The following is a 72,089-nucleotide window of genomic DNA, read 5'->3' on the forward strand; positions in this document are numbered from 1 at the left end:
TGTGCATGAATAGGTTGTGGGATTGGTGATATGGAGGGGGCCCATTTGTGCACATTGTGGACGGGGCCTACTTGGTGTGTCTATGTGTGCTGCAGTGTGTGAAGGGTATCAGAGACATGTTCCACACTCATTGTGGGTGTGCAGTGTGCTGCACATGATTGTGCATGTGTGCCATTGTGCCCATCTCCCTCCGTCCCCAATGCCCTGGTCGATACTCACCCTGTTGCTGTTGGGTCAGGCATATTGAGCTGTGTCCAGACCACCAACTTCTTGCACCATCTCCGCACTGATGACTGTGTCCACCATTTACTCCAGCTCATCCAGCTCCTCCTGTGGCGTGGGAGTCCCACCTCCAGTCACCTTTGCTGCCTTTCAGTGTTCAGCTAATTTTTTCTTGGTTTGGCTGTGCACTTCATGCCAGCGCCTCTTGACCTCCTGAATTGACCTCCTCGACACTCCAATTGCATTCACGTAGTTGACGATGGACTGCTATATTTCCGTTTGTGTTGCCAATGACACAGTGGAGCCGATGAACAGTTGTTGGTAGTGTTCTATCACCTCGGTGATGATGATCCGGCCTTCCTGTGGACTGAACCCGTCTTTCTCTTCCTCTTCTCCTTGCCCTTCCCCGAGCATGGGTTTCTGGCTAGTCCTCCGTGGGGCTTGAGGGATTTGGGTTGTCCTCTGCACTCGGTCCTGGTGTATCCATGGTGCTATGCAGTTTAATTTGGTTTTGGTGTGTTTTTTTGTTGCTTTTATAGTGCATTTTCTCGCATGACACATGGGAATTGCAGGCCTGTGGCTGGTTTTTGCTGATTTTAGTATCGCGCTTGGCCTCATCACAGCTTTTTTTGCATTCGTGTTTTACATTTTTGCGCCATCGCGTTGACTTTATCGCGGACATTTGATGCGTTATCGTGAGCCTATCTCATGGTACCACCGGTTATGGAATGCCACGCTACCACAGTGTTATTTTCCCACGATAGACTGCGATGGGAAGAGTTAAGTTAATCTAAATTTGCAATGGTTATCACACATTCTTCAGAATATCCCCCCCTGTGTTTTAAAACTAATGGAGAAGGGCGTTACCAACTTTGGTGTAACACTGCACTCCACCAGTTTCTAGTAAATATGCCCCAGATTCTCTTATGTATACACACACAAGCTTTGAAACTGCAAACCATGTGAGCAAACACTTTCTAAACACTATGCTACTAATATTAATCTTTGTGAGAAATGCAGGTTAGCACAATTTATTTCTGTACTTATTTAGACAAGGTGAATGTGAAATCTATTGTGCCAACATCCTTTGGTGGCACGAAGCATCCACATTCATTAAAACGCTCACAGCATGCCACTCTCCAGCAGTGTCAGTGTTCTACTATTCATTGAAGAACTTACGTCCCAACTAAATGAACTTTCACATTTCAAAACATATGCATAATTTTTAAAAAATACAAGTGGAAGCAAAAAAAGAAAAGATTTGAAGGGCAAAGCCTTTGAGGGGTTCCTTTCAAGGGATGTGCCTATGAGATTCATATAGGCGCTTCCTGTGGCTGCCTTGGTGCTGAAATATCACATGCTGTTCCATCTCACTCACCCTCCCCAGGAATCTATGCAGATTTAGTGCTACCTGCTGTTTGATGAAGATGGAGCATAAGCTAGATAAAAGGTAGGTTGTGGCTGGTGCACTTAAAGATGCCTCCCCAACCCAGGAGATGCAGCCTCTGCTGAATGAAAGGGCAAGAAGCGGCTGGGAGGGTGGAAGAAGGCGGAATGAAAGGGAATGGTGAGCATGAAGAGGGAGAGGAATAGTCCCTCTTAAACTATGAAAATCAAAGTCTGATGTCAGCAGTGGAAGTTTTCACAATCCAATCAGAGCAATGTGGGACCCATGGAAGAGATCCAAGACGATGAGACATCAGCCGTCCCTCCAGAGATCAAAGGGTCCCGCTTTTAGGGCTGGGGTGAAAGCAGGATTGAAATGAATAGAAGGGGAGAGGGAGGGAATGGAGGTCTACCCTGAAACTGAAGGGATAGTGTCCCACACCTTCAGAGTTGCTTGGGTAGGCGTGCCCAGGTGAGTATTAGGGGAATGGTCAGACCACAGCTTCCGAAGGACATCCTACACAAATCGGCCAACTACTGCTCTTTCATATGGAGCCAATGCTTGTCAGATTCTCTGTGGGATCATTCAGTTATGACTCTCAATTCCACTGCTTAATAGTACAAGTGGAAGTCCAGTAGGGCGAGGCCCTCTACCTCTTTTGGGAGCCGCAATTGCTTGTAGGGGAGCCAAGCTCTATGCTCTTTCCAAATGAATCAGTTTGCCAAAGATTGGAGCCTGGAGAATCATTCTCAAGGGACGTCAATTGGCACGCCTTGTAAGAGGTATAAAATATGTGGCAGGGCTGTCATTTTAATAGCTTTTTTTTTAAGTAACCTGATGTCCTTAACAGTACTCATGTTTTTTTGCAAAAAAAGGTTTCCTATTTGGGAAAGCTTTTGCAGTAGCTGGCAGTGGTCATCAGGACCACTGCCTGCTCCCCCTGAGATTACCCCACACCATTCACAAAAGGGGAAGGTGCCCAAAAGGGCATATTTTCCCTTGTGAATCATTTACCACCTCCTTTAGGGTGTTGTTAACTGATCAGTGCCTTTCCCCCCCAATTGCAGTCAACAACCTTTGGAACATTCAATACCGAGTCGCAATTCGGAGGGGACCCACCCTTCCACTCCCTTTCCTAATAGTATTTCCGTAAGCATCGCTAAACCCATTTTGCAATTCAAAAAGGCTTTTCAGATTTGCAAAAAGGTTTTATTACATACCGAAAAGTCAGTTGCAAACCATTTAATTTAGCAAAACTGATGTTTTGCGATCATAAAATGGCATAGTATATCTGGTTCCAAATTTTGTTGTCAAAGTGGAAAATCTGTCTCCATTCCAATACAGCCAGTAATTCCTTTGAATTCCATGCACTTTATATATTTTCTGTAGAACGATGATCCCAACACTTGCCACTACTCAGTTGCATCCCCTTCTATTCCTACCCACTGTTTTTCTAGTTCTTAAACAGGCATTAACACACGTTTAAGCGCCATTGAATGCTCATAACAGGTAGAGCAGGGGATGCAATCTCCATACTGGTTTAAACCACAATAATAAATATTGTCAATCATTTCTATTTCAAGGCCTCAGCTTTCTCTCCTTGTCTTTTCCTTTTGACCTACTCACTGTACTGCCTTATAAGTTACGTTTTGTCTCTCCTTTCCCCCTGCATTCCTATCATGTATTCCCTCCCACTTATTCTCATGCTACTGGCATTTTTCACAGTGTCATCACTTGCAGACTTAGCTTCTTCATATCCCACCATTCCCATGACCCCTGGACTTCCTAGGTTTTGTTACGTCCTTATGCTTAACCTCCTCATCCAAATGTTCCCATCATATATAACAGTCACTCACCAGATCACCACCTTCTATTAGTTCTTGTTATCAGCTGCGGCCCGTGGAGGTAAGAGAGGTGGGGCCGGGTGGGGGGGAGGGGGATTTCAACAGACGATGACGAGGGAAAATGAATTAATGATTTAATTTTTACTCGTGGTCAACCTTTCGAATCCCCCCCAAACCTGGCCCCACTGGTCTTACTTGCACAGGCAGCGGCTGCTTGGCATACCTTAAAAAAATCTAACTTTTACCCTGGGTATCTTGTACACTCTTGTCCCACCCCCTCCAGACTGTTCTTGATTTTCTAATTTTCAACCCCATTTTTTGTTTCTATTGCTCTTACTCAAAGATATATGCTGAGCAACATATCAGCCATCTTTGTATATTCATGTGCATGCTGGTAAATATGGCTATTATTTGTGTGGATCAATAATGCATTGTTCCAGATGGCGCTACTTGGAATGATTCAAGCTTGCTTATTATCTCTTGAGCAGATGGATTTCACTGATTTTAAATCACAGGTGTGTGCCCTATGAGGGATCATGACACTTGGCGAGATGTTCAAAATAATTGTGTAATATTGTGGAAGTATCTCAGGCCGTGCATTTCCTTCTAATGTGCTAGGTGTTTCAGTAGCAGGATTGTTAATCATGGACATCACACATTCTACAAACCACTTCTTCAGGGCATACCTTAAGTTCATAATAATGTCTAATTAGTCTGATACATATGGTATGGTTTCGCGCACCATACCTAATTGTTTCACACTCTTCTGAAGGCTCAGATTCTGTAAGAATGCATAGCACCCAACTGTGCAATGTTCGCTCGAGGTATAGATATGCAATGTGTAATTCTGTTGTGTAGGCGAATAAAGCATCCTCTAGTCAATCCAGGGATGTATTTTTCCGACTAGTCAGCTATTTTGCTTTAGAATACTGTCCTTTCTTATTATCTCACAGTGTGGAATAACAAAAACGCTTTCTGTAACACCATAGTCACTATTTTTCCTGCTGTGATGCAGATGCCATATCTGAGGAGGCTGATTCAGCAACATAACTTTGATGTAGTAACTCATTCTAACCCTCACAAATAGATAACTTAAAAGCAGCTTCACCATTGCCCAATGTCCTGTCTTTTAGATAGTCCTGTCATGTATACCCTATTCCTTACATACATTGTCCCATTAACACAACAATAACTGCTATAAACAGGTGACCTTTAACCTAGTAGCTTGCTACTGTCTCTTCGACACCAGGCTCTAATTATTATATCATAATCCCTGTACCTTACGTACATAAACATGTCCCCAGGCATGACACAATTATTCTGTAGAAGGGTCACCATTTTTGTCATCCTTGGCCAGCTGTGCATTATTGTAATTATTTAACGCCTTAACCGCGGCGGTTTTTCCGCCATGGTGTGGGCGTTCTAAAGGGTGGACGGGGCTCCACCAGCCGTTGGCCGACGGCAGCACTAGGGAGGTAGTGCTCATATCGGCCAATGGCCGACGGCAGCACGCAAGGGGTTAAAAAAGCATTGGTGATTGTTTTCAAAACATTTATGATATATTGTTTCTAGAAAAAACCCTGAAGTGACCACTTTAGTATGAAAGACTCACTCCCCTCACAAATTAGAGGAGAATTCTTTCCAAGCTGAGACTGGGTCCTGCATGCTGGTTCTTCAACAAGCAGCAGTCTGACATCTCTTACGTGTTGTCATCCTCGAAGCAGAGACGGGGTCCAGCATTCTCAACCATCAGGTGAGGGGTATGGTTTATCCCTAGGGGTTTCTTGGCTACAGATACACATAGCAATACACACATGCACCTAAACATCCAGGCTAGGCTAGGTAGATTTATGCAAATTACTTAGGATGCGCATTTTTAGGAATATGCAAATGCTACTGTTTTCATCTGAACTGCTCATGTTCATCTTATTAGCACTATGGTAGAAATGTATCTACTATTTACTATATTAGTACTAGCAATCTCTTTCGTAGGCTTCTGTCTCCTGATTGTCGCAGCACAAATGTTCCACACAAGGCTGTCGCTAGACCAATAAATACTTATTGAAATGCCCTAAACGCCATACTGTGAATTTTCTGAGAGAAAGCAAGCAAGAGTGTCTGAGCGAAACGTACTGTACTGTTATCCACGATCCCTGAGGAATCAGGGTTGTCATAATCAGTGGTTGACTGAAACTACCTACACCAGTGTGAGAAACAGGGGGGGGGTGGTAGTGGCACTGTAGAGCTAGCTGGTGTAATGGCTGACATATCCTGTGGGGGTGCCCGGAAGCAGTAGGGACACCAAGCTCTCAATTTAGGTCATCCAAAACACTCAGGTCCTGGGGGACTCCTAGGAACTACACGACACCAATAGGTAATCTCCAGCCGTTCATTCCAATGGCAGTCATAGTTACACAGTCTGAATCGCTGTCTCTTTCTAATCCAGGATTTACCAGGTATTCCTTATAACTCATACATACAACCACATACTGTGTAAAGAAAAAAACAAATAAAACAAAAACTCTTCAACCAGTTGATTTTGCACTTCATAAGTTTGCCTTTCAATGGGGAGAACTCTAGGAGGAAGTGACGCACTCTGAATGGCCGTGCAATGATCATAATTCACTCCAAAATATGTTAACCTTCAAAGTAAAATATAAATCAATTTCCGATCAATTACCCATTATTATAATTTTATAGTGATTAAAAGAGAAGCAAAAATATTGAAACACAACTACCACAAAATTGCACCAGCGCTCAAACTGTTTAGGTGCTGTCATCTTCCCCAATTTAACACTGTCCAACTAATCAGCATTTTACTCTACACCGTCCTGTGTTTATTTTCCTAATGCTCAACTGCTGAAGGATCACAACTATACATTTTCTGATAGATATTATTTCTAGTTGCTGTGTGTCATGATTTTCTGGCAACCTCAAAAATACAGGGAAAAATAATACTTCTTCTATTTAAATCGTGTTTATTGTACATCATACACAAACTCCGGTTGAAAAGTTTGAACCGTCAGATCCCGTATATAGAAAGGCACCGGAACACCATACTAATGGCATGTTTTACACTATACAAGTCCAATTACCAATAATAGAAATAACACGATTTCTAACAATATTTTCAAAGGAAATAGGTCAACATACATACCGTTAATATAGCAACACAGTTCCGGTTAAAATTGCACCCTTCTTGCATTTTCTTTGGTGAAGGAGAGACAATGTCAAAAGAGCGCGCCATGGATGTACCCAGCGCGCGTTGGTGGCTGGGAAATGCGCTCTGTATTGTCTCTTGTCCTGTCAGCCATGCGCGTGGATGGAGTGACCTTGGAGCTACGGACCCAGATGCCCAGCTTCGGGAGGAATAACGGCAGCAGGGTACCAAGTGTCAGCTCTTCTTCCCTAGCCTGCAACGTTTGAGTCTGTTGACAGGCCGGCCTGTGGGGGTACAGGCCAAGGACATTCAGATGTGATACTGCCTGCCCGCCACATTATGTCCCATACATTTTGTGGACGCCCTTATATCCTCGCCATGTTGCTTCTGAAAGAAGATACCTGCCTACAGGGCCCCAGTTCTAGGATTTTTTTGGCCCGAGCAGAAAGAGAACATGCCAGTACCCTGTAGTTTACATATAAGGTAACATCACAGGTAGTGAACTGAACTCAAACTCATCCTCCGGCTTTATTGAATCGACAATGTAAAAAGCAATTCCCCTAGTGTAGATTTCAGTAAAGCAATAAAAAAGAATACACTGAATAAAGCAAGTATATTTATTTTAACCCTCTAAAGTTATTTGTATATTATGAGAGTCACACTGGGCGGAAAGGCTAGGCCCAGGTCTCTGCAAAACTGTTATCTTTACTGAAAGGTTAACTAATTTCTTCCAGATTAGTGTATGATTAAAATTCCAAGATAGAATGTCCCAGACAATACTGGAATAAAATGGTTTTCCAGGTACCCAGGGCAAGATTAAGTATGCAGTGCAGGAGACTGTTGAGGCAGAACCCTACGAAAGCATACAAAACAGTTCAAAATAGCCTAACTTTAATTGAGATCAGTGTCAAATTAATCAGTGAGGTCAAGTTAGATAAATCTGATTTCTGCTTCATTTACTCTTTTTTTAAAGTATTGTAAAGCACAGAAAGATCAGGCCTAAAAAGGAGGACAGCAGAGTGATGTGAAAGCAAATCTGACATGGCAGTTTGGTCTGAACTCTTCCTACCAGAGCAGGACCAAGGCTGATTAGCATAAGGTCGGTCCATGACAAAAGTGAAACATTAAGCAAAAAACCATAGGCTGGATTTCAGCCCAAGTAATTAATAGTAACTGAGATCAATTCAGACATCCCTCCAATCACTTTTCGCTTTTCCCAGTACGGTAACAATGTCAACCAAATGTCTTGGATATAATTTTACTTGTTTTATCTCTAGGCATATTAATTTCAAAAACACCAGGGTGCAATGAAAGTCATAAAGCAAGTGTAAAACTGAAGAACATGTAGGCTAAATACATCAAGAAAGTGTGAAACTGGAAGTTTGGATTTTTCTGCTGTTCAACTATCTACCATCAACTCGACCCAGTTCACATGCTTGGTACAATATGCTATATGTTTAAAATTTATGAAAATAAACATTTATATTTTCCAGGAGGATCATACACAGAAAACAAGGAGTATAATCTGTAACACACACTGCTGTTGGGACTCCTCACATTCTTCAATCCATACTTTCAATATAGCATAATGGGTACAACACCAGCAGAATGCTATCATCCATGTAGAGGTATCAAGGGTAGAGTCGATAGAGCTCCACATATGTTACATCAACCTTTGGCAAAGAGAACAGTTCTATGTTGGTCAGCTACCATCCTGCACCATCCCTCCCATGCAGGACTCTGTACACAAAGCAGAATATTCGGATGGATTACACCATCCACTCCATAATTTGTAAATGTGCCTTTTTATTTCTGTCAGCGGCCATACTCAAATTCAAATTGATGAAGTCAACTTTTACTCCTGAGGGAACTTGGGGGCCAAGAAGCCCTCCTGGTATCTCCTGTAAGTCCTACACAGTGGGAATCCTGAGAGCTGGTTGGAGGCCCAGCCCCATTTCTCCACCAATCTGCAATGCAACCACTAGTTAAAAATCCATAGAAATTCACTGAAAAAACCAAAGGTTACAGGGATGGTATAGTTGGGAATTAGCATTTAAAAAACCTTAGAAATGCACTTAGAAAAGCAAAGGTTACAGAGACGTTATAGTTAGGCTCAGGTGTCATTCGTACAAAACCAGAGAAATTCAGCAGTTATGGTTAGTGAGCTGACTATAACGCCTGCTCCCACAATGCACTGCTTATGACCTCACATATTAAGTCACTTGTGACATGGTCAGTGACATCACTGATGACATCTCAAATGACATCAATGATGACACCACTGATGACTTAATCCAGTGACTGTGTTGATCTATGAATCAGCGAGTGGCTATGTAGGTACTGGTATGGGTGTGTGAATGGGTTTGAGAATGGTAGTGTGGAAGTTGGATTGGGTTATATGGGGTGTGAAAGTGTGTGTCAGACATTCTGTGTATAATGTAATCCGGGATGTCATTTGAGATGTCATCAGTGATGTCACTGACTATGCCCTGAATGAGGTAATATGTGATGTCATAAGCAGTGCATTGTGAAGGCTCTAGCTATAGCTAGCTCACTAACTATAACAGCTGAATTTCTCTGGTTTTGTACGAGTGACACCTAAGCCTAACTATACCGTCTCTGTAACCTTTGTTTTTTTCAGTAAATTTCTAAGGTTTTTTAAATTCCATTTCCTAACTATATTGGCCCTATAACCTTTGTTTTTTTCAGTGAATATCCTAAAGCCTCACAGCCATAATTCCACACTACCTTGCTAAGGGAAGGGAGACCCCTCTTCTGTGCCTCACAGCACAAGACCCTGGCACCTGTGGCAGGACTTTTAGATGACCAATGCACCCAAATTATGGTTGTAGTTTACTGTCCAGCCAGTGGACGAGGTGCCAGTTTACCTTTTTTGAACAAAGGGCCATGACATGCTTGCCAATGGCTCATTTCCTATGGGCCTCAAAGCCATGATATTGGTGCTGCAAGGCTCAGAAGAGACATGACTTTAGCTGCGAGTCAGAGGGAAGGAGCCTCTGTCCGGGATGTAGCTATTAGTAGTGCAACAGGTGGAGTGACACCTGGGCTCAGGGGGGTTAACATCCTTTACACTGACTGCGTTACCATGCATGTCATTCCTCCTCATTTTTTACTCCACAGCAACTTTTACAATGCAGGGCTTTACAGCGCAAGTCATTACAACACATTCCCCATTACAACGCCCGATGGAGTTAGGATAGTAAATTGCGTTGTAATTGGGAATGTGTGTTGTGACTTGCGGTGTAAAGCCCTGCATTGTAAAAGTTGTTGCGGAGTAAAATATGTGGAGTAATGGCATGCATTGTAAACACGTGCGGAGTAAAGTGTCATATTTCTCAGGGGTGATAGGTGCTCAATGTACACAAATTATGGCTGTATTTTACTGGGCAAGGCTTCAGCTGCAACAAGCCCCAGGGTATTAGGTGATCAATGCAGCCAAATCATTACTGTAATTTGGTGTCCAACTAGTGAACAAGGGGGCACAGGACATTAAACTAGCTTGCAGTAGGGCCCATGGCATTATTGCTATGCCACTAACTCATCTCCCATGGGACTTAAAGCCCTGATTCACTACTGCTCGTGTCAGGAAGTATCACATGGGACCCTGGGCACCTTTCCAGTTTACCTTTTTTGCATCAAGGGCCATGACATGCTTGCCAATGGCTCATTTCCTATGGGCCTCACAGCCATGGTATTGGTGCTGCAAGGCTCAGAAGAGGCATGACCTTAGCTGCGAGTCACAGGGAAGGAGCCTCTGTCCGGGGTGTAGCTATTAGTAGTAAAACAGGTGGAGTGACACCAGGGCTCAGGGGGGTAAACATCCTTTACACTGATTGCGTTACCATGCATGTAATTCCCACTCATCTATTTTTTACAGCAACTTTTACAATGCAGAGCTTTACAGCGCAAGTCATTACAACACATTCCCCATTACAGCGCCCGATGGAGTAAGGATAGTAAATTGCGTTTTAATGGGGAATGTGTGTTGTGACTTGCGGTGTAAAGCCGTGCATTGAAAAAGTTGTTGCGGAGTAAAAAATGTGGAGTAATGGCATGCGTTGTAAACGTGTGCGGAGTAAAGTGTCATATTTCTCAGGGGTGATAGGTGCTCAATGTACACAAATTATGGCTGTATTTTACTGGGCAAGTCTTCAGCGGCAACAGGTCCCAGGGTATTAAGTGACAAATGCAGCCAAATTATGACTGTAATTTGGTGTCCAACCAGTGAACAAGGGGGCACAGGACATTTACCTAGCTTGCAGTAGGGCCTATGGCATTATTGCTATGCCACTAACTCATCTCCCATGGGACTTACAGCCCTGATTCAGCACTGCTCGTGCCAGGAAGGATCACACGGGGCCCTGGGCACCTGTCCATGCCTAGCCTGCATGATGAACTGTAAGTGGTCACTATGGGGTTTATTTACAACCCCCTTGCGCCGCTAGTGCATCACTTTTAATCTGGGAAAAAGTGAAATACAGAAGGCTCAAGGGGCTTGTAAATAAATGGTATCATTGGAATTACTGTTACATGTGTTTTACCAGATTTTTATTTTATTGTGGAGTACACTAATTTGGACATGAAAAGCAGGGGCGGTTGGTGCATTTTAAAAGTAAGGGGGCATAAATGTTCGACTTGTGTATGTATTGTCGACGCACAATCACCCAGGCCCTTCTGGTCAGCCGCCTGGATTACGGCAATGCCCTGTTTGAAGGGATGAACGAGCAACTGTTCTCCCGCCTACAGGTCCTCCAAAACCAGGCGGCTAAACTGGTTTGTAACAAAGGCAAGCGAGATTCGGCATCCGCATGCCTTAAAAAACTTCACTGGCTACCAATGCGTCAGAGGGCCACCTTCAAACTACTCTGTCACGCGCACAGAGCCCTTCACAAAACGGGCCCTACCATCCTTCAAGGGAAAATTGAATTTTATATCCCCAACAGGAATCTAAGATCCAACAGCTCAGCCCTGGTGAAATCCAAGCGCATTTACAAGGCAAGGACAGGCGGACGCGCCTTCTCATACTTGGCGGCTAAAAGATGGAATGAGTTACCTGTGGACCTTAGACACACCACAAACTACCTTCAATTCCGCCAAAAATTAAAAACTCACCTCTTTCCCAAAAACTAACTCCCCAGCACAGTTTCAGCAGTCTCCTTTTTCTTACAGCGCCGTGATATCCCATGGGATGAGTGTCGCGCTCTACAAATTCCAGAAATAAATAAAAATAAAATATTGAGTGAGCGCAGCCAGCGAGACCAAATAGAAAAATGGTGCGTGTGTCTATGGGGAGAAGTGGGGTTCTCCCCCAGCAACAATTGTTTATTAAAAACATGATTCTGATGTGGATTAGAGCATTAGAGATATAAATGTTTTTACATTTTTTAAGACATCTTATGTGGGATCAATTCCAGCTTCCCAGTTTGACCAAACTGTGCGATCCTTGGGAAACTTTATTTGACCTAGCCTCCGTTTTTGTTCATTATCGCATATGAGAGTACCTTCAACTACTTCAGTTCTTGATGTGTGCTGTATAAAATACATGCCTTTTAGTTTACTAATAGTATTGTCATCGCAATGATGACAAAAATGGGCAGGAATGTTTCTCATTTTACATTTAAAAACTTAGGGCCCGATTCACAAAAGTAAACTGAGACAAAAGTCTAACTTTACGACTTTTGGTATTCACAAAGGGCATTTACTACTCGTAAATGACATCTATGAATACCAAAAGTTGAACTTTATGACTTTCGGTATTCAGAAGGGGCATTTACATGTAGTAATGCCCTTTGTGAATACCGAAAATCGTAAAGTTAGACTTTCGTCTTATTTTAGCTTTGTGAATCTGGCTCTCTAACTTGAAAAAAATACTTCTCAATCCACAGATGTAAACTAGTGTACTAAGGTGGCACTGTTGAGCAAATATGCTGTTATGAAAAGCTCAATGCACCTTATCTGGGATCAATCATGGCTTCCCTGTTTGACCAAATTGTGCAATCCTGTCATATAACACACACTCCAACAACCAGGAGGCGTTGTAGTCTTCATTACACCTAGTAGTGAATGCTGAGGTTTCTCCTCCTGCCCATATATAAACATGTTGAATAAACACTTTCCAACCAGAAACACAGGGGCATATTTACATGAAAATGGAGTGGCGCAGTGCCACAAGCGATTTTGCTGGACCAAGCTATGTAATTTTCAAAACGCAGGGATGCACCATATTAACAAGAATACAATGCAATCCTGTGCTCACCCCTGCACTGGTGCTAAAAAAGCTGCCTAGTACCAACTCAGGCAACGGTGTCTGCATTGCAGGGATGATTATGTTTGTGCAGGAAGGGACACCTACATGCACAAAAACAATAATTAATGGCAGTTTGCTCTTTCTATGTGTACTGTAGAATGCAGCACACATAGAAAGATAAAAAAGGAGGAGAGAGGCATAGCGCTCCCCAATGTACAAATGTACTACTGGGCTACTCATCTCAAGGTCATCAACCACTGGACACATGCTTCACAAACAGACCCGGCGTACAAGGCAGACAGGGTGCAGTTGGGAGTGGAATGCATGCTTGCGGCCTTGAACAATAGAGGACAAGCGATGAAACTGATGGGACCCCCAAAACATACGGCAATGATATGGCACACAGCGCAGGCACGGCTGGGAGGGAAGGGTGTAATTACATGTCTTACCCAACTATAGAACACAAAACAATTAGGATTTTTAAGAAAAAGCACGGGCTTTGAACAGTGGGAGAACATAGGTATTTCCACAGTGGGGGATTTGTGGGACAAGGGAAATGTACTGCTGTTTGCCCAACTTAGGCTGCAGTATGATCTGGCCCCCACTGAGGCTTTTCGATATACACAGATATGACATGCACTACTGACGGCGTTACCACTAGACACTGAGGTTCCTCTGAAAGATAGATTGCTTACGGAGTACATGACAAAGCGCGCCACGTCCCTCACTTATCGTAAGCTAATCAACAACCTACCTGACCCCACAGTTCCATTAAAAGAGAAATGGCCAGTTGACGTGGGAGACATGGATGACACGGAATGGCAGGAGGCCTCTGCCTCGCCCAAGGAGATAGGCATTCCCTCAAGGTTCAGACTCATGCAGTTAAAAATACTTCACCGCACATATTACACTAGGAGTACGCTATTAAAAATGGGCAGGGCACAACACCCCTATTGTCTTCGAGGGTGTGGGGAGGAGGGCTCCTTTCTACACACAGTATGGGACTGCTCTTGGTTGCCGAGTATTGGAGACAGATACTGCGTACGATATCACAGGCGATGGGAGTTTCGCTTCTACCAGAGCCGCGTAAATGCCTCCTAAATGTGTGGGACCCCAATGACCTTACGAGACATGGGCAAACATGGGTTACGCTGGGTCTCATGGTTGCAAAACGTAACATAGTGCAAAAATGGGTAGCCGTAGAAGTACCAACGCTGTCGACCTGGTGTGGCGACATGGACCTCATTATGTTAACTGAGAGAACAGTCTATATAAACCGTAAATGCCCCAAGAAATGGACCAAGATTTGGGCAGCATAGAACACATATCGGGGTGACATTTGTAAGCCTATACCGGATATTGATGGGGACGATTCTGATGAGGAACTCAGGGATGTATGAAGGGCTCATGCCAAGGGAACTGTATATTGTCTTTCTTATTACCAGCCAAGTCACAGTGAGATCAAATGAGATACTGAGTTTAAGGTTATTTAGCCTATTTGTAATGCATAAATGTATGTATTCTGCTATTAATGCCAATGTTTGGTTTGAAAACAATAAAACAGATTAAAAAAAAAAAGGAGGAGAAATAAAAGTATTTTTCCTTGTTGCGCCACATTAACTCCTCCTGTTGAAAGGCATTCGTTTTTGTCATTGCCTCAGATATACAGATTATTGTGAATCTGGAGCAGTGTCAAAAAGCCGTTAGTGTTTCTGGGAACGCCCACAGCAAAACCCATTGCAAACCCCTTTGCCGCAGAAAACTGCACTGCAGAGGGCCATATTTACCAGGCTGCGTTAAGCCAGGCAAAGTTAGTGCAAAGATATTGCATTATAATGCTCAAGCTTTCATGGGAATAATCATTAGAGAGCCCTGTCTGTCATACCATTCACCAACACACTCAATTCATCTGCTTCCCACACAACTGAGGCCATTTAGGTAATGAGAATTTTACCAGAAAACAAACATTTAACGCATCTTATGAGCACGTTTCAGCTTCCTTGGTGAGCATAGAAAAAAACCTGTCTGTGCTACAAGGTAAAGGATGAACCATATTACTACCTCCATTTCCATGTCTCTACAATATTGTCTTGAACAATTCAAGGTCCAAGAAGGCTTGTCAATGTAATAAAGGACTTTAGTGTACATGCACAGCTAATGCAAAAAACACTCTTTTATCATCCTTGTAAAGATCGATGGGCCTTGAATGTCCTTCAGACTCCATTGTACCAGGTGATGTTATTCTCAAAGCTCCTCTGTGTACTGTGTTCCTTGTTCCTTACCCCAGCTTCCCCATTTAGAGTCCCTGCTCACCACAAGTTTGATCTATCATATTCTTTCTGTGTGTGCAAAGCAGCCTGAGTACTACACAAAGGCGTAGGAAGCTGAATGGGGAATTAAGCCTTTTCCACTTTCCTTACATGCCTCCTTCTCTATTTATTTTTCTATTCATTTTGCTTTTTAATATAGCAATACTCTGCTAGCAAAATCGGGCTTAGTGCACTTTACAGGAACCAACCATAGAGATGCAAGTTCCGTTACAATGAAATGGTCAAAAATACTTTCTCCTGCTTGTGCACCATGAATTGTTATTCCAGAGACTTACACAACTCTAGGCAATGTAGTTATCAAAAAAAATGCAACTATCTTTCACCACCAGGGCCCCTTGTAGACACTATCTTTGTGAGAGTATTCATCCTCTACTTTGGCCATGTGCGGCGTCTCAAAATGTTTGTATAACTCTGGGTTGAAACACTATAAAAAAAGAGAAAGTAAAGGCAGTGAAGGGGTCAGGCCTATGATTATGTTTTCTTTACTCTAACATACTATGTCCCAGATTAACACACCTTTTGCGCTGGTTTGTGTCACAAAGGTAACAAAAACCAGTGCAGAAGTGTTTTTTTTAATTTACTTTGCAGCTCAAAACTTGTTTTGCACTGGAAAACTGGCCGAATGTAACACAAATTGCTGCTTTGCATTACTCTGCATCAAGGGGGCGTTCCCTGGGTGATAAATGGGCATTTCCATGCAACCACCCATAAGTTTTGACACAGAACCGTATCTATTAATCAATCGAACATTTATATAGGGCACAAAATCACCTGGGAGGGTCTCGAGGCACTGAAAGTGATGGCTGCTGCATGCAGGTTTGATCATTCACACATTCTGGAAACAACACTTACAACGCAACTTTTACAATGCACTACCTTTACAACAAAACTTTTACAATGCAACATCCATTACAACGCTTGCCATTACAATGCAACCATTACAACGCATGTCACTACAACACATACCACTACAACGCATGTCATTACAACGCAGTCATTACAACGCATACCATTACAACGCATACCTACACTATCCAACACTTACCCTACTGTTGCACCCCTTGGAGTTTGAATAGTAATTTTTACCCCTACACTATCCAGTACGTACCCTACTGGTGCACCCCCTGGAGTTAGAATAATCAGTTTTTACCCCTACACTATCCAATACTTACCATACATGAAATGTAATGGCATGCGTTGTAATGGATGTTGCGGTGTAAAAAATGCATTGTAAAGGTATGCGTTGTAAAAGTATGCGTGGTAACGACATACATCCATACATTCAAGTCTTTAGTTCTCTTCTGAATTTCTGGAGCGACAATGTGTTCTGAAATGTTGGGAGAGGCTGCTCCAAGCCTTGGATGGCAGGTGTGCGAAGAGGAGCGTCATCCGCTGTTGGCTCAGTGGATCCAAGGGGAGTCTGTGAAGGAGAGGAAAGCAGATCAGAAGTGTCTAGTCGGTTGATGGAATGTCAGCCTTTTGGTGATGTACGCAGGTCCTTCATTATGTAGGGCCTTGCAAGCATGAATCAGCATCTTGAGGTGGCATCTCTTCTGAATTTGGAGCCAGTGAAACATCCTGAGATGGGGTGTTATGTGAGTCCTTCCGGGGAGGCTGATTATGAGTCTTGCCGCTGAGTTCTGTATTGTCTGGAGTCTCTTCAGGAGGTGTGCAGTGATTCCTACAAAGAATGTGTTCCCGTAGTCCAGTCTGCTGGTGATGAGGGCCTGCATGACGGTCTACTGGTGCTTACCGTGAGCTACCTAAAGATCTTGCAAGCAATACAAAGAATGTGGAAACAGGCAGATGAGATTGTGTTGGTGTGTTTCTTGATGAATAGCTTGCTATCCAGGATGATGCCGAGATTGTGGGCATTGTCTGTTGGGGAGCAGGGTGGAGGGGCTAAGTTTGGCGGGTCATCATGCGTCGTTCCATGGCAAGGTGTTGTACCCAAAGATGAAGTCTTCAGTTTGTCCTTGTTGAATTTGAGACAGTTGTTCTTCATCCATGCTGCAATGTTCATTATGCATCTGTGGAAGTTGGCTTTTGTGGTGGAGGGATCTTCAGATAGTGAGAGGATGACTGGATGTTGTCAGCGTAGGAGATGATGTTGAGCTCATGCTATCTGATGGTGTCTGCCTGGGGGGGTCATGTAGATGTTGAAGAGGGTCAGGCTGAGAGGCGATCCTTGGCGGATGCTGCAGATGATCTCCTTGGGCTTCGAGGTGTATGGTGAGAGGCGTATCCTTTGGGTTCTGCCTGTGAGGTACGAGGCAATCCATTTATTTAGGTGTTTCCTTGGATCCCAATGTGGTGGGGTCTGCTGATCAGGATGTGATGGGAGACAATGTCAAACGCGGCGGACAGGTCCAGGATGATGAGAGCTGCCATTTAGCCCTGGTCCAGGAGGGCTCTGATGTCATCAGTGACTGCAATCAGGGCTGTCTCAGTGCTGTGGTTTAATCGAAATCTGGATTGGTAGGGGTCCTTGAGGTTGTGGTCTTCTAGGTTTTGGGTGAGTTGCTGGTTGATTGCTTTCTCGAGGACTTTTACTGCATAGGAGAACAGAGAGATGGGCCAGTAACTCTTTAGTTTGGCAGATTTTTTTGCAGGAGGGGTCATACTTCAGCGTGTTTTCAGTCCTCAGGGAAGGAGGCCGCATTGATGGATGTGTTTATGAACTTTCTTAGCTCATCGCTGATTGTCTTGCTTTTGAGGTTGAAAACTTGTTGGGGGCATAGTACCGTTGATGCTCATGAGTGCACAGGTCATGATGGAGATAGTGTCTTGCATGGTGAGTAGGTCCCAGTGGGTGAGTAGTTGTTCAGGGTTTCTGTTCATGGAAGTGAGCAGGTTAATGCTGTCAGTGGTGGAAGGCTGGTGCTCAAAGGTTTCGTAGATGGCTGAGATCTTGTCATGGAAGAGAAAAGTGAGGTTGTTGCATAGTTCCTGGAAGGAAGTGATGTCATTCCTGGGAGGTGCGATATTAGCATACTCCTTCACGGAGGCAGAGAGTTCCTTGCTGTAGCTTTGTGCTGGCTTTGATACGGTCTGCTAGGACAATCTTCTTGGTTTCTTTCGGGAGGCAGTGATACTGTTTGAAAGCGGTCCTGAAGGCGTTGTGGTCTTCCATTTCTTTGCTGATGCTCCACTTCCTTTCTTGTCAGCACTTGCATTTGGTAAAGGGATTCTGTTAGACCTGGCATCATCGGCGTGAGTCTCCCTTCCATTTTGACGGATTGCCTCCTCTGTTTTGATATGTTTTTGCTGGATTTATGCTTTGGGCACTGTTCCACTGCTAATCAGTGCCACAGTGCAAGTGCTCCCTATGTTAAATTATTGTACTAATTGGTTATTCCATAATTGGGTTATTTGATTTATCTGTCAGCCCCTAGTATAGTGCACCATGTGTGCCCAGGGCTTGTAAATCAAATGCTGGTGTTGGGCTTGCAGCACTGGTTGTGCCACCCGCAGAAGCAGCTTGGAAAGTGTGTCTCAGGCCTGCCATTGCAAGGCCTGTGTGTAGTTAGCACTGCCATGTCGACTTGGCCAAGTGCACCCACTTGCCAGTCCCTAACCCTTCCCTTTGCTTCATTATTTGATATCCCTATGGCCCAAGGGCAGGGTCCATTGTAAGTATAAGGTAGGACATGCTCTGATGTGTGTAGCATTTTCTAATAGAGAATTACAGCCATTTTCGTTTTTCACTATTGAAGGCTACCTGTTCTCATAAGCCAGAATGGGCAGTTAGATTATTACATGCTTATAATCCTAACTGACTCAGGGAACATGGTAGAAATTTGAATTTAGTATGCCCGGACTCAGAATACATCTTTTAGTAAAGTTAATTTTAATATTCTGTGTTTGCAAAATACCACTTTTAGAAAGTAGGTATTTGCTTGCCTAACCATTTGAGCCTGCCTCTGCTGGGATGTGTACTATGCCGTACTCTCGAGAAAACTTGGAGAAAAAACCCAACCACCGACAACATGACCACCTTCAAGGCAGCCACCCGCAAACACCACCAGCTGATTCGATCCACCAAGAAATCAGCATTCAAGAACCGACTCGACAACAACGCCCATAACAGCAAGGAACTATTCAACATCGTCAAAGAATTCACCAACCCCACCGCAGCCTCAAACGACATCACTCCCTCCCAAGACCTCTGCGATTAGCTATCCTCCTTCTTCTACAACAAAATTACACATACATAACAGTTTCGAAAACAGCTCCAACGAACAATCCTCTCCACCCCCCTCAGAACCCAAACCACCCTCTAACAACCTCAACGCCTGGAACCCAATCACCACCGAAGACACCATCCGCCTAATGAACTCCATCCATTCTGGCTCGCCAACAGACCCATGCCCCCACCACATCTTCAACAAAGCTGACTCCATCATCGCACCCCATCTCCGTGATGTCATCAACTGCTCCTTCAACTCTGCTACCTTCCCAGAAAGCTGGAAACATGCCGAAGTCAGCGCCCTCCTGAAGAAACCCACTGCAGACCCCTCTGAACTTAAAAATTACCGCCCCATATCCCTCCTTCCTTTCCCGGCCAAAGTCATCGAGAAAGCCGTCAATAGCCAGCTCGCCGCCTTCCTTGAATCCAACAACTCCCTCAATCCCTCACAATCAGGCTTTCGAGCCAAACACAGCACTGAAATCGCCCTCATCGCAGCAACAGACGACATCCGAACACTACTGGACAACGGAGAAACAGTGGTCCTCATATTACTCAACCTCTCTGCCGCCTTCGACACTGTCTGTCATAGCACCCTCATACAACGCATAAGCAACATCGGCATAAAAGAAAAAGCCTTGGACTGGATCATCTCGTTCCTAGCTGGGAGAACTCAGAGAGTCCGACTTCCCCCATTTAAATCAGAGGCCACCGAAGTCATCTGCGGTGTACCACAAGGATCATCACTGAGCCCCACCCTCTTCAACGTTTACATGAGTCCACTCGCTTCCATCGCACGTCAACACAACCTTAACATCATCTCCTACGCTGACAACACCCAGCTGATCCTTTCACTCACCAAAGACCCCAACACCGCCAAAAGGAATCTTCACGAAGGCATGAAAGAAGTAGCCGTATGGATGAAAAACAGCCGCCTAAAACTTAACTCAGACAAAACGGAAGTGCTCATCCTAGGTTAATCCCCCTCTGCCTGGGACGACTCATGGTGGCCTTCGGATCTGGGCTCAGCACCCATTCCCACAGACCACGCACGTAACCTTGGCTTCATCCTAGACTCCTCACTCTCGATGACCAGACAAGTCAACGCCGTCTCATCCTCCTGCTTCAACGTACTTCGTATGCTCAAAAAAATCTTCCATTGGATCCCCGCCGAAACAAGAAAGACGGTCACCCACGCACTGGTCACCAGCTGACTAGACTATGGAAAGACCCTCTACGCCGGAATCACAGCCAAATTACAGAAAAAACTCCAACGCATCCAAAACGCATCAGCGAGACTCAGTTTGGACATCCCTCGCCAAGATCACATTACCGGCCACCTAAAAGGCCTCCACTGGCTTCCCGTCAACAAGAGAATAACATTCCGTCTCCTCACCCACGCACACAAGGCCCTCTACAAACTAGGACCCGAATGCCTCAACACTCGACTATCCTTCTACACACCCACCCGCCAACTAAGATCCTCCAATCAAGGCCTCGCCGCAGTTCCGCGTATCCAAAGATCCACGATGGGAGGTAGATCCTTCTCCTACTTGGCGGCCAAGACCTGGAACTCACTCCCCACCCACCTCCGCCTTACACAGAACCACATCTCTTTCAGAAAAGAACTTAAAACCTGGCTATTCGACAAATAATAATTCCTCCCTCCCTTCCCCCCCCTTTCCCCCCCCCCAGCGCCTTGAGACCCTCTGGGTGAGTAGTGCGCTATATAAATTCTTGAACTTAAACTTGAACTTGAATATGGCTGGGTCTTCCCTCTACAATGCTGGCTCCACCTCCTGTGGCTTGTCTGATGTCTCTGCCCTGCACTGTGAAAACAGAGGAGGAATCATGTCAACAATGTGCTCCAGAGCTGTATCTTCCCTCCCCTGTGCTGGCTCCACCTCCTGTTGGACGTCTGATGTCTCTGCCCTGCAGAGTGAAAGGAAGAAGAGAGTCATGTAAACAAAGTGCTCAGGAACTGGTTTGGACTAGGCAGAGGCCTCTCTGCCTTCAGAGAACAAAGGATTTTGGGGTATAAATATTGGGACCCTGATCCCAAGAAATGAGATCACTTCTGGACAAGAAACCTTTCTGCCAAGGAGAAGAACCAAGGAAGCTGCAGGAGTTGTACTGCCCCTGTGCCAGTGTGCTGCTTGCTGGGTTGGTCTGCAGTGGTTTCTTCATTGGCAAGGGAAAGAAGAAGGAACTTTGTAAGGACTTTCATTTACAGAATATTCTCCAAGGGCTTGAACTGAGCTTGCCTCCTGCTGAAGTCTCAGGGACAAAAGACTTTACCTCCTGCTCCCTCCTGAATTTCCTTGCTGGGAATTCTGACTCCAATCACTTGCGTGCCGCTGGGAGCTGGAAGCGAGATGCATCAAGAAGAAGCGTGTGGCTGCCGCAGCTGAAATCATCGCAATGCCGGAGCAGCAAGCCTTCGTCGCATCTCCCTGGAAGCGTGTGTTCATCGAAGCTGCCTGCTGTCGCATCACTGGAGAAGTGTGATGCCATCGTGAGAGTCGCCGTCGCATCACCGGAGAAGCGTGTCGCAGGGCCTGCGCAAGCATTGAGGAAGGAGGCAACCGTTCCCCCGGGTCACGGAACCGATGCATCTCCCCTTTTGCGAGCCTTTTGTTCACTTTGCGTTACGCATCCAGGTACTTTGTTGAGAACTTTGTCGCATTTATGAACAACTTGTACTAAGCAACTTGAATCATCTTTTAAGTAAGTGTAGTATTGTGGATTTTTGTTGTTTGTGGTCTTGTGTTAAGTCTATATAAAGAACACTTATTTTGATAAAACCTGTGTTGTGTCCATCTGTAGTGTTTTCCCTGTATTACTGTGTATATTCGCAAATGCCTAATACACTGCCTATGAGATAAGCCTGTCTGCTCGTGCCAAGCTACCAAGGGGGTGAGCAGGGGTTATTTATGAGTGTAGTCCCCTTATCCTGACTTAGAAGCAAGGGTCCCTATTTGGACAAAGGTCAATACCATTGCCAACTAGAGACCCCCAGATCTAACAGATCCCCTTAGAGTGCTTGTTCTGGGTCTTGTTCAGAGTCTGGGAGGTGGGAGCAGACAGCGTTGTTCCACTGGTCTTCTGATACCTTTTTCTAGTTTCTTTGCGTTGATCAGTGGGAAACAGTTTAGGCATAGGTGGGTCCTGAGATGATGAAGTGTACACTGTAGTTATGGGACCAGGTGAGTTTAGTGGAGTGGTTGTATCTGACTCTGTCACTGAAGGTGAAAATGGAGTTGAGCGTGTGTCGGTGACAAGCTGCTTGAGGCCAATGTTGCTCATCCTCTCCAGGAGTTGGTGTTGTTGGCATTTCTGGAGTCATTGAGAAAGAAGTTGAGGTCCCCTATCGAGATGTAGTGCTCGGGAGTCGATAGTGAGCATGGCGATGAATTCTAGGATGATATTGGAGAACCTGGGGGTAGTCCTGGTGATCTGTAGGTGAGGGTGCCTCTGATTGTGCTTTTCCTTTTGTGTGGAGTAGGAAGTTGAGGTGTTTCATTAACGGTGTTTGGTAATATTAGTAGACAGAGTTTTGCACCAAAAGATAACACCACTTTGAAACAGGCATAAACATGAGAAATACATTTATTTCTTCCAATGTTTCCGACTTTATATGTGTGCTACACTGTGCAGCAAACATCCGAAGTAGGGAAAGTTTTAAAGTTAGTCTAAGCATAGAATTTTGGAAAGGAAGGGTAAAGTTCCAGTACAAAATGTATGCTTAGGGTGCAAGGGAGTGTGTGTGACGCTTGGCTGAATGATTATGGTAGAGAGGAGGTGAGTGCCATATCTCTGTAAATCTGGTGCTTTCCTGATAGCTCCCTGTCAAGCAATGCAGGGCAGTATCTCTGGGTGCTCTTCTGCGTTCTGTGACATCTTTGCAAATCTGGACCAACTCATCTCTTCATTTCTCTCATAATCTCCTTTATCCTTTTTATTTTCCCTACTTTATCTTTACATTCTGCAAGGGTCGTAATTATCAGTGGTGCAGCTGGTGCAGTGATTAGGCCTGGGCGGTCAATTCCGTCCCGTTCACGAAATTTACGGAATTTGAGTAATTTCGCGTTCCGCGGAGAAAGCGAAATTGCCCAAAATTCTGCGTTCCGCGACTTCGCGAACTTTTTTGCTGATTCGCGTTCTCAAAATGCGTGTTCGTAAGATATTTCCCCCCGAGCACGCAAATAGCAATTGCAAACAGGAAAAAAGTATCACAAACAAGCAATTCCGCTGAGATTGTTTACCGTTTCGTGGAGATTTGCGTAACGCGATTACGCAAACTCTGCCCACCCGTAGCCGTGATACAAGAGCGAATTCCCCAGAGGGCCTGTGAACTGTGACCATTGCTCTATTTTACAACTCAAACAACAGTTGGTGCCATTTTCCTAGCTGGCACCAGGTCCGGTGTCAACCATGTTACACCACCGCATTCTGCCCAGCAGAATTCAAGTCCTGCGATGTAATTCCGGCAGCCGGAGTCCTTTATGGGCTGTTAGTTACCTAGTGCTGCAGGCAGGAGCCAGCCAAGGCTCCCAAGAATAACATCATCGCAGCTTTCCTAATGGAGATGTGGCGGGAAACAAAACGAGGATAAAACACCTCAAAGTGAGAGCACGGTGTTTGTGCTGCTATTTCATGTCAAGGCAATTACAGTGATGCTATTAGGAAGGAGCGGGCGGGAGAGAGATGTTGTCATGTGGGAAGTGAAGAAAACAACCCTTTAAGCAATCATGTACAGCATGCAGAACATCTTAAAGCCAGCCGACGAACAAAGCTCTGCTCTGTCAGGTTATCGATCTGTTCCAGAAGGTGCAGAGTTCCCCACCACAGTGATTGCCTTCCCTGCTGGGTACAGGGAGCTATGAAAGAATACAATATTGATCCAGCCCAGATCCTAAGAAGAGACCCGCTGATATGCCATGACTGCAGGCCTGCAGGCTCGAAAGTAAAATGGTACAAAACTGCAGCATTTTTAGCCAAGGGCATAATTCTAGGAGCCCCCTCATACTTACTCTAGAAGCCCATGAATCAGCTAAATATACCTCCCTCCATCGGTTGTCCTCATTTTGAAGAAAAGTGCCCCTCATGAACACTCGCGGCTGCACTCTCTCCTTTTATTCAGATCTCACTATAAGGCCACATTTTCTCAGTGCCAGACATCTGCACCCCCTTTCTCTGCCCGCTTCTGCTTAAGGGTCTACTCACATGCCGCCTGAAACAGAAGTTTCTTGCTATGGGGAAATAAAATGCATTTCATAGGGTTTGTATTTTAAACATGCCCCAGATGTACATCTTGTAGAAGTTCAAAAGTTTGGGGTTCTTTTATAATCTCTTGAGGTTAGGAGTAGACGAGGAGATGAGTCACTATACTTTCAGGCAGGAACATTGTGTTTTGTTCGCTACTCAGCCCTTAACGTAGCATTACTATACTACAGTGAAAGTAGCTGCACCAAGTGTACGTAAATAGATGTAACTGAAATAAATGACAGCACATAGGATTTAAGTTGGAGTATGAATATATTACAAGTTTATTAGGCATGTTTGGGTAAGTTTACTGGATAGCTGGTTCATTCACTGACGAGATAAGACTGACCATCTGACTTGACGATTGTTTTGCCCTTAGTGTCTTTTTTTCAGGCTTTGACTGGTCAAGGAAAGCGTAGCTCTCACACAAGTCTGGTCAATAGCAAGCCAGCCCTGCCTAGCACTCTCAATTGCACGTTTGAGATCAAAACCTGCCACAAATCCAAAGAGTCTGGTTTTTGTAATGGTGCATTGGTACTATTAGTTTGTGAGCAGGGAAAGAGAGATGTGTAGGGGATGGATGGACAGTATGACCAAGACTGGCAAAAGCAAAACATTAACACCATGATAAGCACAGTCAGTAGCTGCTGTCTGCCACATACACAACAACTCATCTATTAAGATCAAGGAACAAATTACTTTCAGATCTCCCACATGAAGCACCCCTCAGAGCCCCCAAACCTAATTTGGGCACCAATAGAACTAAGGTGCACATGCATCAAGAAATGCTTTTGCGAGTTCTTAATTGCGATTATTAAGGAATCGCAATAAGGGACTCTCAAAAGCCTAAGCATGTAGAAATCGCTATTAAAATAGCGCTTTCTAAACATTCCTTAATTGGGACTCGCAAATTGGGAGTCGCAATTAAGGAATGGCTTCCCATTCCATTCCGACAGGGCCATAGCAGGAATGAATGGGAAATTGCCTGCCGCAATTTGCGAAAACCAATAGGTACTCGCAAATTGCGCATGCAATTTCAAGGGTGCTTAGGTGTCAAAACCACACCCTGTTGCACCCCTGAAATTGTGATGTACACCTATGTTGTGCACACACATGCCCCAAGGACATGTGTGTGTGTGTGTAACCTGATAACTTGCAAAATGCACTTAAGTGCATTGTTTCAAGGTTTTTGCAAAATACAGACCAGAGAAATTTCTCTGTAATTTGGGGCTCCAAATAGCGAATTCACTATTTCTAAGGGGTACATGCATTGCATTTAAGGAATAGCAAATTGTGATTCTCTAAATGCAATCGCAAGTTAAGAAATTGCTATAAATTGCGATTTCTGAAATTGTGAGTGCCTTACACTTTGATGCATCGCTAAAGGCCTTTTTGCGGGTGCAAACAGCTGATTTTTGTAAATCGCACTATTTGTGCTTGCAAAAATCGTTGATGCATGTGCCTGTAAGTCAATAAAGCGGAACTCATGTCGAAGCCATTAAGAAAATCTGAAAAAATAACATTTGACTCTGCTCCAACTTCCAAGAAAAGCGCACAGTAGAAATCCTCTTGTGTGCAACCCTGTTTAAACCCTGCAAGCCCAACTCTCTCCCAAGACTCTCCAAAAGTTATGCAGCAGGTGCCACTGCCTATGGTCTTCTTAAACTTTATAATCACTGTGTGCGAAATTGTTAATTTTGTTTTGTGAAATTTTGCAAAATAACATTAAAATGTAATGATATTAAAGAAAATATCAGTTTCCGAGTGAAACACAGTATTTTGTTATTTTGTATGACTATTTTTACGCACTCATGCTATTTAAAAAAAAGGAAAGAAAGACATTTCACTAGAGATTCTGGCACGTGTCTGGTTTGAGCAGAACATTTCTCTTAGCTGACATTTTCTCCAAGAAACAGTATCCTATGGTCTAAAATGACAACATATTACACAACGTGAAATTGTTAGATATTTCACAACTGTCATATAAGACAACATTCAGAATGTGTACAAGTATTGCTGGCTTAATTAAAATCTTTCAATCTGCATTATAAAAAACTGGCAGTAAGTTGAACAATGCAACATTTTAGGGTAAAAGATACGAGATATGGATTTGACCCTAGTGAGTAATCTGTAGTGCAAATCTCAGTTTAGCATTTGACTGTATACTATTGATCATACAAAAGCGAATTCACCAAAAATAGCAGAGATGAATTTGTCTGGTCAGGAAAATCCCTGTTAGTGCCAGTTGAAAGCAATTAATCCATTGAGCAGCTAGGGCAGGAGATGGCAAATACAACAGCTGAACCAACATGATCAAGTACAATGAATGGTAACAGTTTTGCATGACCAAACCCACCCAAAAACTGATCATTGTATCTGCACTAAATATAAGTGCACCATATGATATTAACAGCTAAATCGATGTACACTTTGTCAAGGGCACAAACAAATTTTAAATCTCACCTAAACTGTTTTATCCTGTGAAGAGTAAGTTTATAAGATCACCTGAAATCTGTCCATTAAAATATTTCTCCCTTATTCTAACCTCAGAACATTCCACCTTGTTGACAGTTCGAAAAACTGCCACATTAATGCTCCTTGTTGGATTCCCACCTATATTTTCATCCAAATCTCTTGGTTTTAAATTAGACTTACATCTTGCTGTGAAATCTTGTGTGAATGCACCTTGACTAAGTAGCTTAAATGAATTAAAAAGGAAGTTATAACAACATTGTTTTTATTCACAACGTGTACCGTTCTCAAAATACATCCATAAAATCATCACATTTAATGCCCCTAAGAGATTGGGTAGGGAAGGGAAGTGTTGGGATAGCAAGGTACTGATTAGGTAATTGAACAGTGGTCACTATGACCTGAATGAGCCAGAAATAATTATTAATTAACAAAAGAAAGGTTACAGTTCATTGATAAACTAAAACAAACTCATGCCTCCAGAAGACAGAATCAACAAATGAATAGGCTGAAATAGAAAGAGGAGTGTTGACTTTTCGACCCAGGTTAGCGCAGGCTAGGGTGGAACCTTGCTAGAGGGTCTTCATCAGGACAAGGGCAGATGGAGGGGCAGTGTATCTGTGTGGAAGATTAATAAAACTATATTAAAAAAGGTCAAGAAAGATCCTCATCCATATTCTGAACATCCGAGAAGCAAAATGGATGTTTTTGTTTGACTCTGTTAGGGCAGGTTTGAACGAAACAGAAAGCACTTTTGCCCAAATGGCGAATCTGTAAAAGCCAATATGTCGTCAATTTGGACTTTTTGCTATTCATTTGATATATAAGAGTGCACAGTTATAATGTTGTTCATCTTTGACTTTGACTGAGTTTACCACATGGCCTTTACCATCGTGCCGGACAGGTGCGCCATATGTGGAATACCTAATAATGTCTGTAATATGTACCTATAATTTAAGTTCATTTCGAATTATGTTACTCAGTGTACCAGATTAATAACCAGTGATGTGACGGCTTTTACCATCGTGTCAGATAGGTACGACGTATGTTTCATTTTAGCAATCTGATGATTGAAAATGCATGGTTCATTACCAATACTGACTAATGTATTCCACTATACCACACACTGATGGCCCTCATTGCATCACACTAGAGATATCTGCCTTATCTGAGCCTCAGTTTTAAATGTATAAATTAGGTGGTTATCTGCGGCACAATTAGGAACCCATGCAGCTTACCTCACGCTGCTTCCAGTTATGTATCTAACCACAGATGTATCACTACATTTTATGGTTGGACTGGACTAACAATCGAATGCTCAATTTATAATATCGCCTTAGGTACTTATTCAGTACACAACTCTATCAATATATTACAGATCGTGTCCTTTGTAAGCCTCTTATAGTTTTATATTGCCAAGGATTCATTTACATAACATTAATACTCCTCGCTTTAATCACTCGCGCGAGTCTCTCTATCTCTGAGTCTTTTTTCGGACTCTATCACCACCGGCGCCCACGTGATCGGAATCCCCATCAGGAAGTTTATATTTATCTTCCCCTCGGACGGTGTTTGCCGACTGATTCTGCCGAACAAGAACCCCCTTTGCAAGCCCGTGATTCTTTTCCCAACAGGTATGCCTGACGTGACAATTGTTTGTAAACTGGGGGCTTCCGGTACTAAATCAGCAATAATTTGCTGCCGGTTTCTTTTTCCAGACTCCGCTTTTATTTGTGGGATTATTTTAGTACAAGACTTACATATGCTTGATGTGACAATTGTTTGTAAACTGGAGGCTTCCGTCACTGAATCGGCAATAATTCCCTGCCGGTTTCTCCTTTTTTCAGACTCCGTATTTGTGTGATTATTTCACTACAAAGACTTTTGCAACCAACTGTTCCCCTTTGACGGCGTCCACGGACCGTTGAAGCCAGACCGAACCCCCGAGACCAGGCTTTACATTCTCTCGCCAAAGGGTATGTCTTTTGGAATTTCTTAGTGACAGTTTCGATACAAACTCTGACTCAATGGGAATAATGGTGATGCTGTTGCCATGTCGTTGCAGATTTGTGATTTATGGACATAGCACCACCACCATGAGATCCCATCTCTTACTATAAGGTAGGCTAATTATCGCCTGGCTATATTTTCACCAACGACTAGGCTGTATATGTATGGATTACTCACTTCAGTCACCCTTATACTCCATAGAAACCGTACGTCTTCGCTGGTAATATTTACCCTTTATCCTGATCCCACCTTCACTATACGGTGCTCCAAATGTGACAGGTATGTGATATTTGATCATTACATCCATTGCCTTAACTATATGCATATATAATCTATACTTAGCACCTTGTTATGTGTTTTGACAGAACAACTGCAACCATATCCTTGGGGATTGATATCACTTAAAATAACTTTGCCCCCCCCATATCCTACTGCTCCATTATCAATTCAGGTAGGCGCAATGAAATAGCGATTGCATTTATCACGACGGCCGATTGCCAATGACTCCATCTTACACCATTTACTCTTTATAGGATACTGACTCTTGTGAGCAATCCCTGCTTTTCCTTTGATTACGTCTCTATAGATCAGGCAATTAGTCGGATGTACCTAATATGAGTATTACCCTGCATTTAAGACCTGCTGTATGTGATTCATGCTATTCGAGCTGTGAAAAATGACTACCATGAGTCCGTTGCTCAATTCCTATATGGACCAATACTTGCCCAATTCCTACATGGACCGATACTTAGTCATAGCATTAGGATATGCGATGTCTTATATAACTACAACATCTAAGACATGAGGCCCCCAATTTGTCCACCATGCCAGGCTTAAACAATCTTTCTCCAGCATCGGACACTGCTGTCTATGTATTCCTCGTTGTGACCCTTTCATTATGATTGTGTGTTTGCAATTACTCTCGGCCATTTATAATTGTTTTTAGGATTAATGAGAATCTTTCTTGACCTTTTTTAAATATAGTTTTATTAATCTTCCACACAGATCCACTGCCCCTCCATCTGCCCTTGTCCTGATGAAGACCTTCTAGCAAGGTTCCACCCTAGCCTGCGCTAACCTGGGTCGAAACGTCGGCACTCCTCTTTCTATTTCAGCCTCTTCCATGAATTTTCATTTGTTGATTCTGTCTTCTGGAGGCATGAGTTTGTTTTAGTTTATCAATGAACTGTAACCTTTCTTTTGTTAATTAATAATTATTTCTGGCTCATTCAGGTCATAGTGACCACTGTTCAATAACCTAATCAGTACCCTCACTATCCCAACACTTCCCTTCCCTACCCAATCTCTTAGGGGCATTAAATGTGATGATTTTATGGATGTATTTTGAGAATAATTTTTATGGTACACGTTGTGAATAAAAACAATGTTGTTATAACTTCCTTTTGAATTCATTTAAGCTACTTAGTCAAGGTTCATTTGTTCTAGTATCTGGGACCACCTTGTTCGTATCAACCATTCACCAAGGTCCCAGCGACGTATTGGGTTAACCCGTGTCTTTACAGCAAGTGAAATCTTGTGTGGGCTACTTAACTAAATTAGCCTAATATCTGCTCCACCATCCTTGGAAAATTAAATCTTTGATCCTACTGGGACACTTTAGGATAGCAGCACAAATCGTTGCAGCTCTCAGATTCATGGTAGGAATACCAATCTGCTTTGGTGTACTACTATCTACTCTGGCTTCACTAAAATTGGTTTTCCAACTGCGAATCTCAGAGAACGTCCACCAGCAGCTCCTTGCATGGGTTTGGGCTTGAGAAGGTAAATTCTTGAGCGGGACGAACCTCTTCCCTGTATCTGACCCATGCCCCATCACAGTCAGCTTGAACTTTTAACTTCATCCCGGCTCACTGTGGCCAGGTAACTGCATTTTAGAGCTATTTGCAACCTGAAATTTAAAAATTCATAACTCTGGTTCTACTAGTACCACTAGACAAATATACAAAACTCTTTTTAAGTTCAAAGTAAAATTTATTGAAAGTTTTAAGAGAGTCACATAAACAATTTAAATAAATGGATACATGAAATTAATACAGAAAAAATAGAACACATGAGAATGAGAATCAAAAATATATAAGAGAAAACAATTCATAGAATGTAAATACCAAAAGTACCAGCTAGGAGATAAAGAATAATACAGCACTTTGAAATACAATAAAAAAAAACAACAGGGCAATTGTGTAAATATTATGAAAAAGAAAAAAGATATTACAATAAGAGGAACTCAAGGAGGTTTAGCAACTTCTTTTTGAAAGGGAGATTTAGGCAGAGATTGAAGAGCACATGAATCAAAAAATGAAGTAAATATACAAAACTCTTAATCAGGCCTTCTTCTGGTGGAATTCACACTCATACTCCATTTATCTTGCTCCTTTACTCTTCATCTTTCCAGGCTTTCTCAGTAATTGTTATGACATAACTCTTCTTCTCCCCCTAGGTATTTGTTTTGTGATCACCCACGTAAACCCTATGACTGGTGTTCTATTTCTCTTTTCTTGTTTTTGGTGAACTTACATATGCCTTGTGACTAGTGTTCCATTCTAGGAAAATATGTGTAAAGAAAATACATATATAGGGAACTGGCATTAGGATCAGCCAACAATATACAATATACAAATATACATTATGGCATGCATTGGACTGCAGACATGAAGACAAACTGTGGGAAGATCTCTTCATCATACACATGCAAATTTGCAGGAGGAGGAAAACATACTGAAAAAGCACGTCTGAGAAAAGGAAATCACTCCAGAATAACAAATGCTGGAATTAGATCCAGATATTCAGACTCAACAAGGATTATTCCTCGCTATACCACACTTAGGAAAAACTGGTCTCACTTTAGATATATGCACTCTAAAACTATATGTACCAAGCACCTCAACCCAGGCCCTAACATAATTCCCATGAGGTGTTCCGGATGTTTGTGTCTACCCCTTTTTAACATGGTGTGTGAGGACCTGCTGCTATTGTTATTTGTACTGCTAGTAAACTTTACTTTTTTCCTATGCCAACTGATGTCTGTAGGAGGAAGAAAGATAAAACAGTGTCACACATTATGACTGAATTGTAGAGAGACAAATGAATATTCATGAGAAAATGCTGTTGAAGAAAATTGCCACTTACTGCTCAGTACAGATTCAAGTTGCAGATTGGAACTATGAAATTCAATCTGGTCATCCACATCAGTCTTGTTGCACTTGCTGGAATTAGCAATGGAGGTGGATGTGCACACCATCTGCAGAATTGGAGTCCTTCGAAGCTCACACAGTTGTATGCACATATCATGCTAAGTGGCTATCTGGAAGAAGTAGTCATACAGTAACATAGAGCTACCTTCTTATCCAGTTCTTATCCTAAAGTATATGATGAACAGAGGGTCTCAATTTAGTGAGTTCTTCCAGATTTAGGGCCAGATGTATGGGCCTACAGGCCCATAGGAATGATTGGCAATTACTGAATCGGTAAATACCGATTTGGTAATTACCGAATCTTACTGATTCGGAATTTAAAAATAGAAATTTCTTACATCCTATTTACCTACTCTTAAATACCGAATCGTTATGATTCGTTATTTAAGAGTAGGTAAATCGAGATTACCTACATCGGGCCCCAAGTGAGAATCACAGTTTCAGCATGCACCAAACACAAAGTCAGCCAGACACTTGGCACATTTGGACATACTGGAGTATCCTCACAATACCTGCACAGATGCAGATACACTGTGTGGACATCATATCCTACATATGGCATTCTTACCAGGCCCCCCAATTCGATGTATGTCATAAGGAAACACATACTTCTCTTTGTTGTTTATGTGAGGATGGATTTTAGTCTGAATGTGAGAGTTTTGCAAGTGTTATATGAGCATTGTACAGGCATTGAATACATCTCTGCATGCTATGCTGTGCTCAACCAGTGCCACCGTTAACACATTTTATGGCACGAAGTATGAATGCCTCTTGTCCCCTTGGTTGTATATCATAATGTTGAGGCAAGATTTGTCTACTATTCTTAACTTGAAGATATGTACATCATTAAGAAATGTAGAGGTGGAGTTAAGAATAGTGAACCGATACTTACCATTACATACTTATCTTTATAATGTAGAAGTAGTCGATATTCTGGATACAATATTTTAGAAAGCTGAAATAAATAATTCAAGGTTGCTGTCAGACAACATACCTTTTTGTTTTTGATGATCCTTGTTTTTGCCATATAACAATCTAACATACACTTATGAGCAAATTATTCTCCTCAAAAATATGATATGAATTTTCTTGTATATCTTGAGCAAATTCACCAATACTTTCAGGTTCCAGGCATTTTTAAATCCTCCTTGACCAGTCCTTGTTGATGCATTGGGGTACATCAATACACCAATCCATTTCTCTCTTGATTTGATGATAAAAAATATATTCTACGAATAGTGAATTAGTCCGAACTTACCGCCATATTCATGAAAATCGGCATTTGCGATTCTGAAATAGCGAAAAATAGCGAATCGCTATTCAGAAATCGCAAATCCGAATTCATGAATAATTGCGATAAAAAAAAGCGATTCGCACGCGATCGCAAAATCCGATAGCGATCAGATTGAAAATGCGAATAATCGCAGATTAATCGCAATTTCGGCCTACCCGCGGCTGGACTGCAATCTCGCAAATAGCGATATCGCTATTAACGATATCGCTATTTGCAAGATCGCAAACTCGCGAGATCGGGAAAACGGGAAGTCGCATTTCGAGCCCAGTGATGACATCACAACCAGGAAGCTGCCGGTTCCCAGCACCATTTTGCACATTGAGGCACAGAGACAGGGAGCACATAGGAGAGCTGCTGCACATCTTGGCTAGTAGAGTGATCCACAGAGCCACAACCCATACCATGGCTGAGGAAGCTGCACCTGGGACCAGCAGCTCGTCTGGGAGAAAGCGAAAGCTCAAATTCTCCGAGCAGGAGCTGGAGCACCTAATCGAGGGTGTTGTGGCTAACCACGACCAACTGTTCGGTGCCAATTCGCGGAGGGTCCCAGAAATGGAGAAGAGGCGCATATGGCAGGGGATAGCCTCAGCAGTAAACTCCGTGGGAGTGGCGGCCAGGTCCCTGGAAGAACTGAAAAAGCGGTGGTACGACCTCCGAGGCCGTGCCAAGGAGAAGGTGGCGGCGTGCCTTGGGGAGTCCTCGGGCACAGGAGGAGGAGGTCCAACGGTACCACCGAACACCGCCCTGGAGGACCAGGTTGAAAACACCCTGGAGAGGGAGGCCTGTGTGGGTTTCACTGCACTGGACTCATCCGGCCCCACACAAGACACCCAAGGTAAGTGGCATGCGACTGCGACCCTGCCCCCTATGGATGTCCATGACCAAATAGGCTCCCCCAATGTCCCATAGGCATGTCATAGTTGCACATCAAGGAATGTCCAGAAGCATTGTGGGAGATGTAGTCTGGCCACAATGTTGTAGTACCACAATGCAGCCAGTCAGGTCCCAATGCACACAAAGCCACTGCCATTCAGGGAATGTCACCCAGCATGCATGTAGCAACTGCACGTCTGCCAGATGCATACAACTAATGGTCCACCACTTACCCCCACAGGTGGTGATACCAGTGACAGTGACAGGCTGGTGATCGACGACAGCGTCCCGGAGGTGGAGGTGCCAACACCTACCCAGGCACCAGCCCCTTCCGCTGCAACTGCACCACCAGCAACTACCACCAGCAGCGTCCCACCTGCAACTGCTGCAGCGCCCTCATCCGCTGCCATGGCAGCCCCCATTTGGCCCCTTGCCACCGCTGCTCCTCCCAGAGCTGCAGCAAGGTCAGTCACTCCTGTGGCCCCTGCAGCAACTGCTACTGCCACACCAGCAGGCACACCCCCTGCGACTACCTCACCTGCAACACCGGCGGCCTTACCCCCAGCAGCTGGCGCCTCAACATCCGGGGCTGCGCCACTGTCAACTCAGCCCCCAGCCTCACAATCAGGCCAGCAGGGCAGGCGTGGCAGGTCACGCCAGCGCTCCACAGCTGCTACCAGGCGGGCCAATGGTGATGGACTGGCGTGGCTCAGCATCGAGAGACGGATGCTGCGCATACACCAGCGCCAGGCTCGGCAGCAGGGGGCAATTCAGCTCCAACTACACAACATTGGCCGCAACGTGGCATCTGTTGCTACCCACATTGAAGGCATGAGGGCCGACCTGGCCGGTGTGGGAGATGGAATGGCCCGCATTGCAGCAGCCGTGGAGGCCAACACCCGTGCCATGTATAGAATGTGCGGTGGGCAACGCCGGCACCACCGCCAACTGGTGACCCAGCTTGGCACCTACAGCAGGGCAAGTTATGTGTTGGCAAATGCCACATCCCTATTGGCGCGGCGCTGTCTGACACAGCAGCACACTGTCATCCAGTGCAGTGTGGACATGACGAGGGTGCTGGAGACCCTCACCACGGCTGTCGTGGCTCTTCACCCTCCACCTATTCCATCTGTTGTGGGGGGTGATGATGCGAGTGAGGGGGCGTCCAGCCTGAGCTCACAATCAGCCTCACAGGCCCCACTACCCACCCGCAGCACCAGGACCCCCCCATTGCCTGAAGCCCCGGAGGAGGAAGCCCCTCAGAGGCGTTATGGAGGAACACGCTCTAGGCACACCTAGACAACTGTACATCACCACTGGCACAGGCTGAGGTCAAGCCTGCCATGCACAGCAGTATGGCGTAATACTGTTTGTTGGACTAATTTGGCACAGACCCTTATTTATCATTTTGTGAATTTAACAAATACATTTATTTTCATACACACATTAGCGTTGTGTCATCATTACATTTTGCATGCATTGTTGATTTGTGGGGTGATGGCAGTGGTTGTACTAGAAACAGTTCACTGTGATGTGGTTGCGACGTCTGTGCCCTTCTGCTGGGTTCTCCCCTTGTGCATGGCGCGCATGTGCAGGTGGCCGGTTGTCCCCCTCAGATTTACTGCCAGAGATGTCAACAGGTATCCGGCGCTTGGTTGCAATGTTATGTAGTATTGCGCAGACAGCCACTATGCGGCAGCACTTTTCAGGGCTGTAATACATGGCCCCACCTGTCTTGTGCAGTATGCGGAACCTGCTCTTGAGCAGGCCAAATGTCCTTTCTATGCAATTCCTTGTCCGTATGTGAGCAATATTGTAGCGCCGTTGCTGGGGTGTAGCAGGGTTGAGGTATGGGGTCAGGAGGTATTCACGGAGGGCGTAGCCACTGTCACCTGAATGAGAGGAGCAGATGGTGATTGCCTGTGCTGCGCTGTTACATCTTTGCAATGTGACATTTCAATCAAAGTGTACTTACCAAGTAGGTGTCCTTCCCCAAACTCTCCCCTGACCAGTCGTGTGTGGAGTCCGCTGTGCCGGAAAATGAAGGAGTCATGGGTACTCCCTGGGTACCGTGAGACGATGTCAGTGATGTATGTCTTGGCATTGCAGACCCTCTGGATGTTGAGGGAGTGGTAGCACTTTCTATTGCGGAACATATACTCCATGCCAGCTGGTGGGCAGATGGCGACGTGGGTACAGTCTATACATCCGAGCACATGTGGAAAATGGGCTACATTGTAGAATTGTAGCTTTGTCATGTCCAATTCCTGTTGGCTGGCGGGGAATTTGATGTGACGGTGTAGCTGGGTGAGCATGGCGTCAACAAAAGTGTTGAGGCAGCGTGACATGGTGGGCTGGGATATTCCCCCAGCAGCCGCTACTACCCCCTGGAAACTTCCGGAGGCCAGGAGGTGCAGGCTACACAATACCTGCACATGTGTAGGCACCGCATTGGTATGGTTTGTTGGGTGCTGCATCAGGGGGTCAAGGTCCTGTATTAGCTGCATTATCATTTCCCCATTCAGCCTGTATTTAGCATATATCTGCTCTCTGGTTTGGCCCAGCAAGGTGACCCGCTGGCGGAATATCCTGTCCTGGATCCTGCGTCTCCTCCGTGCTAATCGCTGTAGCCTGCGATGCCTCACCACCATGTACATTCCTGGCATTGTGGGACTCCTAATGCTGCTGCTGCTGATGGTCCTTATGTGTGATTGGTCAGGCCAGTACCTGTTGGTGATAGGACAATGGTTTTTTGAAAAAAATTTTCAATGGCTTTCATGGTTACCACCTGCTTTGAGTTGTCCTTATTTTGCGCCGTGCAAATAGCGATTTATGGGTTTTTCGCTAATTGCGAATTTTCTTGAATGCCGATAGCGATTTTTTTTGCGAATTCGCTATTATTTTCGCAGATTCCGTGGTGTGTCGCTATTTCCGAATCGCTAATGCTCAGCGGCAGGGATTCTGCGATTATATTAGCGAATTCGTAAATATGTGTTTGCGAATTCGCTATTTTGTTGTTGAATGTCGATTACGGAAATTGCGCCCGCATTTGCGTTTTCGCAGCGATTGCGGGCGCAATTTCACTTCATGAATCAGGCTGCAAGAACTTTGTCAAATTAACAAATCTTTGTTGATGGAATCATTGGCAAGTGCCTTAAATAAGTCATATTAAATGTAAGAGTCATGCCGGAGATCCTAGTTTTGTTTTAGGCTATTCCTTTTGAGCACCTCAGTAATTACATCACAGTCTTTCAAACTAAAATTTATAGTTTTATTTGGGGGGAAGAAAGTGTCTAGGATGACTTGGCATATGTTAAAATGTCTAAAGTACCTGATGGGAGGTGGGCTTTACCCGACTTCCTGCTTTATTTTATGATTGCTATTGTGTGCAATATGAGAAGATGAAGGCACCCAAACTATTCACTAAGTACTTTATCAAGAAGTGTAGGCATTCTTAACTTTTTTATATAAATATTTTCAAAAAGTTAGGTTAAGTCACTTGCGTTCTCATTTGTGAAGGGTTCTGGTTCATAAAGACATTTGTTTTTCCAAAAGCAAGAAATTTTGGACAGGCCTGGAAGAATCCACAAATAATGGCACTGGATTGGCACTTAGAAGCGCTTTAAGAGAACTGATTGTTCAGGGGCGGCTCTAGGATTATGGCGGCCCTGGGCAGGGAGCGTAGGTAGGGGGCTCCGGGAGGAAGGCAGGCGCGGGGGCCAGTGGAGAGGGAGGTCAGGGTGTTTGGAAGTGGAACAGAGCCGGAGGCCGCCAAATCCCTGCCAGGGGCCACCACGCCAATATGTATCTATCCTCAGAGGATTATTATATTTAGGATATATATTGGCATGGTGGTCCTTGGGGTTTGGCGACCCTGTGCCGGTGCACAGCTTGCACATGCCTAAGGCCGCCCCTGGATTGTTATTTGTGATTTAAAGGTGCTGAAATGACATAAAGCTAATAAGAAGATTACTTGCCTATGCAGGTTTTGATTTTCTCATCTTTTAGTTCATAATGCTTCGTGGCTGCTCTATATTCACTTTACTTGAGCACAGGTTCTCACCGCATAATATAGCCTTACACGTATCTTCATTCTATGATTGGTTGTTAAATAGTTTGACGGAAAGTGTAAAAGGCATGTGTTATGATTACAAAATATTGCTTAAGAAATTTGGACTTCACAGCGGCGGTACATCAATCAAACAAGGCGTCAGACTTCAGCATCTTCAAGATTTTGGTGAACAGAGTCACTCATAAGGTGGCTGTTACATCACGCGCACACACACACACACACACTTTATTTGTATGTTGCTGTGGGGCTCTGTGAATTGAGTAGTGGAAGGCTATTGTATAGCACAATGTCTGCATCTTGTTTTGTAATGATGGCATTTTGTGTAATGGGGAGAATGGCTCTTCTTGGCTGTATGAGTTGTGGTTCATGCTGAGGCTTTGTTGAATGTGGATTTGTCGGCATTTTTCTGCATATTTCCGAGGCAGTACCGTTAAATTTATGCATTTACAATCTTTACTAAGATTGTTTCTGTCTGTCCTGGGCTTTAATGGGTAGGTGATGGTGCACCACGGGAGTGGACTGGGCAGGCTGTGAATGGTATGTGTCATAGTAGAGGGTATTTTTGTTAACAATGGGTGGTTGAGGTTTCAGTGGCCTGTAGTTATGCTAATAGAGCTTTTCAGATGCCATCTTTAGAAGATTACTGGATTTATATGCTCACGAATTGCCGTGTGTAAGAGAGGTGGAATTCATGTTGGTTTGCAGGTAGAAGTTTGTAACTTTATATTGTTCATTTTAAATGTGTTTTCTCTTCCCAGGTTATGATGGTGAAGGGGCTGGTGTTGGGCATTGCTGATGCAGAATGAACTGCTTGTAATAAATCAGAATTTCTGTGTAAATCGTTTGCAGTGCTTGCACGCTCAGTGTTGATGTCAGAATGTGCATGTAGGTAGCTATTGTTTCATTTATATAATGTGTTTTTATCTATATAACAGGTTAAAAAAAATTGCATAATGTCCACATAGATGTATGTAGGGGCTTCTTCTGGGGCATGTGCTTTCTACTTTAAACCTGTGGGGCGGTGTTCACAGCTCTGAGTGTTCTTGAAGCAGACTCTGGATTTAAAGAGAAAACATAAATGGAAAAAGCATAGAATCAACAAACATAGACTGCGAAACATTTCCCCACAAACCCTCTACTATACATAAATATCTCCATAACATGTATTGACCTAAAGCCAGACTAGTGTATTTGTCAAATATTTTAGAATTGTTTTAATTCACTTTTCTCATTCTATCATATTTGAAATCAACTGCTTGATGCTGTTTTTTTGTCAAAATGTTAATTTTATTATTGCAGTGATTAGTACATGGACGATATTTGGCAATTTATGTTTCCGAGTCTATTTTTGCAATGTGTGTTTTCATATGCCACCAAGCCTGGTGTACTGTGTGAGCATTTTCCCCAAGTGTTCTTCAGATATTTTGCAGTTTTTCAATTGTTCTCTGTGCCACTAAATGTGTGTTTGGGCTCAAATAGTGTTATCACTAGTGTCATCACTGACTTATCTGTTGAGCCGTATGTGGGGTGTAATGTGAAGTTGTTTTTCAATTTTAAAGATGTTTATTGGAATAGAGTGGTGTGTCATACAGTACAGTTGAGTTTTGTACAGTGGAGTATCATCAACTATAGTTTGTGAAGTCCAGTGACATGGAGTTGATTGTTGTGAAGTGGCATAGAGTTGAGTAGAGTGTTGTAGAAAGGCAGAGAGTGAGGAGAGAGTTGTACATTCCACTGTAGGGGCATACAGTGCATTACGGTGTTGTACAGTGGCATAGAGTGTTGTAGAGTGGAGTAGTGTACATTGGAGTGGATCACTGAAATAATATAGACTGCCAAAATATCGACCTGCAAAAATATCGTTGCCAAAATATCGACTGACAAAATATCGACTTTCTATCTACAAACAGGTAAGTACAAAAATATCGAGTACAAAATATCGTTAACAATAATATAGATGTAAAAAATATCGACTTTATTAAAAACAGTGTTAAATTAAATTAATATTAAATTTAAATGACTAAAATATACTTAAAAATACTTAAATTAAATTATAATAATAAAATAATAAATGAAAATAATAAAAAAAATTACAATCTTATTTGTTGACCCTGAACCCTAAAATATACCACTTTACCCAAAAACCCAAAACTGACCCTGAACCCTAAAAATACCCCTTTACCCAAAAACTAAAAACTGACCCTGAACCCTAAAAATGCCCCTTTACCCAAAAACTGAAAACTGACCCTGAACCCTAAAAATGCCCCTTTACCCAAAAACTGAAAACTGACCCTGAACCCTAAAAATGCCCCTTTACCCAAAAACTGAAAACTGACCCTGAACCCTAAAAATGCCCCTTTACCCAAAAACTGAAAACTGACCCTGAACCCTAAAAATGCCCCTTTACCCAAAAACTGAAAACTGACCCTGAACCCTAAAAATGCCCCTATACCCAAAAACTGAAAACTGACCCTGAACCCTAAAAATGCCCCTTTACCCCAAAACTGAAAACTGACCCTGAACCCTAAAAATGCCCCTTTACCCAAAAACTGAAAACTGACCCTGAACCCTAAAAATGCCCCTTTACCCAAAAACTGAAAACTGACCCTGAACCCTAAAAATGCCCCTTTATCCAAAAACTAAAAACTGACCCTGAACCCTAAAAATACTCCTTTACCCAAAATTTATCAATATTATTTAATTACCAATTAATTATTAATTAACAATAACAATAAAGTAAATATATTAGCACATTAGCTGTAATTATTTTAATAATTAATATTATTTTTTCCCAATTAATTACTTAAGAATAACACAAAATTATATATATTAAAATGTACTCTAATTAATGTAATTAACTAATTACAATTAATCAATTACCAATTAATTACTAATTCAAAATATGTACAAAATTATATTAATTAATTAACTAATTATTATTAATTATCAATTAATTATTAATTATAAATATTTACAAACATATATTAATTAATTAATTATTATTAAATTACTTCCCACCCTATTCCCCTATAAACCCACAACCCGCTACAGAATTACATAACGCAATTATTAAAAAAACAAATTCCATTTAATAAAATATTTTATAACATTAATACACACTTTTCACACATATTATTACATATAAATACACTATAAAATATTATATATTATTAAAAATTCGATATTATTGCTATCTATATTTTAAACAGTCGATATTACTTCACTTACCTGAAAAACGATATTTTTGTAGTCGATATTATGTCCAGTCGATATTTTGTCCAGTCTATATTTAAAACTCGATATTATGTCCAGTCGATATTTTGGAGTCGATATTTTGTCTGTTCACCCATTGGAGTGTTGTACATTGGCATACTGTTGTAAAGTATAGTCAAGTGGAGTGGCATATGGTAGAATGTATTAAAGTGTCATATAGTGGCATGGCGTCTTGTTCAGGACAGTGCCTTGGGGAGTAGTACACTGTAGTGGTGTAGCATACAGTGGAATAAAGTGTTATAGAATGCAGTAGCGTGGCATACATTGCAGCGGTATGCTGTGTTGTAGAGTGTGTGAAACTGTTGTAGAGTGGGGTACAGTGTAGTGGCATAGAGTTGAGCACAGTGATGTACAGTGTGGTGAGGTAGAGTAGATTAGAGTGTGGTACTGTGCACTGCAGTGTAGAGGCATATAGTCTTGTAGAGTGCAGTGGCATACAGTATGGTTGAGTGGAGCAACGTACATTGGAGTGGCGTACACTGGAATTGCATATAGTGAATTGTTTCGGACTGGATTGGAGTACAGTGGAGTGGAGGAGAGTGAAATAGTATACAGTGGAGTGGGTTACAGGGGTCAAGCATACAATAGAGTCTCATAAATTGGAATAGCTTATAATGGAGTTGCACAGAATGGAGTTGCATATAGTGGATTAGAATAGATTGAAGGGGCGCACAGTGGCCTGCCGTAGAGTGGAATAGCGTATAGTGAAATAGCATAGAGTGGAGGGGTAAAGAATGAAGTGGTGTAGAGTGGAGTGGCATAGAGTGGAGTGGCATAGAGTGGAGTGCTATGCAGTGAACCGACCTTTCTGACGCTCGAGGAGGAGCCCTGTTGCTGCTGGACGCTCGAGGAAGAGCCCTGTTGTTGCTGGACGATTGAGGAGGATATTACCCACACCTTGCCGCACCCGCTGCGCGGGAGCCGGTTCGTGCCCTCGACTTTGGGGAGGTGCTGCAAGTGGAGCAGTTGTTGTTGTGCTGCAGAGTGAAAAGGGCACTGAGCAGGCTGCGCTGAACGCCGCAGGGACTCAATCTACCAGGAGTCCCTGCGTGACCGGCAACACCTGGTCCGTGTTTGCCGCTCAGCCCCGCCCACGGGACCTTGCGCTCATTTAATCCCTTTGCATTCTCGTTTCCACGGGAACTGACCTTTCTGACACTCGAGGAGGAGCCCTGTTGTTGCTGGACGACTGAGGAGGATATTACCCACGCCTTGCCGCACCCGCTGCGCGGGTGCCGCTTCGTGTCCTCGACTCTGGGGAGGTGCTGCCAGTGGAGCAGTTGTTGTTGTGCTGGAGAGTGAAAAGGGCACTGAGCAGGCTGCGCTGAACGCCGCAGGGACTCAATCTACCAGGAGTCCCTGCGTGACCGGCATCACCTGGTCCGGGTTCGCTGCTCAGGACTGCCCACAGGACCTTGTGCTCTCTACATAATTGACCCTGGGACCCGCTGCGCTGGAGCCCGCGAAGCATCCCGGGAGAAGCCCGGGCAAAGGGCGGGCCATCTGTGGCCATCCGGGGCCGGAGGAGGCCGGGCCGGGCAACCCCCCAAACATTTTCAATTCGAACTGTGTCGTCTGCAAAGACTGTGGGTCAGTGAACTTACTTTGTTGTCTTTTAAAGTCGTCCCACAGTTCCCTGTCTGCCGTGGCAGTAGTAGGGGTTTATATTTATTTTTTCTTGTCGCCTACAAGTGTAAAAGCTAAAGTTGGCTAATTGCCTGGGATTGCAGGTCCATTTGGGGATATTATTAAAACATGTCACCCAAGACAGGGAAAGGGAATAAAAGTGCGACTGGCAGCACGGGTGGGTCCTTGTCAAGAACTATGGACCAGTTTATAACTAGGGCTGCCGTAGCGCTGGAACGCGAGATAGCCATAACGGAGAAGAGATTGTCACTAGAACCTATCTTCTCTAAGCGTTCCTCACTGGGTATCATTAGGGACTCCATCACCCCAGAGCTGTTGTCCGCAAACTCATCTAAGGTCGTCATACGGCTGGATACGAGTCAGGATATGGAGGTAACCGATGTATCTGATACATGTTCTACGGTGGCCCCTACTATCTCGAGTTCAATCTCAGAGGATAGCCCCTTAATAACACCTACAAATGGGAAAAGGAAACAAAGGGGGGGAGGTCATAAGTGCAGACCCCCCAAAGTAATTAAATCCACCACCCCAGGAGGGGCCCCTGTTACACGGCCCCATCCTGCTACCGATAGAACGCTGCCTACCACCACAACTTCAGGGGAGCAGACTTCTGTGTTGCCTCAAAGCTTGCCGTTGTCTGCACAGCCCGCAGATAGCTTCTTCGGCCAGATAGAGCATTTGATGAAGTCGCTGATGCTACCCCTATTCGAAAGAATTAAATTAGTCCTTGAAAAATTGGGGAAGCTGTAAAATATTGTAACGACTAATACTACTTTCTTGGAGAAGTGTGTGGGCTGTTCTATGGCCCACAATAGTGTATCCAATGGAGTTGTTTTGTCAGCTCATATTGGTAACTCTGCCGTTAGCCCCAACACAATATACCCCCAACCTCACAGGCTCCCAAGTCAACAAGAGGAGAGGGGCACTTCTGGGGCACTTAAGACAAGCTTCACCACCAGTAAGAGAGCTGAAGCACAGGGGCGGGAGGGTAAGCAGGTGATAGAACCCGTCAATGTGGCGGTAGAGTCAATCCCTAAAGAGAAGGAGGTGGCAGTTACAGAAAATAGGAAGAGGAAGCTTCCCTGTATTGACCTTCCCCCTGACTCAGAGCCCTACACGGTGATAATGACATGGGTCCATGAGCTACATAAGGATAAACAGGAAAATCACAGGGAATTGACAAATAAAGTAATTTTTTGGCGCAGCAATTATAGACCACTCCCAGGATATATCAATGGTGAAATCCTTCACGTAAGGAGGGTGAGTTGGTTGGGTAGCAGACGTAAGGACCTGGCAGGGGATTGTGTTATTGTAAATTTTAGAGACCCCAGAGCAGTCAGGTTCATCTGCGAAGGAAAGGTACCTAGAGAGGAGGGTGGGATCTTAACATTTGATCTGAGCTACTTTTATCCTTGCCCTAATACAGGTATCCTCTGTTCTTACGCAATTAGTACGAAACCCCTTCTAGACCTCCTACTTCTGGTTTCAGGGTGGAGCGTTATTTTCCCCGGGGTCATCAATTGGACACCCCTTTCAACCACCCCATTTTTACAAATAATAGTTTTGCTCCCCTATCTAACCTAGAGGAAAACGACTGACTTGGGGATGGTATGGTCTCGCACAGGTCACAGCACAACGGGGGTCAACCTCATAGTTTAGGGGTTTCCACCAGTAGTATTGTATCACCACCTCATGACTACTCCCCCCTCCTGCCTTCCACTCCTATTAACAACAGCGTTGTCACGGGGAACTCCATTCCTCGTTACATGGTGGGAAGCTGGAGGTGAGCTCTAGCTACGAGGTCCCTTTGGTGAAGGTCTCCTCATGGAACATTGCGGGCCTGGAAAAGAAATTACATGTACCAGACTTGGCTAGCCTTATCGACGAGTCAGACATCCGGTCTTTCCAGGAAACTTGGGCATTAGTCCCTCTATTTCGCTCTGGTTATTTAAATTTCTCTAAACCAGCAGCCAAGGGTAGTAGGGGAAGACCGGTGGGAGGTCTGACGATATGGGTACGTCAACGCGAGGGTGTCTCCGTGGTTGAGATTGCGATAGACAGCCCGGATATTATGGCAATAAGGATTACCTCCACAAAGGGTCTTAACATTATTATTATTAACATATATATTAGAGGGCTCCCAGGCCAGAGATGTTCTCCAACAGTCCTCTTATTAGAGGAATTTCTTTGTACCATTTCTAACAACGGTAATAGGGTTGTGGCTGGGGATTTCAACACCTGTTTTGAGCCACTTGGTCTGGTTGACGGGAAGCTTACAGAGGCAGAAGACTCTATGTGGGGTATTCCTCAGCTGGAGCTGGTGCCCATTAAAAAATGGACGCATGCGGCTCTGTTTATGAAGGGGTTGTGCCTTAAAAAGGGCCTGCGGGCTGTTAATGGCAACAGAAAATCAGATAGGGCAGGCGCAGTTACGTTTGACAATGGAAGATCTGGGTCTCGCATCGACTATATATTGGCCAATTTGGAGTTGTGGTCGGTTATTGTTGATATGGTGGTCACGTGTAGATCCGAGAGTGACCACAACCCCCTAGTCCTGTCTCTGACAGATTACAGCTTTATTGCCTCAATCTTGGCAGATGTCCCTATGGTTCAGGGAACGGTAACCCTAACTAACGATGACAGAAGAGTATGTTGGCCTAAAATAGCTATGAATGAGGGTTCTTTGACCAGGATAAGGAACTTGCTTATTAGTACGGTGGGCAGGTTAAAAAGTTTTGAGTCACAGGTTGAGATCAAGGGGAAATTCCCAGAAATCCACAATGGTTTTTTTTCTGAACTTAAATCTCTTTTTGTTAAGAGTTTACCCCTTAACAATAATGATAAAGAGTTGAGACCCTGTTCCTGGTATGATAAAGACTGTAGACAGGCACAAAGAGCCCTGATTACAGCCATTAAATCTAGACTTCCAGAGGACACCCGTAGTTGTAGGGCTTCTTACAAACTCGCCCAACTAATTGCTAAGAGGAACTGGGACGAGGACCGATGGAGGGGGTTGCTTCAGGCTTGCGAGGGGCGGAACATGACTCGATTCTGGCACCTGCTCAAATGGGGCAATCGCTTGCAGGATTCGGTTCCTGCAAATCATGTGGAGCCACAGGCCTGGGTTTCGTACTTCGAAAACCAGTTTAAACTAAAGAGTAGGCGCTCAGCTGAGACTCAGTCTCCTATGAGTGAGGACTCCCTGGTTTTTGTACCAAGTGAGGTGAAGGCTGTCCTAAAGGGCATTCCGAGCGGCAAAGCACCTGGCCCAGACTGTATTCCTGCTGACTTATTTAAACATGAGCAAGATCTATGGGTCTCATATTTGACCATGTTAGTCAATGCCCTTGCTAGTGGAGCATTAGTTCCCGATTCATGGTTAGGGGCAGAGATATTGCCTATCTACAAGAAGGGCGATCGCTCTGCCCCGGCGAACTATCATCCAATTAGTCTTATAGACGCGGAACAAAAGATTGAGGCCCGCATTCTTTTGGGTCGCATTCAGGGCTGGATGGCTGATTTTGATGTATTAACACCCCTCCAGGCTGGGTTTCGGTCCCGCATTGGTACCCTAGACCAGGTGTTTAGAGTTATGCTCCTATATTGGAAAGAGGTCCTCCTGGGGGGTGGCAGGCTATTTGCGGCCTTCGTGGACCTAAGGTCTGAATTCGATCTTGTCCCGAGGATCAAGTTGTGGGAAGTATTATTGGGGATGGGTATGCCTAAAGAGCTGGTAGCCTACCTCATCAACCTGCACGAACACACGTATGCTAGAGTTCAATGGGGTAAGCCTGGGGAGGTGACCGACAGTTTTGAGGTCTCTAAAGGGGTCAGACAAAGGTGTGTGCTGGCTCCTACCTTGTTTTCTCTGTTTATTAACAGGGTTATGAATTATTTCCATAACCACCCGACTGACGCACCCTCCCTTGCTGGCAAGAAAGTTCCACTGCTCATGTTCGCGGACAACACGCTCTTAATTTCTAAGACGTGACAGGGGTTACAACTTGCACTGTCTCTCTTTGAGTTCTTCTGCCGCGAACATGAGCTGGAAGTCAACGTTGGGAAGACCAAATTTATGGTCTTCCGTGGTCCAAGACCAGGTAAAGCTAGGGTCAAAATGGGTGGGGTCATCCTAGAACAGACAGCTGTCTTCACATATTTGGGTGTCACTTTTAGTGAAAACCTAAGTTGGAAACCGCAACTAGACCTCTTAACTCTTAAGCATGCCCAACGTGGTGGTGCTCTGTTGAAGGAGCACAGAAACTCCCTAACCAAACCTTTGGGCCCCCTGATTAAAATGTATGGTTCCAAAATATTACCGGCCATTATGTACGGAGCAGAACTGTGGGGGTTTAGTGACACTTCCCAACTTAAGGTCGCACAGAACAAATTCTTCAGATCGGCAATAGGGCTACCATAATCAACACCTCGTATTCCTCTATTATATGACCTAGGATGTGACCCCATTGAAGACGTGATTCGGTATAGACCACTGGCGTTTTGCCGGCGCCTGTGGACGACATCGGAACTGTCATTGTATGCTAAGGCCCTTTGGAAGTAAAGGGGCTCCGGGGTGCACACAGGATTCCCTGGATATCAGAAATAAAGGCTTGCCTGATGGATATGGGGCTGGGATCCTTATGGGTGGATCCAGTTACTGCTGTTTTCCCCTCTAAGAAGCGTCTTAAGGATATTTATTGGAGCAGGATCAGGGAAATGAGGGTGGCATCTGTTATGGGAAGCTGTATGACTGCTTTATTCCTTGTTATCAAGGACTCTCCCCATTACGAGGAATATTGAGACATTATTACAAAACTGTTAGATCGTAAACTCTATCACCAGTTAAGAGTAGGTTCTCTCCCACTCAGAGGGTTAACCTGCTCTTGAAATTCTGGTAGTTCTGACAAATGTCCCTTTTTGTGTGGAGGAGGTGGAAACAGTCGACCACTTCCTCTTTTGTTGTCCAATGTACTCACAACCCAGACAGGCCTGTATGTCGCTGAGGCCTGTATGTCGCTCACTGGGTACCAGATCCACATTGGTTGCTAGAAGAATTTTGCAATCTGAAACTACAAAATTTATTGTTATATGCGTATCTAAATTTGTCAGTTGGGCGTGGTCAATTCGGTTCCAGAATATGAGATCTTAATACACTGAGTATTTTATGAACCATGTAGATTAGCAAGATTGTCTACTCCACATGAATTTCGTTTTTAACCACTACATGTTTTATTGGTTGCTTCAGTCGCGAGTCTTTGTATATACAATTTAATAACTTTTTATCCCTGTTTTTAATATGTTTTGTATTTATGGATTTTATCACGATATTTTACTTTGGTTTGTGCTGTATTTGTATCGTATGTCTTTTATGATGCAAATCAAATAAAGACCTCTTTGACTGACTGACTGCTATGCAGTGTAGTGTTGTACAAAGAAATAGAGCAGAGTGGCATACAGTGGAATAGTAAAAAGTGGATTTGCTTACAGTGGAGTGGGATAGAATGGGGGGTCGTACATTGGCATGACATAGAGTGGAATAGCATGGGGTGGAGTGGTGCACAGTGCAGTGGCATAGAGTAGAGTGTGGCTGAATGGATTGACATACTGTTGAATACCAAAGAGCGGAGTGTTGTAGAGTAGAGTGGCATGCAGTGGAGTGTCATACAGTGTTTTGGCATAGAGAGAACTGGTGGAGTGAGGTACATTGTAGTACCGCACAGTCAAATAGAATAGAGTGCAGTGGTGTAGAGTTGAGTGGGGTAATGTGGAGTGGCGTACAGCGGAATAGCGTACACTGGAGTGGGGTAGAGTGGCATAGAGTGGAGTATTATAGAGTGGAATATCGTAGCATGGAGTGACCGACACTGGAGTAGCTAAGAGTGTACTAGAGTGGTATGGAGTGGAGTGTGGTACAGTGTAGTGGCAGTGAGTGAAATAGCTCTGAGTGGAGTGGTGTAGAGTGGAGTGGAGTAGAGTGAACTGTTGTAAACTAAAATACCGTAGACTAGGGTTTTGTAGTGAGGAGCGCGTTAGAGTGTAGTGGGGTAGAATATAGTGAGGTACAGTGTAATAGTATACTGTGGATTCCTGTAGAGTGGTGTGGCGAATAGTGGTATAGCATAGAGTGTAATAGCCTAGGGAAGAGTGGCATCCAGTGCGGTGTCATACAGTGTAGTAGTGTATAGTTGAGTGTTGTAGAGTGGAAAAACATTGAGTTTACTGGCATACAGTGTGGTGACGTAGAGTGGAATTGCCCAACGTGGAGTAGCGTAGAATGGAGTGTCATACAGTGGAGTGGCATAGAATGGAGTGGTGTACAATCTAATAGCATACAGTGGATTGTCCTAAAGTGGAGTGGTGTGGCGTGCAGTGGGGTGACATAGGCTGGAGTGGTGTGCACTGGAATATTGTATAATGCAGATCCATACACTAAAGTGGCATTCAGTGGATTGGAATAGAGTAGATTAGTGGAGTGTCATTGCATACAGTGGAAAATGTACAGTGGAGTAGTGAATAGCGGAGGGGTGTACAGTAGAGTGGTGAAGACTTACTTTCTTCAAAATTACAAAAATACACCGCTATGACATTAGCATTCCATTATAACTGACCAGGTGAAAAAGAACTCTGTACAACAGAATAAAACAATATGTACTCTGCTTCCCACAAGAACAATCACACACCTTAAAAATAGATGTACACACTGAAAACACATAGTTTACAGAATAGGAAAAATGTATCAATGTCTTTTTTGGAATCTAAAAAGGAAGATTATGCAAAGATACATACAAAGACTATGAAAACTATCCTCAAAATATTTCTGTATATGCGAGCTACAAAAACTAAGAAGTTTAACATTCTCAGTGCAAACATATTGGAGTACCTAGTATCAATGCATTTTTTAAATATATTTGTATCTTAATAAAAAACTAGAAAATAACTGAAAATATACAGTATTGTTAGGTGTGATAAAACTATGTGTTTTTAATTACAAAATATCTTAGAAAATCACAGAAAAAAAGGGTAAAGTAATGTTATAATTAGACAAAGTTCTTAGTGACAACTTTAACATTTTGAACTCAAAAACACAGAAATTCAGCAGTTATAGTTACCAGCACTAACTATAACTTGTACCCCGCCATGTACTACTTATGATTTCACATATGACATCACTCATGACATGTTCTATAACATAATTCATGGCATCACTGATGACATTTCAAATGGCATAATTGATGACATCGCTGATTATATCACTGATGACTTCATCCAAGGTTTGCTTTCACACATTTTGCTGTAAAAAGTGCTAGGGTTTGACACAAAGGATAGTTCACATTAGCAATCAACCACAGATATATGGGAAGCTCTCATTGAGTACGGAATTCAATCTGAATACAACTGTTCATAGACAGCCAAAATAGTGAATGCTAATTTCAAGACTAATGACCTACTACGGACAGCTTTAATCTGTATCAAACCACTGACACACACCTAACCTACATTAAGAAATGAAGTTGATATCAGTAGAGTAATGTAAACAATGTTTCCTCAAGGAAAGAGTTAATTCTATACCACCTTGTTTGCAAACAGTGAAAATCTCATGAGAAATACACCAAAAAGTTATCAAAAGAATCTACTAAGAACAGTGTACACCTTAGGCAACAGTGGTAAAAAAAGAGTTGATTTGCTAAAAAATAACCAAGTTGTGAATGTGCTAAAATCATACTACCTGCACCCTTCATACAGTGGTTAAAACTTTTCAGATAACCCTTCTTCTGAAGCAAAACAAACATGTGTAAATTGGTTAGTATATGGTGCATAAACTCTTCCATGCTAAGTATCAATTATCAAGCTGACACGATTTTCTCTAGTAACTCAAGGCTGCTTACAAAAGTTAATATTTACTATGTAGAATCTTTCTCCTGTTGGAAACTTTTTCTACAGAGCCAAAAGGCTGTGTGGAGTAAAATGAATACAAGTCAATTGTACATGAAAGTTAAACCCTGTGTTTTTATATGGGAAAGAATTCCAGAATAACTAATGGGAAAAAGTGTGCAGGGATAACAGACCACCTAGGCACATGGGGTTATGTGTGCAGGATCTAACTCAGAAATAATAATTTTTGATGATTATTTCTGAGTTAGATCCTGCACACATAACCCCATGTACCTAGGTGGTCTGTTATCCCTGCACACTTTTTCCGATTAGTTATTCTGGAATTCTTTCCCATATAAAAACACAGGGTTTAACTTTCATGTGCTGTCCACTCCCCTCCCTGTGAAAAAGACCAGGGGAACCTTCCCAACACTTTTTGAGTACAAGTCAATTGCCACATGCACACAGAGTTACTCTAGCCCCTTCGCTGTGGGGGTAATTCCCCCATGGTGCGGGGGTGGGGTCCGCTGCGCCACTTTGCTCATTCACTGGATGATGTCATCAGTGATGTCATCAGTGATGTCATTTGAGATGTTATCAGTGATGTCACTGACCATGTCATGAATGATGTAATATATGACATCATCAGCAGTGCATTGCGGGCGCACAATATAGTTAGCAGAATTAACTAAAACGGAGGAATTTCTATGGTTTTGTATGAGTGAAATGTCCAGCTAACAATAACACTCCTGAAACCTATGTTGTTTTCAGTGAATTTCAAAGGTTTTTTAAATGCTAATGTTTAAGTGTAATACTGTTATACCTATTTTTTTGTACTGATTTTCTACAGTTTTTTTAACTGTTTATTTATAAATATTTTATTCAATAAATAAAATTGCATATTTTTAAAATCAAACTGAAATATTGTTTAATTTTTTTGTTTTCTTTTTTCTTTTAATAGATTCATATTATTTTCTTAGAAATTTTTTTTTTCCAAATTGTTTTCTGAGTTAGGCACCCAACGCGTACAAATCACGGTGGGTTCACGGATTCTAGCCGCCATTTAGGAAAAGTCGTGAAGGATCCACGTACGGTGTGCGACGGCTGCGTGTTTGTCAGTTACATCATATACATTTAACATTACGTGATGTGCGCGATAGGTATTAAGTGTTACCACTTTATTCCAATCAAGATGACTACACGTGTTCCATACTTTTGTCATGAGCAAGACTGTTAGCGCTCTATTTGTTCTTTGGAACACTCTGGGACATTCTGTCATTGGGCTATACTTGGGCTGCATCTGGGTGATATGTGTGCTACATTTGGGCTCTATTGTCTCTGGTGGCCATCTTGGGAGACCTATTTGCTATGAAGTTTCCTAATTTCCTCATTTGCTACAGTCTCCTCAGTGGGAAATACTTTCAGGTTTTTTACTTTGATTCCATCAAGACGGCATTCAGATGTGTCACACATTTGCCATAAATTCAGAATGTTAGCATTGTAGTTGCTCATTAGATCACTGTAGTAAAGCTACTGCTCATAAGGGAAGTCTTTTGCTGGTATTCAAAGTGCATGTTTCAGTCTGCATGTCAGATTTTTATGAAATAGAAGAGGATTTGAGAAGTCACTCAAAATGAGCCCTAATTTTTCTTTCTGCAGCGCTAATCATAATTTCAATGGCAAAATGAAGCCCCTCATTTTGTTCCGTTGCAAATTAAATGTTTTAAGTGTGACCACTTTATTCCAATCAAGATGGCTTCAGGTGTTCCATACTTTTGTAATAAGTAAGACTATTAGCACTCTAGTTGTTCTTTAGAACACTCTGGGACATTCTGTCATTGGGCTATACTTGGGCTACATCTGGGTGAAATGTGTGCAACATTTTGGCTCTTTTGTCTGTAGTGGCCTTCTTTGGAGACTTATTTGTTACAAAGTTTCCTAATTTCCTCATTTACTACAGTCTCCTCAGTAGGAAATACTTTCATATTTTTTACTTTTGTTCCATCAAGAAGACATTCAGATATGTCACATATTTGCCATGAATTCAGAATGTTAGCACTCTAGTTCCTCATTAGATCACTGTAGTAAAGCTACTGCTCACCAGGGATGTCTGCTGCTGGTATTCAAAGTGCATGTTTCAGTCTGCATGTTATACTTGTTTAATGAAATAGAAGAGGATTTGAGAAGTCAAAATGCCCCTTCATTTTTCTTTCTGCAGCACTAATCATAATTTCTATGGCAAAATGAAGCCCCTCATTCTCATTTTGTTCCTTTGCAAATTAAATGTTTTAAGTGTTACCACTTAATTCCAATCAAGATGGCTTCAGGTGTTCCATACTTTTGTCATAAGTAAGACTGTTAGCGCTCTAGTTTTTCTTTAGAACACTCTGGGACATTCTGCCATTGGGCTATACTTGGGCTACATCTGGGTGATATGTGTGCTACATTTGGGCCTTTTTGTCTCTGGTGGCCATCTTGGGAGACTTATTTGTTATGAACTTTCCCAATTTCCTCATTTACTACAGTCTCCTCGGTAGGAAATACTTTCAGTTTTTTTACTTTGATTCCATCAAGAAGGCATTCAGATGTGTCACACATTTTCCATAAATTCTGAATGTTAGCACTCTAGTTGCTCATTAGATCAATGTAGTCCGTCCGGACTTTTGTCTTCAGCAATTGATCTCTGGTTTTCAGGTTAAAGGGGCTGAAGCCTTTCTCATCAATCCAGCGAAACTGAAGGTATTTTATCAGGGTTGTACGCAATACTTTCAGTCAGATGTCCAGGCCAAAGAGTATTTATCATCATTGAATATGCCATAAGCTCTTGATCTGATTAACTCTTTCTTTTTCTTTTTATGGATCACTCATAGCAGTGTCTATCAATGGCCTCATTCCTGCTGCATTCTTGTTTTGTACTTCTTTTTTTCTGGGTGTCCACAATCGTTTTCGTACCTACAGTCTAGGTGCATCGATCAAGAACAGTGGAGGGGTGGATGTTCCAGCTCATCATCACCAGGGACAATTGGTCCCTATGCCTTGGATGGTGGGTGGTAGTGGGGTAAGAAAGTCAGGGGAGGAGGGAGAGGGATTGGGAAGGAGGGGGATTCAGAGGGGTAGAGGGCTGGAAGGGGGGTGTTTACACTTGCAACAATTTGTTTCTATAGTTATGACAAACACAGCAGATCTATGAAGGCTCAAATGTTAGTCAATTGCTTTTTTTTGCAATGTTTATATGGAAGGTAGTAGCAAAATCTTAGCATTGTATTGGGTTAAAACAATTAACTATTGGTATGCCGCTTAGGAATAAATATATCAAAATATGCTCAATCAATTGTTGCCTGAATGATAAGAAAAAGAGGGCCGTCTTTGCTCAGCTAATCAGACACATGGGAATCGATGTGGTTTGTCTTCAGGAGACACATATTTGCTGGAACAATAGAAGGTGGCTAAAAGATCTTGGTTTAGATCTCCTGGCTTGCACTCGTCAAGCTACTAACACTTGGAGGGTAGCAATTATGGGCAAGCATGGCTTAATTAGTTGTAACCGTGTTAAGGAAGACAAGTTAGGGCGTTGCGTGATCCTAGAAGCTGCCATCAGTGGAGCATTATATAATATTTGTTCCTTTTATAGATCAAACCTGGACAATCCCACCAGTCTTGATTTTTTAAATATCGAGTTTGATTTGTTGTCTAATCTTATGTGGGGATTTCAACATTCATTTAAATGCCAATTTTAGTCTGTACAACAATACCTCCTACCAGGGCAGGAATGTTAAGATCTTTAAGTCTCTACAAGGGATATGTCTGGAATATGGTTTGGTTGATATCTGGCAGACTCAGCGGCTGGCCGACTCAGGATATGCCTTTTATTCTGCACCTCATAGACTATGTGTACGATTGGACTATTTCTTTGTGTCCAACTTAATAACTTGGATAACTAATTGCGCGCTCTCACCCAGAATAATTTTGGATCACAGACCGTTATCAATCCAACTCCCAACTGTAATCCTATCTCAAACAATGGCAACTTGGTGATTTGACAGGAAACTTCTGCTTGACTTGGAATACTGCACATATATGTCAAATTGGATAAGGGAATTCTTTGGGACGAATAAGGGCAGTGCCTCTGAGATAATCGTTTGGGATGCCTTTAAGCAACAGTGAGGGGAAACCCCTTAGTTTTTCTTAGTACCAGCAAAATAAAATAAAAGACTTGATCAATAATTTGGCTTGAACAGCTTTGTGGAGAAGAGCTCATTCGTGGGGTGGGGGATCTGCTGAAAAGAGTGGAAAGTCAAAGAAAATTCGCTATAACTAGAACCAAGATATATCAATATGTTGTAGACGGATTGGCCATTAAATATCAGCAACACCGAGAGGACACATATGAATTCGGGGAGAACACAGGCAGATTGTTAGCAAAGAGGGTTCAGCAGAAAGCGGCTATGAATAGAATCTGCAGAATAGATCAAAGTGGACAGATCCAGGATCTCCCCGTTAAAGTTCTAGAAGTTTTTCAAGAGTTTTATCAAAGGCTATATGCCACCGAAAAGGATGGGCCAATGATATCCATGGAGGATTTTCTTTCTGATTATGTAACATCTCAGATAACCGCCAAACACAGAGATTTATTATCTGCTCCAATTTCCCCGGAGGAAATTGAATCCATTATAACTATTCTGGCAGCAGGCAATGCAGTAGGTCCTGATGCTATTCCTTTGGAATTTTTTCACACTTTCAGATGTACCCTAAGTGGGGAGCTTGAATCCTTATTCCTCAGAGCACAAAAGGGTCAGACTCCTTCCTCATGGCATAAACCAACTATTGTTGTATTAAAAAAAAAGACAAGCCTGAACTTGAACCTTCATCTTACCGGCCTATTTCTTTAATATGTGCGGATAGCAAAATCTATTCTAAGATAATAGCATTAAGACTCGGAAAGGTGATCGCTCCGCTAGTGTCAATCCATCAACAGAGTTTTATTCCGGGTTGTGACACATCTGACCACGTCAGGAGGGCAATAGCACTGTTTGATTGGGCTCAGGTGTCTAAATCTCCCCTAGGCATGATCCTGTTGGATGCTGTGAAAGCATTCGACAGGGTCTCCTTGCGGTTTCTCTGGCTAATGTTAAAAATCAAATGTTTTCCCCCAGAATTTATCACAGCCATACAGGCTTTGTATACCCTCCCTGAGGCCTGTGTTCGAATCTCCGGGCAAGAATCTAAATTACTGTCAATGAGCAGAGGCACCCGTCAAGGGTGTCCCAACTCACCACTTCTATTTTCCATTTATATAGATCCCTTACTTAGTAAGGTTGACTCGGACTCACGGATTGTTGCTGCAGCAGTTAATGGGGTCTTATACAACAAGACACTGGCCTATGCTGACGATGTCCCTATTTTTACAACTAATATTAGATCTGCTCTTTTTGACATTGCATTGCAGTTTTTGACATTGCAAATTCTTCGGTGCGGTCTCAGAAGACCACAAGATATTCCAACTGTATTAGCAGCACCATATCTTGGTATTAAGATCACCGCCGCGGTTGAGCAGATACCGGAGCTGAACATTAATCCGATTATAAAACCTATGGATCAGAAACTTACAAGATTAGATCATTTTCACTTTTCGTTCTATGGGTGACGCAAAATAATTAAAATGCTTATTTTTCCAAAATGTTTATATTTGTTCAGGACAATTACTTTAGAATTTCCAGTTTCCTCCATCTCCAAAGCAGGCTGTATGTACAAGATTGCTGTAGGGGTATCACAAAGCCAGAAGGGCAGCCAAGTGGTTAATTCTTCCCAGACTAAGAGGGGGTTGGGGCTTACCATCGCTGAGATTCTATCACTGGGTAGCATTGCTGCAGCAAATGGGAATACTGCTGGCTGGGAGTAAAACGATAGTCCTGGAACCAGTAAGACCTACCATCTATGAAATCCTACTAGGAGAGGATGCGCAATATTGTTTAACTAGAGTATTAGAACCCAGCTATTACAAGAAAAACAAATTTAAGATTATCCAACCAGCGTTTTCGATCTGGAGAAAAATACGGAAGCGGCTAGGGATTTTGAATATCAATACTTATACCCGCTATCTGCTCATGGGCTGCTCCCTTCGCTCTTTTTAGATCAGGTAACAATAGGGTGGGAAGCATCAGGATTAACAATGCTGGGTGACCTATTCCATAAGTGACAAATCTTATCTTTCTCGGAATTACAAGCAAAATATGAGCTCCCCACCAGACACTTTTTAAAATACTTACAGATAAGAAGTTTTCTTAATAAAAGTATTGCACAATGAAGGGGTAATTTGGGTAAAATACCATTGGTTGATAGTATACTGACCAGGTCCAGGATTGGTAAACTTACCATATGTTATTATTTTCTCTCCCTGATGTTCTAGCCTCTCAGAATGACACTTGGGATAGGAATCTAGCACAAGTCGGTACGGACTTGGAATCTTCTTTGGAAATGGCAAATCAGATACTGATAACGGATAGTCACAATACACATGTTTGTTGAATGCCCCAAGCTTATGAAATTGTTCCATGACATCGAGCACTTTCTGGGTCCCGAACCTTGGTAAATCTATATCAAAATGGTGGGTCTAGTGATGTTGGGGATCGATCAGACTCAGAGCAACATGAATTGGACTAGCTCGGAAACCGGTTTGGTTTTTATCGCGATGGCAATTGTCAGGGGTAATATCACATCGCAATGGATTAGAGCTGACCCCTCAATGTTTAGGGCTAGGTTACTAGCTATATATAGTATGGAGATAGCAGTGTACAGGCTCAAAGGTCGCATAAGGCAGGACATGGGTAAGAAACTTTGGGCCCCCGTAGCCAAATGGCTGGAGTGAAATAGACTTTTATTTATACTATAACATCTTAATCATTATGAAAAGTGTATTCATGGATATGTTTCTGTTGCATGTTGTCATATATTATTTGTGATTGAAGGAAACTGCTTTAAAATTGTATGTTTTTTCATAAATATTCTGGAATATTAATAAAATAAAAAATAAAAAGATCACTGCAGTAAAGCTACTGCTCACCAGGGACTTCTGCTGCTGGTATTAAAAGTACATATTTCAGTCTGCATGTCAGAATTTCTTTTAATGAAATAGAAGAGGATTTGAAAAGTCACTCAAAATGTGCCATAATGTTTTTTTCTCCAGCACTAATCATACTTTCTATGGCAAAATGAACCCCCTCATTTTGTTCCTTTTTTAAATGAAATGTTTTAAGAGTTACCACTTTATTCCAATCAAGACGGCTTCCGGTGTGCTATACTTTTGTCATAAGTAAGGCTGTTAGCACTCTAGTTGTTCTATAGAACACTCTGGGAAGCTGCAGTAGAAAACAAAGGAATCAACTGACAGTCTCTGCCCTTGTTGGATGTACATGTTTTACTGAGAATGTCAGACTTCATTCTCACATGACTGATAAAGATAATGTGAATTTACAGAAAATATGCCCTCAGTTTAGCTTATAGATCACCTTCCAAACCTCTGTGGGAAAAGTTTTCTCTCAACAATGATTCATGATATCCCAGCAGAAGGCTTTTTCACATGGTAAAATCACCTTAGAACACACCACAATTCCTCAAATGAGTATGGTACCACCAACAAATGATTTATAATGTAACTAAAGACTTAAAACCTTCTATTAACTGCAATGCCTTTTACTGATGTGCTGTCATGTATATTGGTCCCAAGATGGCTGCCATCACTTCTTGGATGAAGTGCTGACAGCCAATCAGATCTCACGATGAGATGTGTTGTTAGGTTCCGCCCAGATATATATATATATATATATATTTTCCTTCAATATCTAAAAAACTACTGAACAGATTTACAGCATTTAACAAAAAGGCACGAGTCTGCACCTTTGACAAATTTGGTGTAATTCTGTTCAGCAGTTCGGGCTGTAGCTGCGACTAAAGGTTCCTATGGGAAATTGCATGGGGAAAACACGTTTTGGGACTCCCCTTTTTTCTCAGCCCCTGCTTAATGAATTACCCCCAAACTTTCAGAATAGGAGCGGACCGGAGCGCCCCCACGAGTTTTGAACATTTCACAAAGATTCATCAGCCGGCGCCAAAGTTATTGCAAATAGAATGTTGTGGAATTCCTATGGAAAATAGGTCCTAACTATAACTACCTACTGGAGATATATATGCATGTATGTATATATGTATGGAAGCACTCTCGGGCGGGTGCCGGTATGCGACTGTGAACTCCGCAATAAATTATCACTCCAATTTCCCATATAATGAAGAAAAGTCCGCACTATTAGGGCGCTTGAAGAACTTTTATTTTCAGCAAGCTAGCAACAAACGCATTTCAGCAATCTGCCTTCCTCTGTGTTACTACCACACCAGAAGCAGACATGTTTAAATTCATTTCATGAGTACATCACAATAGAGAAGGGACAAGAGCCTAAGCGCAAACACGGGCGCCATTTTGTAATGTCATGTATGCATATAATTTCATCAATTGCCCATTACATTATCAGTTTTATATACTGAGCAGTCACATTCTACATACTAATTCTCAAAGTTTATATTTATACCAACATCTTACATTTTATAATCATACATTAATCAATGGAAAACCGTACGTAGTGGACTTTGTTTATCTCGCCGTGGATCGGATATAGCAGATAGAGCCATAGCAGTAAAAGCGTTTGTTGCTAGCTTGCTGAAAATAAAAGTTCTACAAGCGCACCGTGAGTGCTGACTTTTCTTCGTTACATGGGAAAGTGGAGCGATAATATATATAATGTGATCAAGGGCTTTCGAGCCCGAAACGCGTCATCTGTCGATTGCTGCTGTGAATATGGTTGAATAAATAACATCTTGCCTACAAAGAAGTGGTTCGCTTCTCCTTCTTCGCCGCCGAGGCTTTGGTGGAAGTGGTCGGAGTATTCGTTTTGATATATATATATATATATATATAAGAGCTTTTGTAAATTCAGATGAGAACTACTCTGTAGCTCGTCACTTTAAGCTTGTGCATGCAAAAAATCTGAATGATTTGAGCTACTTCATCATTGATTCTGTACACAAAAACATCAGGGGAGGAAACAGAGAGAAACAAATGAGACAATTGGAGTCTAAATACATTCTAAATACATTCTAATGTTAGACTCGAGAATCCCTAATGGGCTGAATATGGGGGAGGATCTTCGAAATTTTCTGTAAATATGGGTTGTGTGTATGGGTGTACAGATCAATAATTTTCATAATAATCTCATACTTAGTTTTCTGACGTGAAGAGCATTAAAATATGTGTATATATATTAATTGGTTACAATGACTGATCAAATTCAAGTTTTACTATGAACAGCCTATATGTGCACGAGCACTTTATTCTTTTCAGGATCATCAATATTTGAACACTTTAAGACCATTCTCTTAGAATTTTGCATATTTTAATACACTTTAATACTATGTATCCTGGGATTCAACGATATGACTTTTAATATCATGTTCTTTCCGTGATATTTGACATAAACTTTACACTTAGGAATATTCGTACTTTGCACTAGCACTTTTTTTAGGAGATAATTGCATACTGTGGGTGGAACAGACCTCTATTTTTGTGTGTGTATAATTATATTTTTAATGCTGTAGGGTTCCATCACTTATGGCCACTTGGCCGTTATACACACATAGAGGGGTGGAGAGAAGTGAACATAAAGAACCCCAACACGTCCCACAAAACAAAAAATTAATTGTTTTGAAAAAACTGCCCTCACTCACACACCGAAGTGTGTGACATGCTTCATCATCGGGTCTGCTTACAATACGTCCAGGTGTAGCCACACTCTGGACGGAGCATAGGGGCCCGGGGGGAAGGGTTTAAACAAAAAAAGACCACAGAACAACAATACGCGACCAAACAACATATATGTAACAAAAACACAAAAAACACAAATAGTGATCAGTGAATGTCACCAAGTGACTTGAGTGGGTGCGCAACACGTGCAGTTAAAGGGAATAGTGTTTAAAATTGGTTTGGGGATACCAAACAACAACTTTATTAATAGGTTACACAACCAGGATTAAAAAGAAAGAAAGGATGGAAGCTGTTTCCAAGAGACAAGTCAAAGTTCTCAAAACAGCCCTCCTAATACCGCCTTTGCCAACATGTTTCGACCGACTTACTGTGCCAAGAAGGTCACCCCGGTCTTCTTCAGGGCATGTGTCGCCACCCGTCCCGCTATCGGTCACACCGTGATTCGGTTAGACTACCGATATGCTGATCATATATGCTTCCAATTGAACCGATATGTGTGGAGGGGCTCCCAACAATCCGGGAAACATATACTGGAAAGATAAGAGACCCCTTTCAATGTGTTGTAAGGAACCACAGGGTGGGATAACATAAATCATACAATCCTACCCCCTTTGATTCATTAAAGGTATTATCTTATTGTCTATGGTCTATGGGAATATCAAATCCTATTCCCCATCAGTCTTCAATTAAAAACAAATAAAAACAATGCTGTATGCTCTCTTCAACCTACATTCTTTGAAAGCACTTTGCCCTCTGTATCTGATGGTGCTTCCACTAATAGCCAGTTTCTCCCCCTACATTATTCTTGGCAGTAAAGTGGTTAATTTACCAAATGCACGACTCACCGAGTTTATAGCGTGTGTAAACTCGACATGGCGTCTCGCAGGTCGGTGTCCCAAGAACACAACCGGTGATCATAAAGAAAAAAAGACACAAGCACAAACAAACCCTGGAGCTACATCGTACCTCATATGTAATTACACCGAGCTCATTTTAGCGCTTGCATCAGTATCATGGATAGCGTGTTAAAGTCCAAGCACTACAGGCGTTCATATGTTATGCCACACAATGGTTCTAAAATATTTATAACAATATGAATTAACTCTGATTTTACAGTTTTAAATATTGTTTGTTATATATCCATACTAATATAATAAAGAGAGAGCCCAAACCTTTGAGGCGGGTAATCTCAGGAACCACAGCACCAATCACAACACCCAATACAGCGTTGGAAAGGGCAGTTGCAGCAGAAGGACATAGGCTATGCAGACGCCCACCATATACATTTTAAAGGTAAAAGAACCTTGCCAGCAAAGTAGTCCCTTGTGGGCATGTCTGCGTTGTGCTTTGGGCATGTGCTGGGGGAGTGACAAATGCTGGGGGCGTGTGGTACGTTCCGCCCTTCATGCCATGTCTCATATCGTGTGCTAATCCCACCCTGCTCCCTTTAAATACCCCTGCACCCCATAATCATAACCCACCCTTACTCCTTAAAATACCCAACACCCTTTAACACTAACCCATCTTAACCCTAAAAATACCCCTGTACCCTAAAACCCAAACCTAGCCCTGAACCCTATAATACCTCAAAACCCAAACCTAGCCCTGAACCCTAAATATGCCCCTGGACCCCAAAACCCAAACCTACCCCTGAACCCTTAAAATACCCCTGTACCCCAAAACCCAAACCCACCCCTGAACCCTAAAAATACCCCTATACCCCAAAACCCAAACCTAGCCCTGAATCCTGAAAATACCCCTGTAACCCAAAACCCATACCTATCCCTAAACCCTAAAACTACCCCGTACCCCATAACCCAAAACTATATCTGAACCCTTAAAATACCCAAACACCCCAAAACATATACCTCAGTACCCCAAAACATATACCCCTATACCCATACTTACCTTATCCAAACATTAAAAAAAACATGCCTTTACCATTCATGCATTTACAACGAATTTCGTTGTAAATGTATGCGCGGCAAAAGCATATAAAATGTAATGCATTGCGTTTAATGGATTGGGGAGTCATTGTACTTTCGTAATGAAAGTATGCGGAAAGAAAGTTGCAGAGTAATGGGTGTTTACCCTCCCCCGGTAAGTACATTGGTGACACGGTGGCCCACATCTCCAGCAACATACTCATATTTTTTCACCACCCATTTGAAAAATGCCCAGGTCTCTCTCATTGATGGCCAGCACCGACATACACTTTTAGACACTTCCCGCCACAAGTTCTAGAATTGCGAACTTTAGAGCTGGGGAGCTACGTTTGAATCTCGGCATCAGCTCAACATCCTGTGATTCAAGGCAAATCGCTTTGTCTCCTTGTGCCGACCACAAATGAATGTGTTCTTCTGTAATGTAAAACATGCTCATGTCATGTTGTCGAGTTCGCGCTATATAATATTGCAAGGAAAAATAAAGTAGGGAAACTCGAATTCAAACACTACTGAACGCGCACTCTTAATTGCATCAGCAGTGCACTGTGAATCGGAGCGTTTCACTGGCCTGTTGAGGTAATATGAATTTTCATGGTCAATTGTGTCCCCTAACGTAGACCCCAACGGCTCCATGTACGTGCTTCAAGTACATGTATGTTCCCTCCACAACCAGCTATGAAGACGCAAATACATTTGCGTCCAACGTTAACATGTCCTCTTTCAAATCCACCATGAATGGGTCGATAATTCAGTTCCTAAGTATGCCGTGCCACCGTCTTTACATGGTGCACTTTCACGTTTTCCTGGCTCTGGCGAGCTAGGCCCTGATTTCTGTCATCGAGCCCTTTCTGCCTTCTGCCTCTGAAAGCTGCAGCCTGGATCTGCATCCATGACCCTTACCCTACTCCCTGTGCGGCGAGCGGTGCCCGGCTCGGCCTGCTTGCCTGCCAAGACTGTATTTTGCCTTCAAGTTATCTGCTCCACTCCTCGAAAATACATTCCTGTCTAGTGATTTAGGAAAACATCTCCCCAGCTGCAGAGCAAAGGGCCCGGCCTTTCTGTCTCCGTCTCCATGCAAGTAATTCACTGCTCCTGTTACCATGGTAGGCCCATGGCCCCTCGCATGACACGTAGACACGTAGTCACATATGCATGCACTAGCAGTCAGTATAGAATAGCCTTTGCCCGAGAGACCTTTCCTTCTAGATAATACAGTTCCTCAAACACAAGATATCAGATATGATTTGGGATTAGGTTGCTCTGACACTCCAGACTTCTGTCTCCTCATGTAGAGCTAAATGTCAAGTCCCCTTCACCCTCCAGTTCCACGTCAATCACACGTCATGCTGCTGCGCGCGCATCTCTGCCATATATTTCTGCTGACACTGCAGGATTCCTCTATGGATCCACCCACCTGTGACACTCTCATGTGACATTTCTAGCACACACCTCCGTGTACGCCCTCGTGCACGCCTTCTGTTACGTACATGTGTTCTTATCTCTTTTCTCTCAGCTGTTACGCCTTCTGTATCCATCACCATTGTATGCATTTACTATATATATTGTACTCTGTTATTAAAGCATTGTCTATCCCTTCCTGAACCTTCGTGGTGATGGAACATGATACCTGGTTCGAACCAATTCCATTTTATGGAATAAAACCCTTATAAACTCAGATGCCACGGACTCTGCCTCTCATTTTTTGATTGAGTTATTTAATTGAACTTTACCGCATAGAAATTCCGCATAGGTAAATCTTTATTTACCACATAATTGGCGCCCGAATAGGTACCCCTCCCCCACCTTATGCGCCGGCGGTGCGTTGCAGGCCTAGCCCCCTGCCACAGCCGTGACGGACAACTACGCGTACCCGCAGGATTTCCTGTATCTCCCTCAGGCCAACGGAGGTGACTGAGGCTGCGATCGACACCCAGACGAGGCGGTGAGGAGTGCGGAGGATCCCGACCAGAGCCCAGCCGAGAGAGCAAGGTCCGAGGTGTTCAGAGGCCCACTAGTTCCGAAGTTCCGAAGTACCTACGTCACGAGTCGAGTCGAGTCCAGTCCGGTCCAGTCCAGTGTCGAGTTTCTGAGGCCTTCCGTTCCGTGCTTCCCGGTGAGTACCGTTGCTGGGGACGCATCTAGACGGGTGCATTAATTTGTGTCCGGTCAAGACGGGTTTGGGTACACAGACCCGGTCTGCACTGTTTTAGCAGTGTATCTGTACTGTTTAGCAGTATATCAAGTATTCAGCTATCAAGTTATTGTCTGTTTTCCGAAATGTTTTAATATGTTTTAATGTCGTGGTATGAGTGATTGTTTGATTTTCATTACTGTGTTTATTGTATTAGTTGTGTCCAAATCCGAGTAAGTATCAAGTATCAAGTATCAAGGTTCAGAAATGCCTCTGTTTTCCAAACTGAGACAGATAGGAACTAGAAAAGGGATACTCGAGGAAGCTGTTCCCATCCCACCCAGGGACACTCCCGGATATTTTATGTACCACAAGCACGGCTTAGACGCTGTATTATATCTCGACTTGTGGGTGGATTACACTAAGGATTTAGCAGAGAATCAGAGATGGCCCGCTACAGGGACATGGGATGCCGATTGCATCATGAGAGTAGAAGAAGCATTATGGAAAAAGAAAGCCAGACAGTCACAGAAAGATGCCATTGAACTATGGCGTAAAGAATCACACAGACGGACAAAGAAAGCACTCAGAAAAGCAGAGAAAAGTAGAGAGGATTCTGAAAAAACCAAAGAAAAAGAATTACTAGAAGAAGGAGAACGAGTTAGAATGGAACAACATGATAGACGGAGTAATGCCATTATGACAGGATTGTATCCAGTCCTGGCTGAGGGCCTGCCCAAGGCGACCCCGGAAACACCGAAAAATCTCCCCCCTCCATTGGTTCCGACTAAATTACGTCACAAGACCGCAGCAGATATTTTCCTTTCTTCGTATTTAGACGATGTAGCTCCCGAATATACCAATGTTCCACCTGCACCTATACCACCCGCTGATCGTCTTCCCTAACAGCAGACCCCTCCTCCACCACTTCCTGCACCCCCTACTAATCCGCTTAATCCTTTTGGAATTCCGTTACAGCCGCCACCGACCCTACAGACAGATCATGCTCAAGCCTCCGCCTCAGGAGGTGCATTAGGAGGTTACCATACCCCGCCACCAGTACAGCGATTAACTATTAGAGAACTAGCAATGCAACATACTCCGAAACCAGTCACAATTGAAAAGCTTAAAGAGTTTCTTACAGACTGTAGATATGATCCAGTACCAGGCAAAGACGGTTGCATGATATTAGCCTCAATACGTATAAGACGTGCTGCAAACTTTTTGGTTCTATTTCCAGGAATGCAAGATTATCTAGATAGGATATATCATTTTGTTCAGACTGGGGAGGGTCAGGAATGTATTCACGAGGCCATGGCACATCAGAAAGTAGACACTCAAGGTGTACTATTAAGATTCCTCATAAACTGTTTCATAAGAGAGCGAGACCGGCCTGGTGTAAATAAAGAAGAGATGGAGGTACTAACTACATGGGGTCAGAATATTGCAGACGGAAAACATGATAAACAAAAATGTATAGAGGCCATGTACAGAAAAATCCGTAAAGAAATAACAGTATTCCATGTAAAAGAGAAAGCTGAAAGGGAAGCAGAATCAGACGTGAATAAATCCTCAGAGGAGGATGAGCTAGAAGAAGACATAGGTACGGTAGCATATGTAGGAAAGGGTAGACCTTTTAATAAAAGGATACGTCTAGAAAGCAAGAGACTTTTTCACTCTGCTATGTCAAATCCGAAGACTCCTGAACATTTGTTTCAGGCTACCAATAAAGTACTTCAAGAACGAATGGGGTACCATGTACTCAATTCCATGGATGAACAGGAATTAGCCAGGTCAGCAGTACAATGGGCTGACAATTCTGATACATATAAAGATGACGCAGTAGCGCAAACCTTTTTGAATCTTTCCCCAGACGAACAGCGACTAGCTGGTATGTACATGATACAACACCTCCTTACGTTGTATAAGAACCAGCATTCTGATCCAGGTCCCCTACCTGATATACTAATAGAATTACTCATGAATAAATGGAGAGGCCTAGGTACCGATTTAATTAAAGTAATTTTAGACCATCGACACAGATATAGTGCTTTCCTGAATCCACAGTTTGTTCCAGCTCCACCCCCAGAAAGGAAAATGTTTTACATAGACAGACAGAATCCCTTACGAGAAGTGCACCCAGTCAGGGATGATGATAATACCCTTAGACGTGTGTTTGTGTACACGCCCATCACTAAAATGGAATTATTGGAAATGAAGAAAATAGTGCCTAGTCATGATAAAGACCCAGCAGGTTTCCACCGTGAAATTAAAGACATGTTACTCATGGGAGATTATACCTACCCTGACATTATGAAAATATTGAAAGTACTACTGCCTGCCGGTATTTACGAGAAACTCAAAGAAAAAGAATGGGAGGTGGGAGACAAAAAGATAGATTGGGCTGCATTAGAAAATGAAGAAGCGACTCGAACCCCAGGTTTAGGTCTTGGGGATAAAACTAAAGCATTACCAGGATTATTAGTACAGGTTTTGCCACGATTGTTAGCAACTAAAAAGGAGGACTGGGATGCAATCTCAGCCTGCAAACAGAAACCCGATGAAGACACTAGTGATTTTTATTCCCGATTTGAGAAATGTTTTATCATTAATAGTGGCCTGAAACCAAGTAGCGAGTCATACCCGCACCTTTTTGTATCCAAATTAGTCGAGAATTCTGTGCCCCAAGTTAAGAATCGTGTATTGAAAGTCGAGAGCACATGGCAAGCAAACACGCCTTCACAAATGTTACAAATGTTACAGTACCACCAGAACAGAATTAGAGAAGAACATGATCACGAACAAAGACGTATGAAAGACACGAAAATGAAAATGCTCGTTGCTCAGTCAGTTCCATCTGACGGTAATAAAAAGGGTATGACACAGTCCAGTAATTCGGCAGCTCCTGTTAAAGGGACATGCAACTATTGTAAACAGCCAGGTCACTATGTAAACGATTGTGCAGTTTTGAAACATAATATATCCACAGGTAAAACTAAAGAGAGACCCCGTCAACCTAGACAAGACCAGGCCCAACAACAAGTACCACAGAATATACAGCCTATGCATGCTCCACAACAGACAGTACAGACCGTAGCGGTACCACAGCCACAGCCCATTGCAGCAACACAACATGCAACACAGCAGATGTACCAATATGCACAAACTGATTATCCAGATTACCAGCGATACACATGAAACAGCCTAGAGAGGGAGGTTGGCTTGCCTCTTTTTGAGGTTCCTGTAGATCAAGAGGGTCCTTACGTACATAGTCAAGTTTTAGGAAAAGATAGAAAGTTTTTGATTGATACAGGGGCAAGCAGGACGACAATCAGTCACGACGAGGTTCCAGGGGCACCCCTCTCAGGCTCACAGAATGTTTCCCTTGGATTTTCAGGAAAGCCTATTGTAAATGAAGTATCGAAACCAGTTCCCCTTTCAGTTGGTCCGTTGTCTCGCACTACAGATTTATTGCTCACAAAATCATGTCCAGAAAACGTATTAGGTATCAAGACACTGAAAGCTCTAGGAGCTGTAATTTGTTGTTCTCCGGAAGGAGTAAGATTGTTTTGCGTGACTTTAAGGGTCACTATGTGTTGAGAGATATTGATTCCAGATTACAGAATGTTCCTGCACATTTATGGGCACAAGGCCCCACTGATGTAGGTTGTATGCACATTACACCATATCGTGTCACACTCAAGCCAGGAGTAGTACTACCACGCATTCGACAATACAAGTTACCACCAGATGCTGTAGTGGCTTTACTGAAAATCATTGACGAGCTCATTGCACAAGGAGTGGTTGTAGAAACCGACTCAAATCTCTGTAATTCCCCTATCATTCCAATTCTTAAACGTACTGACCCAAATGCACCCCCAGTTTATCGATTAGTGGTCGATTTACGAGAACTGAATAAATGCATTGTACCACAATATCCCGTGGTCCCAGACATTTCGTCTCTATTGACTGCCATTGATTCCGAAGCAACGTTCTTTACTGTAATTGATCTGAAGAACGCCTTCTTTAGTGTCCCCATTGATCCGGAAAGCCAATATCTCTTCGGATTCTGTTTAAATGGCCGAAGCTTCAAATTTGCACGCGCACCTCAAGGATTCACAGAAAGCCCCAGCATCTATAGCCAAGCATTGAAAAGACAACTTGACAGTATTCACATGCCTGACAACACTGCCCTACTTCAGTACGTCGATGATCTACTGATCACCGCCCGAAGTGAACCAGAATGTGAACAAGCGTCACTGACAGTTTTACATTTTCTGGCTGACAAGGGACACAAGGTGTCTCCTTCGAAGCTACAATTCTGTGTTCAGCAAGTGGTTTACCTTGGGTACTTGCTGTCCAAAGGGGGGAGACAGCTAACTCTTGACCGTATCCAGTTAATTGTAAACATGTCACAACCCAAGACACAAAAGGAGGTACGGGCCTTTATAGGCCTCACTTCTTACTGTAGACAATGGATCCCTCAGTACGCATTTCTAGCCAAACCACTCATACAGTTGACAACACAGGAGGCAGCGACATCGACTGTCCTCCCTTGGACTCAGGAACATACACAAGCTTTTGACGACTTAAAGAAAGCCTTATGCCAAGCACCAGTTTTAGCAACACCATGTTACAGCAAGCCTTTTACACTTTTTGTCACAGAACGCGAAGGTACTGCATTGTCAGTACTCACCCAAGATCAAGCAGGTTCACACAAACCATGTGCTTATTTTTCTATTACATTAGATCCAGTAGCCCAGGCTTTGCCTGCGTGCTTGAAATCAGTGGCAGCAACAGCTCTAGCAATCAGACAAAGTGATTCAATAGTGTTAGGACACCAATTGACAGTACAAGTTCCACATTCCGTGGAAGTTCTTTTAAATCGAACACAGACTCAGCACTTGACTATAGCACGACTGACAGGTTATGAATTGACATTGTTTCAGCCACACATAGAAATCAGACGTTGCAATACATTGAATCCAGCTACACTTTTGCCATTAAGTGAGACAGACCCTTTGGCACATGATTGTGTTGAAGTCATTACCATTACGACGAAACCCAGACAAGATTTGTCAGACACCGCATTACCAGATCCAGACCTGACACTTTATGTGGATGGTTCGTGTATGAGAACAAGTACAGGAGAGTTAGTGGCCGCATATGCAGTAACGACAGAAACTGAAGTCATAGAAACGAATCGTATTGACACCCTGTCAGCCCAAGCAGCAGAGCTCGTCGCTCTGACTCAAGCCTGTATTCGAGCCAAGAATAAGAAAGTTAACATATACACAGATTCCCGTTATGCATTCGGAGTTGTACACGACTTCGGTGTACTCTGGCGAGAGAGAGGTTTCTTGACCTCTCACGGAGCCAAAATACAGCACGGACCCCTCATTCAAGCTCTGTTAGACGCAATACATTTGCCTACAGCGATATCCATCATGAAGTGCAAGGCACATACGAAAGTCACAGATACCATTTCCCAGGTAACGACCTGGCAGACCGAACAGCCAAGTATACAGCTCAGACTCAGACTCACGCAACTGACCTGACAAAGACAGTAGTCCCGACACCGACACATTGCATGACAGTAAGGGATCCCGCCCTAGATGTAATTGACATACAGACACATGCTACACCAGACGAAATCAAGAAATGGACTGAACTAGGAGGGATCCAGACAGAACAGGGATGGATGACGAAGGGGAAAGCCACATGGTTTCTCCCCGACTCTATGGTTCAAGTTATCATTAACACAGTACATAGTCCTGCACATTTAGGAGAAAAAGCCATGTTAGACAGTATTCAAAACCTTTGGTTCAATAAGCATTTACGAGCAGCAGCAAAACAGAAAGTGCGTACTTGCATGATCTGTTGTCAGTTCAACCCAGGTAAAGGCATTCCCGTAGAGCAAGGTGGATTTCATCCTCCCGATCACCCTTTTGAAGTCCTCCAGATGGATTATATCCAGATGGAATGTTGTCGAGGATTCAAATATGTCCTCGTAGTTGTATGTGCACTCTCCCGTTGGACAAAAGCATATCCAGTCCCAGATTACACTGCTCCGACCACTGCCAAGCAGCTGGTTCGTGAATTTTTCCCCAGGTATGGTTTGCCCCGTATCGTGTACTCAGATAATGGTCAGCCATTCTCGTCCGAGCTTATGAAGCAGGTATCACTCCTACTAGGATATCAGTGGAAGTTCCACTGTGTCCGACATCCCGAGGCAGCAGGTCTCGTAGAGAGACATAATCAGACCCTGAAAATTCGCCTTGCCAAGATATGTAGAGAGAAAGGCGTTGACTGGATAGTAGCTTTACCAGTTGCACTCTTTTACATGAGAATGATAGCACATTCAAGAACAGGGCTATCCCCGTATGAGGTGGTCTTTGGTAGGCCACCGAATATGTGGGGGACGCCTCTGCCTCGTAAGATCACAGATGTTGACTGTAATATGCTGACAGATTACCTTGCCTCCTTGATGTCTGCACTACAATCATGTCATTCACAGGTAGCTGCGGCCTTTCCCGACAACACCGAGGTGAAGCCACACGAGATCGTTCCGGGGGACCTGGTGCTCGTGAGGAATTTTGACCGGAGGAGTCCGCTGGAGCCCCGTTGGCAGGCGCCGAAGCTTGTGTTATTGACAACAAGGACAGCAGTGAAAGTGGAGGGCCGCAAGGGCTGGCTCCACTCGAGTCATGTGAAAAGACACTATGGACTGCCTCCGAAACTAGACTCCCAGTCCTGCCCCCTTCCAGAGACTGATACTAAACTCCCCCTGGTAGAGAAAACTCCTTCTCAAGAA

Source organism: Lissotriton vulgaris, chromosome 2_1 (genome assembly GCF_964263255.1).
Source record: "Lissotriton vulgaris chromosome 2_1, aLisVul1.2, whole genome shotgun sequence".
Lineage (NCBI taxonomy): Eukaryota > Metazoa > Chordata > Amphibia > Caudata > Salamandridae > Lissotriton > Lissotriton vulgaris.